General features: G+C 39.1%; 2 protein-coding genes across 2 annotated transcripts; one reads left to right on the top strand and one right to left on the bottom strand.

Moving 5' to 3' along the window:
* Nucleotides 1-45364: 45364 nt before the first annotated feature.
* Nucleotides 45365-53474, bottom strand: LOC140830123 (uncharacterized). Its single transcript, XM_073193405.1, has 7 exons — nucleotides 52262-53474; nucleotides 51630-52169; nucleotides 50821-51146; nucleotides 50531-50676; nucleotides 47629-47823; nucleotides 45826-45850; nucleotides 45365-45475 (listed from the first exon to the last, which is right to left on the bottom strand). Exons 1-7 carry the CDS (start codon nucleotides 53472-53474, stop codon nucleotides 45365-45367), a joined length of 2556 nt encoding a protein of 851 aa, XP_073049506.1.
* Nucleotides 53475-60428: 6954 nt separating this feature from the next.
* Nucleotides 60429-61383, top strand: LOC140830122 (uncharacterized). Its single transcript, XM_073193404.1, has 2 exons — nucleotides 60429-61062; nucleotides 61358-61383. Exons 1-2 carry the CDS (start codon nucleotides 60429-60431, stop codon nucleotides 61381-61383), a joined length of 660 nt encoding a protein of 219 aa, XP_073049505.1.
* Nucleotides 61384-72089: the final 10706 nt, after the last annotated feature.

Raw genomic sequence — 72089 nt, 5'->3', positions numbered from 1 at the left:
CTCTGATGTTCCGCCTTCACTAGCTGGCACGTCAGACACTCGGATACAAAACATCTGATATCTTCTTCATCCCGGGCCACCAATACATCCACTAAAGATCTTTGTACATCTTCGTACTCCCAGGTTGAATAGAGTACGGCGACATATGGTCCTCGGATAAAATATCTGCTCGAATAGAATCAATTCTAGGAACCCACATTCTGTCTCCATATCTCACAATATCGTCACTGAGTGTATACAAAATACTTCCCTTGGCCTGATCTCTCTGTCTCCACTTCCCCAACTGCTCATCTGCTGACTGCCCACTAAAAATACTGTGGGGACCCGGACGCTAATCATCTTCTTAATCATCTTTGGGGTTTAATTATAAATTAAGATAAACAGGGTCTAAAAATTTTCTTTTTAAAATGTCAATGCGGAAGGTAATGGAATCATGCTATTATACAAATCAGTATAATAATACAAATCTTGTACAACATTTATCTAGTTCAACTAAGGTTCAACTACTATAATCAAGTAATAACACCTACTCTACAATAAGTCCGGAATCACCACGCTAAACTCGTCTTCTTCTCGACCCCGATCATGCCCCACCTGTTGTCATGCACACATACAAAACAAGACAACAGCCGGATAACTCCGGTGAGATATAAATATCCCAGTATAAATAATGTAATCATGCAAGCATATAAAACATATATAAAAGCATGAATTATATCTTATCACATGTAGCATAATCAACAACATGTATCAGTACAAGTCTGTAAATAAAACATGAATCGTAATCTACGAAACATAATTACTACGGATCTATAAGTCAAACTCTAGTCTCACTATCTAAGACTTGACTCATCTCTCATTCTAATCTAGGGATCCCGATCTAGGTTTAGACTTTGGTATGCTGTATCGAGTGTTTGCTGCATTAGACGTCGATCTACATCTAAGCTCGTCGATACACCGTAAGTCTAGAGTCTTATCGGTTCTGAGAAAGACTCGGCTGTTCTGTCCTAGCGAGGCTGTTCTGCCCTAGACTCAATCTCTGGCTCTGCTATCAATCAATAGACTTAAAACATATCAATCTGATAATATGCAAATATCTATGCAATAAAGTAAAGTATGTGATTTAGGGAGACTCAAGTCAGATCTAACTCGAGTTGTGCAATCCCGAATCAACATTTATTTATACCTTTATCTTCCCGGTCTGACGAAGACGAAGTCTCGTATTCTGATCTGTCCATACCCAATCTGGCAATGACAATCATATAAATACAACATCAGTATATAACTCGAATCAAAACCTGTTCTGATCAATACTCAAATCAGTATATAATCTGATCTATATCTGAATAAGGTACAATCTAATTCATATCAACGATATCACGTTACAATCGAAATCATTACTGAATCTGATCAATCTAATCAACTGATGTTTCGACGGCATAACAATACAATCTGAATACCCCGTCATTCTGAACACCACAGATATAATACCACGACTCATAATCGATATTAATACAATTTATAATCTCAACGATAACACAAATCTGATATCGAATCTCAGTCAAATCGACTCTGAAAATCATAACAATTACATAACCAGTCTGTTCATCAGTCTGACTCCAAATATACGATGTCTACTGTATCAGAAACACCATATCTTACTCTTATTCAATTCTGACAATAGTCTAATTTCAAAACATGTCAAAACGTAGTAAAACTTACGTCCAGTTGTAGCCTACGTTGATACGAACACAATACTGAAGTCGGATTGAAATTCAGACGGTTGAATTATTCGTAACTTCCAATTCTTTATGTTGAAGAACACTTGAAACTTCTCTCCTCGATTTCCTCTTTTCTTCTGCCGATTATGTTGAAGGATTTACATGTATAAGTATATATATATATCCACTTGTTGCATGTAAATCAACGTGTCTCATTTTCATGTTTTGCAGCGGCGCTCAGGTGGTTAATCTTTACCGCTCGGGCGCGGAAGTTTCTGTCGAGATACTCGGCTGAACATCTCCTGGCGCTCGGGCGGTAATATTCTACCGCTCGGGCGCCGACCATTCTGTCCAAGAAATAAAATTGGCGCTCGGGCGGTTCTTTTCTACCGCTCGGGCGCGAGATGTTCGGCCTAACATCTTGAGATGTTCGGTTTAACATCTTGGCTTAAAATAAACCAACGCCCGGCTTCGTCATTTGAGTTCCTATAACCTCAATTCTGTCAATCAATTGACGTCTGATTACAGTAATTAAATCTCGGGCCTTACAAATACGGTCTAGAAGAGAAGACTGGATCGTCAAAGTAGATAGACGGAGAACTCTACCTTGAGAATAAGTCTCTAGGTCAAACCTCTGCATCTCAAACTGAAGAAGTTTTGGAATCGCCAAATTAGCCATCACTGTGAATTTCCTGCTCACTGCGTCCGCAACTACATTAGCTTTGCCCGGGTGGTAGTTATATCACAGTCATAGTCCTTCACTAGTTCTAACCAAGGCCTCTGACGCATATTCAGCTCTTTCTGCGTAAAGAAGTACTTGAGGCTCTTATGGTCGGTAAAGATCTGGCACTTCTCTCCGTACAAATAATGCCTCCAAATCTTCAAGGCAAAAACTACGGCGGCCAACTCTAGATCGTGGGTAGGGTAGTTCTTCTCGTGTATTTTCAGCTGACGAGAAGCATACGCTATCACTGTAACGTACCGTACTTTTTACTACTTAAAATTTGCGGAAAAATTAAAAATTTTCTTGAATACGAAAATAAAATCAATACGGTCGTCACTACATCATCCATTCACCAATAAAAATCTTGTTAAAAGAAAATCTTGCTCAAGCATTTCGCATCAAAAATAAAATCAGAGTATTTTAAACTTGCATAAAAATGTTAAAATAACGTGGGAGGTCCTCGGGTCTAGCCTCCCGCTCAGTCCAAGCCTGCTCCTTGGTCCCCACCTCCTGTCTCCTCATAGACATCCTCACCTGCATCGATCAAGTCTTGTGAGTCTAAAGACTCAACACGTATAAACTGAGAATAGCAAGTAATACATAATAAAATCGCATGCAACTTTAAAATAGAACATACATACTTGAAGCTTGGATTTGAAATGAGCTTGTACTTGCATACATAAATAGACGTGCCACAACTTAAAAGCTTTCGTAAACATGCTTGCATACTTGATCATACTTAAACATACATGACTTCATTTTGCATAGAGGCATGTTTCAAAGCAAGTGACCCATACATAATAAACCCCTAATCAGACAAACCACAGTACTGGGCTGACAGGGACGTATCCACTGCCACATACATGAGATCCCCGTTCATGATTTAACCGGCTGGTTGGTCCCCATTCATGATTTCAAGCTTTCCAACCACGATCTAACCCGTTCATAATTTAACGGGGTGGAGAGGTCCTCGGCCACGTTCACCGACTTCCAAACCCATTCATTATTTGGTCACAAGACATTTAGCATACTTCAAAAATAAAATATTTTCTTGCACGTCAACATAATTACTTGGCGTTGAGGGATTCGTTGGATATCATTTGGGGCCGCTGCTGCACACTAACATGAATTTCAACACTTAACTTGCATAACTTAGACGTAGGTACTCGAGCTCATCACCGAAGTGCATAAATAGCTTATGACATTCTAGATCACTCGTGACTTGACCTCGTTTAATCATACTAACCAGGGCATCAAACTCCGAAACAAACTCTAAGATGCCGTGTGAACATTTCTCAACCATAAAAGACATGAACTCGCTACTAGAACTTGTAAAGAAGAAAGAACCGATTATTTGGACAGAAGGGGTGGCGCTCGGGCGGTGGAACTATACCGCTCGGGCGCTAGGGTCCGCGCTCGGGCGGTAATAAACTTCCGCTCGGGCGCCGAGGTTACGGGGAAAAACACTCGGACATAAATAATGGCGCTCGGGCGGCAGAAAGTTACCGCTCGGGCGCCGAGTAAATTGGACTCCGCTACTTAAAAGCTTATACTCTTCGAATTCGATTACACAAATGCTGAACAACGACTCGAGACCCATCCTAGGACACTAGGGCACTGGATCGACTCCTCAAATGTCCCAAACATCTCCAAGGGACGACGCACCCCACGCAACACCATAAACTAGTAACTTAAATTTTGATACAACAAAATAGTTTTACGACTCCTTGATCTCTAATGTGCCTAACGACGCGAAACAAAACGTCAAAGACCATCCCAACATCATTATCAATATACCTATACGCAGAAATGATCACCCGACGATCCCCAACGAAGCCTGCAACAAAAAAATCTCGAGAACATATCAATACATAATTTTCTAAAAAAACTCAGTTTGAGCAGTCCCACGAAAATCGTCATAACTTACTCAATTTTTGTCCAAAAATTTTGAATTTTATATCAAATCGAAGGTATCAAAAATTTCTACATTTTTTACGTTGAAAGTTTTCTCAGATTCGCAATCGAAAATTCACAGTTTTAAGAAGAACAGTAAAAACGTGATTTAGATCTAAAAATTTCCTTCAAAATCAATCCAAACGATTAACCGCTCAAACTATGAACATCATACATAAATTTTTACGCATAAAACAACGCAACACATAATATGACATGATCGACGCAGCCAAAAGAGAGATTATACGTGCCTTTGTTGATAAACATTACCGAAATGACGATATCGAAGCGGAGGAGGAAGCGAGGTTGATCCGGGACGATCGTGCAACGATTTTCTTGCCACAAAATACACGAAACCTGCTGGAAATCTAGTGGAGGAGGGGTGGCTGCACTAGAGTAGGAAGAACTCTAGTTTTCTCACTCTTTTAAAAATATAAACTTGAATGAGTTGTGTGTGTGTTATGTCGTGAGGTGTGTGTGTAAAAGTGTGTTTTTGTGCAAAACATGTGTGTGATTTAATTAGGGGTATATAATTTGCTTAATGATAATTAAAAGTGTTACTTAAATGTAAATCCCCTAATTACCAAGATACAATACACCATGTTAATTTTAAAAGCTTTAAAAAAGAACATTCTAAAATCCCTAAATTCAATAATAAGGTTTTTAAATGCCAAACTAAATAAATTGTTTAAAATGACCCTTCCTAGCGTTAAAATAAAGTACCGCATTTAAAATTTGCCACCAATCGTCATCAGTCTCTTTTCCTCAATGCCGCCTCGAATAAATGACTGAAACGAGAAACTCGAAAAACATTTTAACGTGCATCACATAAACATAATTAATTTAAAATGACGCATTTAAATAAATCATGCACTACTAAGACTCATTTTAAAATTTAATAAATACTTCAATGATTAATCAAATGCATGGGTTATACGTGCACTGAATTTGGGCACTACAGTTCCTCTCCCACTTATAAAAATTTCGTCCTCGAAATTAAGTCTTACCAAACAACTCCGGGTAGCGAAGTCTCATATCTGCCTCTGACTCCCAAGTGGCTTCTTCCACTGCTTGGTTTAGCCACTGGACCTTGACCAGCTTAGTTGTTTTGTTCCGGAGTCTGCGCTCCTGTCTGTCTAGGATTTGAATCGGTCGCTCCTCATATGACAGGTCTGGAGCCAACTGCAACGGCTCGTCGCTCAGAACATGCGAAGGATTAGCTAGATATTTCCTCAGCATTGAGACATGGAACACATTGTGTACCCTGGCCAGATTCGGCGGAAGGGCTACACGGTAAGCTAATGTCCCAACTCTGTCCAAAACCTCGAACGGCCCAATAAACCTCGGACTCAGCTTGCCTCTCTTCCCAAATCTCATAACACCCTTCATGGGTGCAATCTTCACAAAAACGTGATCACCAATGGCAAACTCGAGATCTCTCCTCTTCTTATCAGCATAGCTCTTCTGACGGCTTTGGGCAGCCTTCATTCTGAAACGTATCTTGAACACTACATCGGCAGTTTGCTGAACTATCTCTGGACCAAGATCTGCTCTCTCACCAACTTCATCCCAATGAATTGGTGACCTGCACTTTCTTCCATACAAAGCCTCGTAGGGAGCCATACCTATAGATGATTGGAAGCTGTTGTTGTAGGTAAATTCCACTAGAGGTAAATTTGATTCCCATGTGCCCTGAAAATCAATCATACAGGCTCTTAGCAAATCCTCCAAAATCTGAATCACTCGCTCAGACTGGCCATCTTTCTGCGGGTGAAAAGCTGTACTGAACAGCAATTTTGTCCCCACGGCTGCATGTAAGCTCTTCCAGAAGGACGACATAAACTTCGAGTCCCTGTCGGACACAATGGAAACTGGGAACCCATGTAAGCGGACTATCTCGCTGATATAAAGCTCCGCATACTGCATCATGGAGAAAGTCGTCTTCACTGGCAAAAAGTGCGCTGAATTCGTGAGTTGATTCACAATAACCCAAATGGCATTAAAGCCTCTGACTGATCTAGGCAATCCAACGACGAAGTCCATCGTGATGTTCTCCCATTTCCACTCTGGGATGGGGAGTGGTTTAACCAATCCCGCTGGCCTCTGGTGTTCTGCCTTCACCTGCTGACAAGTGAGTCATTCATACACAAACCAGCGGATGTCTCTCTTCATCCCCGGCCACCAATACAGACTCTGTAGGTCCTTATACATCTTGGTACCTCCTGGGTGAATAGAATACGGAGATGTGTGCGCCTCTGACAGAATATCGTGTCTGATCAAATCAACACTAGGCACCCACATTCTGCCTACGTATCTCACAATTCCATCTGCCACTCTGTAGAGTACGCTGTCTTTGGCTTCGTCTTTCTGTCTCTATTTCAGTAATTTCTCGTCTGAAGACTGACCTATCCGGATACGGTCTAGCAAAGAAGACTGGACTGTCAGATTAGACAGCCTTGGTGCTCTGCCCTTACGGTAAACTTCCAAACCAAACCCCTGAATCTCAGACTGAAGAGGTCTCTGCACTGTTAAGTGAGCTATGACTGCAACCTTTCTGCTCAAGGCATCTGCCACAACATTAGCTTTTCCCGGATGGTAGCTAATCTCGCAATCATAGTCCTTTACCAGTTCCAACCACCATCTCTGCCTCATGTTTAATTCCTTCTGCGTGAAGAAATAGCACTTACTGAACTTCGCAAATAGCTTGCGACTCTGCAAAACCTGCAACACTGTCCTCAAATGCTGACTATGCTCCTCATGGCTCTTCGAGTATATGAGAATATCGTCAATGAAAACTATGAAGAATTGGTCTAAGTAAGGCTGGAATACTCGGTTCATGAGGTTCATGAAAATAGTTGGAGCATTCGTCAATCCAAATGGCATTACTAAGAACTCGTAATGTCCATACCTGGTTCTGAAGGCCGTCTTGTGAACATCTGCATCCTTCACCTTCAGCTGGTAATACCCTGATCGAAGATCTATCTTAGAGAACACCGCAGCTCCCTGCAACTGATCAAACAAGTCTTCAATCCTAGGAAGTGGGTACTTATTCTTTATCGTTACCTTGTTCAGCTCTCGGTAATCGATGCACAGCCTCATACTCCCATCCTTCTTCTTTACAAAGAGTGCTGGTGCGCCCCACGGTGAGAAACTAGGGCGGATAAATCCCTTGTCGAGAAGCTCCTGAATCTGTTGCTTGAGCTCTAACATCTCAGCTGGAGCTAATCGGTACGGCGCCTTAGAGATTGGCACTGTGCCTGGCATGACATCAATATCAAACTCCACCTCTCTCTCGGGTGGAAGACCTGAAACATCATCTGGGAAAATGTCTGGGAATTCTCTTACTACTGACACCTCTGATAAAAACGGGGTGGGTAGGTTAGGTGCAGAAATAATGCTGGCCAGGAAGGCCTGACACCCCTTAGAAATAAGTCTTCTAGCATGCATGCAAGAGATCATGCGTGGGAAACTTCTCCATCTGGCTGGCTCAAATATGAACTGCTCCATGCGCGGCGGTCTAACCAATACTGACCTCTTCTGAAAATCAATCAGAACTCTGTTCCTCGTCAGCCAGTCCATTCCTAAAATAATTTCGAACTCTGGCATCGGCAGTAGAATCAAATCTGCATATACTAGATGGCCTTGCAATTCCAGATCAATGTCTCTGATTACGCTAGTCGCTAACAGTTCTTCCCCGGATGGGACTGTCACCGAAAAATTTATATCTAGGCCAATGGACTTGATGTCCAGATGATTAGCGAAAGTCTCTGAGATAAAGGAGTTAGTGGCTCCTGAATCTATCAGTGTCTTTGTGGCTAATTTCTTAATGAAAATATTCCCAGTCAAAAGGGTAGTGTCTGGATTCGCCTCTTGGGCATGCATGGCGAATACCCTCCCTTGGGTTGGCTGCTTCCAGTGTGGGCTCTCTTTCAACATGTGGTTCGTAGCTCCACATTTAAAACATTTCCCGGATCCCCATAAGCACTGTCCAGGATGCTGGCGATTGCACTTCTAGGACAGTGGAAAGTTACCGGGCTTCTGAGGCGCCCCTTGCTGCTGGATAGGAACCTTGCCTTTCGACGGTCCCTGATAGGGTTTCTTCCCTGGTTGCCCCTGGTAAGGTTTCTTGAACTGAGGCCTCTGATGCTGTGGCTGCTGCGGTGGAGCCTGATGGGGCCTCTTGCCCTTTCGGTCTGCCTCAATGTCTCGCTGGTCTTGTTCTGCCGCCAAAGCCCTAGATACGGCGACTGCATAAGAATTGGGGCCAGCTACCCACATCACGGCGCAAGATCGGCCGCAAACCATCCATAAAATGCCTCAGCTTTGCCTGGGCATCATTCGAAATGAGGGGTACGAAGTAACACCCCTTCTCAAACTTCCTCACAAACTCTGCAACACTGCTGTCCCCCTGCCTCAGTGTCATAAACTCCCTAGTCAGGCGAGAGCGTACCTCCTCAGTGAAGTACTTGGCGAATAATACTTCCTTGAATTCAGTCCATGACAAAGTTTGCAAATTCACTGCCACCGATGCGCTCTCCCACCAAAGTCTAGCGTCCTCTGACAGAAGGAACGTGGCGCACCTAACTCTATCTGCATCCGTCATTTCCATAAAGTCGAATATTACTTCAATAGACTTGATCCATCCTTCTGCTATCATCGGGTCGGTGGTACCTGAGAACTCCTTTGGACTCATCCTCCTAAACCTCTCATACACTACTTCCGGTTGGGGCCTCGCCCCAACACCCGCTGCTGTATCCTGGTTCCCCGAATATTGCGCGAAGAACTGCGTCATACCTGCAAGCATCTGTGCCTGCATGTCTGGAGGTGGGGGTGGAGGAGCGTCTCTCCCCTCCTCACGAGCTTCTCTATCCTCGTCTCTTGCTTCCCTGTCAATTACACGTCTAGGAGGCATGTTGTTCCAACAATTTACCCAACACGTAAACCCCATATGCATGAACATGATATAAATGACATAAAATGCACGTACTACAACTTGAAAATATGCACATGCTAAAATTAGAACTCAATGCTTACTACATGACATAAATTTGAAACTTTAAAACTTACGGACTTGAGGTGTGACTTCGTGAGCTTCTTGCGACTGGCAGTAGGCATAACCCTTTACAAGAACACCGCTATGATACCAACTGTAATGTACCGTACTTTTTACTACTTAAAATTTGCGGAAAAATTAAAAATTTTCTTGAATACGAAAATAAAATCAATACGGTCGTCAGTACATCATCCATTCACCAATAAAAATCTTGTTAAAAGAAAAGCTTGCTCAAAAATTACGCATCAAACATAAAATCAGAGAATTTTAATGTGAAGTCCCGAAAATTTTAAGTCCATATGAACCAAGTGCGTGCAAGTTATTAAATTCCTTATATATTTTATTAAATGATTTTAATGCATGCTTTCATATAATTTATGAAATTTTAGTATTATAATTATTTATGTTTATTTAATGCACGTTAAAGCATTTTCTCGAGTTTTATGTTTCAGACGATTATTCGAGGCGAGATCGAGGAAAGGAGACCGGGATGATTTTTAGTAAATTTGAAAATGGTATTTTATTTTAAGTTATGTTTGAGACATGTTAAATGATTTATGAAGTTTTAATATTTTTGAAGCCTAATTTAAATATTAAGTTATTTTGAGATTTTTAAAACTTTAAAGCTTTTTAAATGAGGATTTTATTTTAATTAGGGGATTTTAGTAAATTTATTATGAGATTGGAATTTTATTAACTTGATATTTGGTTTAACATTTTTTTTAGTAGCATGATTTATTTAAATTAAACATACCCTTTATATTTACTAATTATGTGGGTTACTACACACCGCACATACATTAAAATATTTAAAAATAGTTTGCACATATTCACACACACCTAACACGTAAAGCACACACATACCAAAAGCATTTTTAATTCATTTCTTTGACTTAGGAGGATGAGAAGTTTTGTGCAAACTCTCAATCATCAACTCCATTATATTCTCTTCCCCTTTTTCCCTTCAACAAGCACGTACAATTCTCTGCATTTTTCCAGCAAGATTTAGTAAGTTTTATTCAAAGAAAATCGAGCAAAGTTCGTCCCGGATCGTCTCCCGTATCATCTCCGCTTCGGTATGGTCGTTACGGTATTTTTAAATATCAAAAGGCACGTATAATCTGTTCTTGCTGCATCGATCATGTCATATTATGTGTTGAGTTGTTTTTAAGCATAAAAATGTATATATGATGTAGAAGTTTGAGCAAGAAATGTATTGAATATGTTTTGAAAAAATTTTAGATCCGAAAATTCCTGTTTTGATGTTCTTTCAAAAACTGCAATTTTTCGGTACATATTTTGAGAAAACTTTTAACTACAAAAACGTAGATCTTTTTGATTCGTTCGATTTGATATAAAACTCGAGTTATTTGGATTAAAAACGAGTGAGTTATGGTGTTTTCAGTATGACTGCTCAAATTAAATCCGAAAACTCATGTTTTGATGTTCTTTCGGAAACTGCAATTTTTCGGTATATATTTTGAGAAAACTTTCAACTACAAAAACGTAGATCTTTTCGATACGTTCGATTTGATATAAAATTCGAGTTATTTAGATTAAAAACGAGTGAGTTATGATGTTTTTCGTATGACTGCTCAAATCGTGTTTCAAGAAAGTTATGAATTTTAATGTGTTCTTGAAGTTTTTATGTTGCAGGCTTTGTTGGGGATCGATGGGTGATCGTTGCTTCATATAAGAAAGTTAGTAATGATGTTTAGAGTATTTTTGAGGTTTCGATTCATGTCGTTAAGAGCTTGAATTATTAAGAAGTCGTAAGAAATAAACTTTAATATAAATGACAGTATTTTTGGGTCGTATAAATTGTAGGGTGATTATAAAAGTTTAGTTCATTGTTATGGTGTCCTAGAATGGTCTCATAGTGTTGAATCTTGATGCATTATGTGTTAATTGGGAGAATAGACATGTCATAAAATTTTCATCAAATAATTCGTTGGGCAGACGGACACGGACCCGGAGACGGAGGTTAGCACGGGGTTCGTGCCTTCTTATTTCTTCGACACATATTTAAACGCACAGACACGGACCCCTACACAGACCTAGGTACGGGGTCCGTGCCCCTTCTTTTACATGACACATATGAGGCAGTACCTACACGGACCCGGGGCCTGACCTGGGTACGGGGTCCGTGTAGCTTCAGTTTTTGGGATAAATATTTTATCACTTAAGGTTTGGTTTGAGGTTTTATGCTATGATTTAACATTGATGTTTTACAAGGTCAAGTGGTGAGAAATTATAGAATGTTCTAAGAATTTATTTAGCTTGAGATTAAGCATGACTTTTACGTTTAAGTTGTACACGTTAAGCTTATGAATTCATGTTAGTATGTTGCAACAACGACACGATTGACATCCAACGAATCCCTCAGCGCCAAGTAAGTATGTATGACGTGCAAAGAAAATATTTGAAGTTTTTGAGGTATGCTAAATGTCTTGTGACCAAAAGTGAATGGGTTTGGAAGTCGGTGAACGTGGCCGAGGACCTCTCCACCCCGTTAAATTATGAACGGGTTTGAAGTTAGGATTGGAAAGCGTTAAATTATGAACGGGGACCAATCCGCCCGTTAAATTATGAACGGGTTAGATCGTGGTTGTGAAGCGTTAAATTATGAACGTGGATCAACTGGCCTTTAAAATTATGAACAGGGATCTCATGTATGTGGCAGTGGATACGTCCCTGTCAGCCCAGTACTGTGGTTTGTCTGATCAGATATTTATTATGTTAAGGGTCACTTGCTTTGAAACATCCTCTACGAAAATGATGAAGTTACGTATGTTCAAGTATGTTCAAGTATGCCGTATGTTTATGAAAGTTTATGATGATGGCACGTCATAGTATGTATGTACGTATGTTCAAAGTTATTATGCTAAGTTCAAGCTATTATTCAAGTTCAAGTTTCAAAGTATGTATGTTCAAGTTCAAAGAAGTTTATGAGAGTTCAAAGTTATTATGAAAGTTTAAGTTTATTAAGAGTTCAAGGTTATTACGCAAAGTTTAAGTTTCAAGTATATATGTTATATTTTGAAGTTGTATGTGGTTTTATTATGTAATACTCGTTATTCCCAGTTTATACGTGTTGAGTCTTTAGACTCACTAGACTTGATCGATGCAGGTGCTTATGTTGATGTGGAGACAGGAGGTGGCGACCAAGTGGCAGGCTTGGACTGAGCGGAAGGCTAAACCCGAGGACTGCCATGTTTACGTTTTTTTTTAAAGTTTAAAAATACTCTGATTTATATGATGTGATGGGAGATGTTTTGAGCAAGTATTTTGTTAGCAGATTTTATTGGTGATGTTGAATTTCAAATATTTTATGAACGAATCTTTTGACAACCTTTTCTTATGGGGGATTTGGTTGTGGTATTTTATGGCAAATATTGAAGATTATTTTATATTAAGGAAAAATTTTAATTTTTCCGCAAATTTTGAATGGTAAAAAGTACGGTTCGTTACAGTTGGTATCAGAGCGGTGTTCTTGTAAAGGGTTATGCCTACTGCCAGTCGCAAGAAGCTCACGAAGTCACACCTCAAGTCTGTAAGTTTTAAAGTTTTAAATTCTTTTAAGTAGTAAGCATGAAGTTATGATTTCAGCATGTGCATGTTTTAAATACTATCACTTGTATGTTTACATGACATACTTTTTAGAGTGCAGATTTATCTGTTGTTGTGATTCGAGATTGAATCTTTAAAATCTTTATGCATGATACGACATGAAATGGAAAATTATTTAATTTTCTTGCATGCTGGTGTGGTGGACTTGGACATGAGTAATAACTTTGCTTTTGGGAGTCGAGAAAAGTTAGAAATGATTTGTCAATGTTAGAAATGATTTGTCAATATTAATTTTTGGATTATTAGTACTGATGTTATACTCGTGGGTCATAAGTTAAATTTGACAATTACGAATGCTTTTGGGACTTGTAGATTTTCTAAGAAATTACAAATGGTTCATGGTTGCTATCTTAATTAATTTTTAAAGATTTCATTTAAGGATTAATGATTCGAAGACTATGACGATCTTTAGAAATATAAAGACATAGAATTTATTAAGGTGTATGATTTATCTAGATAGATTTAATGATTAAATTACATGAATTGAGAATTTTAAAGACCTAAGTGTAAAGCAATATTCTAAGGGATTATTTTCGAATTTACCAAATTTTTGGATTTAATTTTTAGTCCAAAGAATTTTAAGGTTAATGAGGTTAAGTCGAAAAATTTATGGGTATGAAGATGCAAATTTCAAAGAGTTGTAGGGCCAAAAATATAAATTTTGGAACTTTAAGAGCCAATTTGCAAAGTCCGAAATTTTTGAGGATTAAATACGAACTTTTGAGGAACACTTGGGATTTTAAATTTTTGAAGATTAAATACGGTTCGTTACATTTAAACTTGCATAAAAATGTTAAAATAACGTGGGCGGTCCTCAGGTCTAGCCTCCCGCTCATTCCAAGCCTGCTCCTTGGTCCCCACCTCCTGTCTCCTCATAGACATCCTCACCTGCATCGATCAAGTCTAGTGAGTCTAAAGACTCAACACGTATAAACTGAGAATAGCAAGTAATACATAATAAAATCGCATGCAACTTTAAAATAGAACATACATACTTGAAGCTTGGATTTGAAATGAGCTTGAACTTGCATACATACATAGACGTGCAATAACTTAAAAGCTTTCGTAAACATGCTTGTACACTTGACATACTTAAACATACATGACTTCATTTTGCGTAGAGGCATGTTTCAAAGCAAGTGACCCATACATAATAAACGCCTGATCAGACAAACCACAGTACTGGGCTGACAGGGACGTATCCATTGCCACATACATGAGATCCCCGTTTATGATTTAACCGGCTGGTTGGTCCCCGTTCATGATTTCAAGCTTTCCAACTACGATCTAACCCGTTCGTAATTTAACGGGGTGGAGAGGTCCTCGGCCACGTTCACTGACTTGCAAACCCATTCATAATTTGGTCACAAGACATTTAGCATACCTCAAAAATAAAATATTTTCTTGCACGTCAACATACTTACTTGGCGTTGAGGGATTCATTGGATATCATTTGGGGCTGCTGCTGCACACTAACATGAATTTCAACACTTAACTTGCATAACTTAGACGTAGGTACTCGAGCTCACCACCGAATTGCATAAATAGCTTATGACATTCTAGATCACTCGTGACTTGACCTCGTTTAATCATACTAACCAGGGCATCAAACCCCGAAACAAACTCTAAGATGTCGTGTGAACATTTCTCAACCATAAAAGACATGAACTCGCTATTAGAACTTGAAAAGAAGAAAGAACCGATTATTTGGACAGAAGGAGTGGCGCTTGGGCGGTGGAACTATACCGCTCGGGCGCTAGGGTCCGCGCTCGGGCGGTAATAAACTTTCGCTCGTGTGCCGAGGTTACGGGGAAAAACGCTCGGACAGAAATTATGGCGCTCGGGGGGCAGAAAGTTACTGCTCGGGCACCGAGTAAACTGGACTCCGCGACTTTAAAGCTTATACTCTTCGAATTCGATTACACAAATGGTGAACAACGACTCGAGACCCATCCTAGGACACTATGGCACTGAATCGACTCCTCAAATGTCCCAAACATCTCCAAGGGACGACGCACCCCACGCAACACCATAAACTCATAACTTAAATTTTGATACAACAAAATAGTTTTACGACTCCTCGATCTCTAATGTGCCTAACGACGGGAAACCAAATGTCAAAGACCATCCCAACATCATTATCAATATACCTATACGCAGCAATGATCACCCGACGATCCCCAACAAAGCCTGCAACAACACTCGAGAAAATATCAAGACATAATTTTCTGAAAAAAACGCAGTTTGAGCAGTCCCACGAAAAGCATCATAACTCACTCAATGTTTGTCCAAAAATTTCGAATTTTATATCAAATTGAAGGTATCAAAATGTTCTACATTTTTGAAGTTGAAAGTTTTCTCAGATTCGCGATCGAAAATTCGCTGTTTTAAGAAGAACAATAAAAACATGATTTAGATCTAAAAATTTTCCTTCAAAATCGAATCAAACAATTTACCGCTTAAACTATGAACATAATACATAAATTTTTATGCATAAAACAACGCAACACATAATATGACATGATCGACGCAGCCAAAAGAGAGATTATACGTGCCTTTGTTGATAAACGTTACCGATACGGCGATACCGAAGCGGAGGAGGAAGCGAGGTTGATCTGGGACGATCGTGCAACGATTTTCTTGCCACAAAATACACGAAAATCATGTTGTTAAAATATTTCATGCTTTAAATGAAATGCGTAAACGTAAAACTTACAGATTGAAGACCTGACTTCGTGAGCTTCTCGAGATCAGTAGTAGTACAATCCTTTACAAGAACATAGGCTCTGATACCAACTGTAGATACTCGTATTTCGTATTTGAAAATTTGCGGAATAATTTAAAATTTTTTTCTTTTTAAAATTTCTCTTTAAATAAATAACATGCCTCATCCATAAATAAACTGATAAAAGATTTAATGTTTAAAAAAGCAGCGGAAGTAAATAATGTTTTCAAAACCACAACTTAAAATAATTCTTCAAAGTAAAAATCGAGTTTGAACAAAAATAGTAAATGATAAACCTGAGGTCCTCGGGTTCCTACTACTGCCGACCCAAGCTAACTCACTGGTCCCTGCCCTCGTTCCCGACCTCATCAGTACCTACAAAAATCAAGTCTAGTGAGTCTACTCAGCATGCATATATCGTGAATAACAAGTAAAATATATCATAAAATTTCATGCCATGTAAAGATATCATATCGTAAAGCGTGAGGTAAAAATCGTGTCATAGATAATTATAAATGCGTGCATATCTGAAAAATCATACGTAAAATTTTTACTCGATAGAGCCTTGTCATAAAATAGCATATCATAATTTTCTGTTGAGATAATGTTCAACGCCAGTGGCCCATAATATAACATAACATAACATAACATGCACGTCTGCTTAGACTAAACCACAGTATACTAGGTGGTAGAGATTATCACAGCCCTTGGACTGGATATCCGTACCCATACATGAACATGAACCGGGCTTAAGTCATCGGGTGAAGCAATAATCCCATAAGCATAATGCCATAAGCGTGAGGTGGCTACAAGACATAGCGCATATATCTCAAAAATAAACCTTTTCTATTTTCCCAAATGGGTTGGATCGTTTCCAGGCTTGCTACGACCTAATTCTAACATAAGAAACACGCAAATAACTTATCTTGACCAACACTTCAATATCGAAATAAAAAAACGAGACTATTACGCCCAACAAACTTAATATTCAACCATGGCTTCGTACCAACCCAAACCGACATTTAACCATCATTTGGCCATGATTAAAATGTTAGAGTAGGTGCCCGTCGAGCCAAGTGTTGGCCGAGTGTTCACAATGAAACTCTATGTATAAGCAATCTTTATTTTAATAATATTTGAAATTATTACTTTGGCAAATCTTTATCTGTATACCCATGCTAGCTGCATTGATAAAGCCCTTGAATATACAAATAGTAGAAAGAATATGAGATGCTCATATGATGAGTATCATGAAACTCATATTTGTAATACTGTATATTCTAAACGGTTCCTAGTCGATTCAGCCGCCACTAAGAAGGATATAGGCCGCTCGAGTTAGAGACTAGTATCTGCGATGTGAGTACCATGTTTCATTGGTAGGGGACATTGTGATGTCCGAACATGCAGATAGGTGCTCCTTGTAGAGTGCACTGAACAACCCTCCATAAAAGGACTTTCCAAGTGGTTCTCACTTATCGAGTGGAAAAGTCCTGGTTTATGGTTGTATAGAATTAGTCCTTATGACCCGGGACAACATTGAGACTCTATGTGCTAGAATTACACTTTGACTTGTTTACCGACTCTCATGGGGTCATCAGGTGGCAAGGTTGGGTGTTCTGTCGAAACACATAGGAGTCGATGCATTGTAGTCGGGGATTCACCGCTTACCTTCGGGTATGGATATCCTATGTGTTATCATGTGTATGTAGATCGAAATCTCTGGCCAGAGTATGGTTGTAATTATGAAAGGTGTTTCATAGATTACACCATCGATGCAACTACGACATGACACATAGTATCGATTCATAGACAACTCTCGATAAACCAATGGTTGTCGAATCGGTCGGGATATATGAGTTGAAGGGACCGTACTGTACGCTAACCATAATTGAATGGTTCTTGCAGGCACTATCATGTGATACCTAGGGAATCACGTAAGCGATGCTGCTAGGCGTTTAACGTGATTGGTTGGGTACTATCAGACTTGAGTTCTGACGTTCTTACTATCAAGGAGTTGATAAGTAAGAATGGAGCAATTGGGGTATGCTCGAATAAGGACATGTTTAGTCCGAATCACATGGAGATGTGAACCCACGGCTAGTTGTATCAATGAACCATTGAGGGCCACACAAGTACTAGCTTTGTAAATCCCGATGAGAAGTAAAAATAGTTCAATGTGTTGAACGGCTTATAAAGGAGTTTATAAGCGTAAGGAAAATTTGAAGTATGACTTCTATAAAGGAGAAAATAGTTCAAAGTGTTGAACGGCTTATAAATGTGTTTATAAGTGTAAAGAAAAATAGAAGTATGACTTCTATGAGAGAAATGTAAATTTTGATTTATGGAAGTGTTCCTAAATTAAAATTTGGCCAAGTGAATAATGTAATTGAAAATTGTGATTTTCATAAACATTATTATGGACTAAATAAATTAATTCAAGTGTTGAATTAATTAAACACTAGTGGACCTAGTAGAGTCCAAATAATTAAATTAATTCAAGTGTTGAATTAATTAAATTATATTGAGTCTTGTAGAGCTCAATTAAAATAATTATTTAACTAGTGGGACTTGAGTAAATTCAAGTAATGTTTAATTAGTCTCAAATGTGTTTGAGATTATTAAATTTAGTCCAAAGTTTTTAATTTGATTAAAAACTATATAATATACATGCTTGGGAGGTGAAGAGGTGGAGATTACTTTTGAATAAAAAATTGCATGGCATGCAACTTTTTCACTTTTGCTTTTTGCAACACCTAGACAAGAAAATTAACTCATTCTCCCTCTCCACACATGTGATATGGCCGAAACATCATCTACCTTTTCTCTCAAGTTTTTCTCCATTTTTGTGTTCTTGAATTATTTAAGAACACACACTTCTCTTTGAAAAATCCTCACATTTTTCTAGTGCAAATTGTGAGGGGATCTACCTAGTTGGTGGTGGGCCTAATTTGAAGGAAATTTTTCAAGGATATGGAGGAGGAGCTTGTAGATCTTCATGCCTTGAAGAGCTTTGTTGTTTGACAACAAAGTTGGAGCCAAAATCAACTTTTTAAAGTTGATAGGTAAAACTTCTAAACATCCTATGTATGTTTTTGATTTTGTAAATATTACACAACTTTAAATTGGGGTGGCCGAAATTTGTGCATTAAAAATTCGAAAATTTTTGCTTCCGTTGCGTTTCCGGTCACCGTAACCGGTCCGCTTTCAAGTGGTATCCGAGCTAAGGTTACGGATTTTGTGTAATATTTACGTAATATTATGTTGAGATCGATTTCTAACCGCTTGAGAAATTTTTTGGTGCAAGATTTGATAGGGCCGAAATTTTTGAAGAAAAACAAAAAAAAAAAAAATATTTTTCGGGCAGCCCGAGGGGCTGCCCGAGGGGGCTGCCCGAATATTTCGGGCAGCATAGGGCAGCCCGAGGGGCTGCCCGAAATGTTCAGTTTTTAAAATAAAAAAAAAAATTTTTTTGTTGTTGCCGGAATCCGGCGACGGAGCTCCGGCGACGGCGATGACGGCTAGGGTTTCCAAAAGTGTTTTGGACAATCTTAGTGTCATGGGCCTTGAGATGTTGGGCCATTGGATGGACAACATTATTTGTGAAATTTAAATGGGCCTAAGTATTTTTGGTGAAAAATGGGTTTTGGGCCCTTAAGTTTAAATTTACAATTGTTGCACATATTTTCTCATAAAATAAATAATTGAAGTAGGACCTCAATTATTTATAGTAAATGGTGATTTACAAGAAATTCGATTATAAATAAATTAATTTGAAAGTAGACAAAGGTGTTTGTATACTTTGTTAATTTAATTTATAATTGTGGCGGTTAGTGATTGGATCAAGATATATAATATTGGATCAATTAATTATAGTGATAATTAATTGATGGTGTATGATATGTGATATTATGCATGAAGGATGATCAAAAGCCCAAGCCCAATTTGCTAGGTGTATGCTAGGATATTTGTGTTGTATGATTGTAATAATTATCAATTTTTAAAGTGGGCTTGGTTTATGGCCCGTTCCCACCCCATGAGATGTATCCCTATGTGCCATGGATATTTATTTGTAAATATTAGAATAGGGGAAGATCAAGATTGGAAGATGGTGGCCTTGGTGATTATGAAGATCGAAGACATGTAATATTGGATGCTAATGTAATAATTTAGTTGCATTGCATCCCGTGCATTTACCCTAGGATTGGACCTAGGCCCGTGTTTGGCTCACACGGGCCATTAGTTTTGGGGCGATTGATCATCCTTGTATTGTTTTCTATTTATGATATATGCATGATATGTTATAAATAATGAGTATGTGCATTATTATTATTATAATAACAAAGTTGCATGAATCCGGCAAACATACGATCAAACATGGCGAGCTTTTAAAATAAAATTAATGATGAGACCTTTCAAAATTAAAAAAAAAAAAAAAAACCCTCATTTTGAATAAGATTCAAAATAAATATCAAGCCCGAAAAGGGGAATTATAAATTTGTTTATAATTTCCTTGTCTTCCATCGACAATGGGTGCATGATGAACGCTACCCGTACTCGGGGCTCGGCTCATATTATTGGGGAGCCTCGAGTGCCGGAAAGCTGTGACATCCATTGACATGGTGATGTGAACTACGTGGAACTCCCATGATTTCGGCTCATATTATTGAGGGAACTCATGGCGACCGTCCATTAAGGTTCAACATCGATGGGTAAGGCTTGACACGTGAAGATGAACGACGTCATATTATTGGGTCCTAATCAAACGTGAGACAAAAGTTTACGTTAAGGGTTGCATTGTGATGCAATTGGAAACTACCTTTTAGGAATTGTGATTGGCTGATATTATTCGGGATCACAATTCGCTAATTGGACCTTACGTACCTACTGAGGAAAGGAGTTTCCCGTTTTCACTAGAGGGTAGTGAAAGATGTCAAAACAGTGGGAGTAAATATTTATAAAGTTAAAGTCCATACTTTATATCTTACTAAATATTTAAAATAGTCATCAACATTTATCTGTTTTTACTTTTCAGTACAAATCGACAATGTCTTCGATGCGCAATTCGATATCTATAATACTCGACAAACACATATTAACTGGACCTAATTACCTCACTTGGCTAAGAAATTTGAAAATAGTCTTAAATTCGGAAAGGGTAACATATACACTAACTCAGTCGCCCCCTGTTGAGGCTCCGACTGACTGCAATCCTGAGGAATTGCAGGCTTACAAGGAATGGTGTGACCATGACTTGATAGCCAGGTGTTATATGCTGACTTCTATGAACGATGAGCTACAGAGGCGTTTTGAGGATGCAAAGAGTGCTGCTGACATTCATTTGCATCTCAAAGAGCTCTTTGGAGAGCAAACGCGTCCTCTTAGGCATGCTACCGTCAAGGAGCTGATCACTTTGCGCATGCGAGATGGGGCCTCGGTCCATGAGCATGGCCTAAAGGTGATCGAGCTCGTGGACAAGCTCGTTGGCATGGATCTGATCTTGCCTTCAGAGTTGACCACCGACGTGTTGCTGTTATCACTGCCTAGCTCATTTGATCCTTTTGTGGTGAACTTCAACATGAACAAGATGGAACCGACCCTTGAGGAGTTGGTGAACATGCTTGTTACGTTTGAATCCACCATCAAGCAAGAGAAGTTGGTTCTTTATGTGGGTTCTTCATCTGGTACGAAGATTGATCCACATGGGAATGGAAAGAAGAGTTCTTTCCAACGTCCCAAGAAGAACGTGCCCCTGTTGAGGCAATCTCCGAACCCTGTTGAGGCAGCCAGACCAGTTAAGGCTGACAAGACTGGTGATGTTTGTCATCACTGCAAGAAGCCTGGACATTGGAAGCGAAATTGCAAGGAATATCTTGCCCAGAAGTGTTCTGGAAACGGTATGTTCTAAATTTAAGTAAACATTTTAATTAACTCTACTTCTTGGGTATTAGATACCGGTTGTGACTCACATCTCTGTAATGGGTTACAGGTGATGGGAAGAAGTAGGAAGCTTAAGGAAGGTGTGACCTTCTTGAGAATGGGCAATGGAGCAAGAGTTGCTGCCAAGGCTATTAAGGATGTTTACTTATTGTTGAACAATGACTTTAAGTTAATTTTAAGAGATGTTTTGTTTGTACCTGTTTGATGTAAAACATTGTTTCCATTTCTATTGTGATAAAAATGGATATTCTTGTTTATTTAGCAAAGGTGTTTGCAACATTTACAAGAATGAATGTTTAATTGGTACTTGAGAACTTGAAAACGATCTCTATAACTTAAAAGTAAAAGATATTCTACTAAATGTCCATTCAAAGGCAGATACCATATGAGATATGGATGGGTAAGCCTCCCAAATATTCTTATCTTAGAATATGGGGAGCCCTGCTTATGTGAAGCAGGTAAGTGGGAGATAAATTGGATTGTTGATCCATTTTATGTTACTTTGTGGGATATCCAAGGAATTAAGTTGGATATCATTTCTATCATCCCCAAGAAACAAAAGTGTTTGTTTCTAGGAATGCAACCTTTTTGGGAAAAGGATTTTCTATTGGATAGAAAAAGGGAGATGATAGAACTCGAAGAGGTTCGAGAGAAACCCACAATTATGGAACCCACAACCGATGAGCCAAGAGAGGAGATACAAGCTCCTAAAAGATCCGAGAGACTCTCGAGACCACCTATGAGGTATGGTCAGCTTCTTGAAGAGGGCCATGATGAGCCTAACCATGGATGTGATCCAAGGACCTTCAAGGAAGCGTTATCGGATGCCGATTCATCCAAGTGGCTTGAAGAAATGGAATCTGAGTTGAATTCCATGCATTCGAACCAAGTGTAGGATCTTGTGGATCCACCTGTGGGAACTGTTCCTACAGGGACTTGGGGAGGATGGGAAGGTGTTGACCTTCAAGGCGCGATTGGTGGCAAAAGGATGTACTCAAAGACAAGGAGTTGACTTTGAGGAAACCTTTTCCCAATCGCAATGTTCAAGTCCATAAGGATTTTATTAGCCATAGCTGCATAGTATGACTATGAGATATGGCAGATGATGTCAAGACAAACTTTCTTAAATGGGGATTTTAAGAAAGTTATTTACATGTCTAAACCTGAAGGGTTTACATCTATCGGAAGTGAGCATATGGTATGCAAACTTCAGAGATCTATTTATGATCTAAAGCAGGCATCTAGGAGTTGGAACCTCAGATTCGACAGTACAATCAAATAGTTTGATTTACTATGAATCATGAGGGACCCTATGTGTATAAGAAGGTCAGTGGGAGTGTTGTGACATTCCTGGTGCTTTATGTTGATGACATTCTAATCATTGGGAATGATGTAGGAATGTTGCAATCAACAAAGATATGGTTAGCGAGTAAGTTCTCGATGCAGGACTTGGGTGAAGCATCTTTTGTATTGGGATACATATCTATAGAGATAGATCGAAAAGATGGCTTGGTCTCACCCAGTCCACATACATGATACCATCGTGAAGCGGTTCTCGATGGATGCGTCCTTGAGAGGACATCTACCAATGTGTCATGGCGTGTCCCTATCCAAGTCTGTCTCCTGAGACTGATGCAGAGATAGTGACGATGACACGCATTCCGTATGCTTCGGCAATTGGTAACATCATGTATGGGATGATATCTACACGTCCTGACGTGGCGTTTTCACTATGTGTAGTGAAAAGATATCAATCGAACCCCGGTCTTCCACAACTAGAAAGCTGTGAAAGACATCCTCAAGTTGTTGAGAAGGATCAATAAGTTGTTCTTGGTCTATGGGGGTAGAGAACTGAAATTGGAAGGCTATACCGACTCTAGCTTCCAAAGCGATATCGATAACTCGAAGTCAACCTCTAGTTTTGTATTCATGCTCAACGGTGCTGCTGTCTCTTGGAAGAGTTCCAAGCAAGACAATAATACGGATTCCAGCACAGAGGCCGAATACATTGCTGCATCAGATGCAGCAAGAGAGGCTGTTTGGATAAGGAATTTCGTCCAAGAGTTGGACGTCATTCCTAATAGAATTGCTCCTATCCCGGTGTTGTGTGACAACACGGGAGCTATAGCTCAAGCAAAGGAGCCAAGGTCTCATCAGAAATCCAAACTCGTATTGAGAAAGTACCACATCCTCGTAGAGATTGTGGAAAGAAGAGATGTGTCTATTGACAAAGTCGGCTCCACAGATTATGTTGTTGATCCACTAGCTAAGCCTTTACCTGGACCATTGTTCGACTAGCATCGCGAATCAATGGGTTTTATGCATATAGGTAGTTGGCTCTAGTGCAAGTGGGAGATTGTTAGAGTAGGTGCCCGTCGAGCCAAGTGTTGGCCGAGTGTTCACAATGAAACTCTATGTATAAGCAATCTTTATTTTAATAATATTTGAAATTATTACTTTGGCAAATCTTTATCTGTATACCCATGCTAGCTGCATAGATAAAGCCCTTGAATATACAAATAGTAGAAAGAATATGAGATGCTCATATGATGAGTATCATGAAACTCATATTTGTAATACTGTATATTCTAAACGGTTCCTAGTCGATTCAGCCGCCACTAAGAAGGATATAGGCCGCTCGAGTTAGAGACTAGTATCTGCGATGTGAGTACCATGTTTCATTGGTAGGGGACATTGTGATGTCCGAACATGCAGATAGGTGCTCCTTGTAGAGTGCACTGAACAACCCTCCATAAAAGGACTTTCCAAGTGGTTCTCACTTATCGAGTGGAAAAGTCCTGGTTTATGGTTGTACAGAATTAGTCCTTATGACCCGGGACAACATTGAGACTCTATGTGCTAGAATTACACTTTGACTTGTTTACCGACTCTCATGGGGTCATCAGGTGGCAAGGTTGGGTGTTCTGTCGAAACACATAGGAGTCGATGCATTGTAGTCGGGGATTCACCGCTTACCTTCGGGTATGGATATCCTATGTGTTATCATGTGTATGTAGATCGAAATCTCTGGCCAGAGTATGGTTGTAATTATGAAAGGTGTTTCATAGATTACACCATCGATGCAACTACGACATGACACATAGTATCGATTCATAGACAACTCTCGATAAACCAATGGTTGTCGAATCGGTCGGGATATATGAGTTGAAGGGACCGTACTGTACGCTAACCATAATTGAATGGTTCTTGCAGGCACTATCATGTGATACCTAGGGAATCACGTAAGCGATGCTGCTAGGCGTTTAACGTGATTGGTTGGGTACTATCAGACTTGAGTTCTGACGTTCTTACTATCAAGGAGTTGATAAGTAAGAATGGAGCAATTGGGGTATGCTCGAATAAGGACATGTTTAGTCCGAATCACATGGAGATGTGAACCCACGGCTAGTTGTATCAATGAACCATTGAGGGCCACACAAGTACTAGCTTTGTAAATCCCGATGAGAAGTAAAAATAGTTCAATGTGTTGAACGGCTTATAAAGGAGTTTATAAGCGTAAGGAAAATTTGAAGTATGACTTCTATAAAGGAGAAAATAGTTCAAAGTGTTGAACGGCTTATAAATGTGTTTATAAGTGTAAAGAAAAATAGAAGTATGACTTCTATGAGAGAAATGTAAATTTTGATTTATGGAAGTGTTCCTAAATTAAAATTTGGCCAAGTGAATAATGTAATTGAAAATTGTGATTTTCATAAACATTATTATGGACTAAATAAATTAATTCAAGTGTTGAATTAATTAAACACTAGTGGACCTAGTAGAGTCCAAATAATTAAATTAATTCAAGTGTTGAATTAATTAAATTATATTGAGTCTTGTAGAGCTCAATTAAAATAATTATTTAACTAGTGGGACTTGAGTAAATTCAAGTAATGTTTAATTAGTCTCAAATGTGTTTGAGATTATTAAATTTAGTCCAAAGTTTTTAATTTGATTAAAAACTATATAATATACATGCTTGGGAGGTGAAGAGGTGGAGATTACTTTTGAATAAAAAATTGCATGGCATGCAACTTTTTCACTTTTGCTTTTTGCAACACCTAGACAAGAAAATTAACTCATTCTCCCTCTCCACACATGTGATATGGCCGAAACATCATCTACCTTTTCTCTCAAGTTTTTCTCCATTTTTGTGTTCTTGAATTATTTAAGAACACACACTTCTCTTTGAAAAATCCTCACATTTTTCTAGTGCAAATTGTGAGGGGATCTACCTAGTTGGTGGTGGGCCTAATTTGAAGGAAATTTTTCAAGGATTTGGAGGAGGAGCTTGTAGATCTTCATGCCTTGAAGAGCTTTGTTGTTTGACAACAAAGTTGGAGCCAAAATCAACTTTTTAAAGTTGATAGGTAAAACTTCTAAACATCCTATGTATGTTTTTGATTTTGTAAATATTACACAACTTTAAATTGGGGTGGCCGAAATTTGTGCATTAAAAATTCGAAAATTTTTGCTTCCGTTGCGTTTCCGGTCACCGTAACCGGTCCGCTTTCAAGTGGTATCCGAGCTAAGGTTACGGATTTTGTGTAATATTTACGTAATATTATGTTGAGATCGATTTCTAACCGCTTGAGAAATTTTTTGGTGCAAGATTTGATAGGGCCGAAATTTTTGAAGAAAAACAAAAAAAAAAAAATATTTTTCGGGCAGCCCGAGGGGCTGCCCGAGGGGGCTGCCCGAATATTTCGGGCAGCATAGGGCAGCCCGAGGGGCTGCCCGAAATGTTCAGTTTTTAAAATAAATGATTACGACGAACACGGCGCGGCGGAGACGGAGTTCTCTTTTCTTACTCGTTTTCTCTCTTATTTTTTCTTTGAGGCTCACGATTTTCTGAAGGTTTTTCCTCTGAAATTTTCGAGAATGACGAGGAGGATGAAGGCTAGGAAATGAATGGGACAGTTATCAAGATAATTGGAGATTTCAATGGCAAGATACAAACATTTCTATCCTGGAGTTTGAGAGATAAGGAATGTGGTATGATATTGTTTGATTTGGAGAGTGAATGGCCGATTTTCTTCTCTCAAATATGGGTAGGAATATTGCTTAATTAATAATTTTTGTTGTTTAAAAGGTGAGGGATTATCATACCAAGAAAGGATAAGGAAGGGATCCGAAAATGGTGAGTGTCAATAAATATTTAAATCCTACAAGGGTGGCCGAAATTTTGATGGATAATTGGAGGAAAAATATTTCTTAATTATTGAATTTTAACTCTTTAAAGTTTTAAACACTTATCATGTATTTTAGTAAAATAATAAATTAATTTGGGATAGTGATTTTCTTGCATGCATGGCTAATTCTTTAAAATAAATTACTAACATGTTAATTGACAATTTCTTAAATAAAATAAGCCTAGATTAACTTATCTCAATTGGTCATAAATTTTAATTTAGGATTTTAATTAAATTATTCGACATAAAGGAACTTAGTTACTATTTATCTCTAATTAATTAAATAAGTCCTTAAACATTCTTTTACATTAAAATAACTTATTCTTTATCTTAAATTAACTTCAAGAATATTTTCTCATTATTAAATTTTATCTCAATACTCCAACTCCAGTCTGACCTCGCTTATTTAACTGAAAAGATAATAACTAACCTTCTGCGATTTAAAATAAGTGATCATGACTAAACAACTTTTAAAATGCTTTAAATATAAAAGAAATCATTTTAATTTAAATAATAGTAATTATGCATGACAATACGTAGTCTGATTTAACGGGTTCTACATGTCAATTCACCCATCATACTCATCTCAAATTTGTCCTTCATTAACTTGGCAGACTTCTCACATAATTTGGGGTTAGTTGACCTAAATAAAATATCATCAACATAAATTTTCACAAGTAAAATCTGATCATTCTTAGAGAATTTGAACAAAGTCTTATCAACTGATCCAACAGTAAAATCATGATCAGTTAGAAACTTTGAAAGTATTTCATACTAAGCTCTTGGAGCTTGTTTAAGACCATGTAAAGCTTTGTTCAGATGATAGACATAATCAGGAAAAGAATGAATGACAAAATATGGTTGTTTTTCAACATAAACTTCTTCTTGTAACTGACCATCCAGAAAGACACTCTTCACATCCATCTGGTACACTTTAATGTTCTTGAATGATGTGTAGGAAAGGAACATTCTGATTGCTTCCAGTCTTACAACTGGTGAATAAGTTTCATCATAGTCAATTCCTTCTTCTTGCATGTATCCTTGAGCTACAAGTCTTGCTTTGTTGCGTACAATTGAACCATCTTTGTTCAGTTTGTTTCTGAATACCCATTTTGTACCTATAACTATTTTAGAAAATGGTCTTGGAACTAAGTTCCATACATTGTTGTGGGTAAACTGATTTAGCTCTTCTTACATAGCATTTAACAAGTTAGAATCAGCAAGAGCTTCATAAGTTTTCTTTGGTTCTAGTTGTGAAACTAAATCTGAATGAATAAATAAATTAAGCATTTGATTTCTACTTCTTAAGGGGTCAGATGGATCACCTATCACTAATTCTGGAGGATGTGATTTCTTCCATCTGAGCTCAGTATTTGTTGCGTCCATATCACCAATAGCTTTAGTTGGCAACTGAATTTTTCTTCAGTTTCAGTTGGATCTGTATCAATTGGTAACTTAATATTATCAATATACTCCACCAACTGATTATCAGGAACAACTTCATGTTCAACTGATTGATCCAGTACTTCTGGTTCAGGTGTTTGAAGGATGTTTCGATTGATATGATTTTCATCTTCATTATCATCCTCCAAACTGATATTTATAAATTGATCAACTAGCTCAACTAGATCAGTTGGCTTATCAGTTCGCACAGATCCATCAAATACAACATGTATTGATTCTTCAACATTTAAAGAGATTTTATTAAAAACTCTATAAACTTTATTCACTGAAAAATATCCAAGAAATATTCCCTCTGTAGATTTAGCATCAAAATCTTTTAAATGCTTTTTGCCTCTATCAAAAATAAAACATCTGTAGCCGAATATTTTGAAGTAGGAAACCACACTTTTTTCGTCCATGCCAGATCTCATATGCTGTTTTCGAATGATTCTTGTTAATCATGGATCTGTTATGAGTATAACATGCGGTGTTTAGTGCTTCTGCCAAAAACCTTTGAGAAATACCAGAATCAACAAGTATTGTTCTAGTAGCTTCTTTAAGGGTCCGATTTCTTCTCTCTCAGCTACACCCATTTTGCTGATAAGTTCTAGCTGCTGAGAGCTCTTGCTTGATCCTTGTCTTTTCTAAAAATGTTGAAAGATTTTGATGTAAGAGTAGGTTTCTGTCGAGCCAAGTGTTGGACGATGGTTCATGTTGAAACTTTATGTATAAACATCTTTATTTTAATAATATTTGAAATTATTGTTTTGGCACTTTTTATCTGTATACACATGCTAGTTGCATAGATAAAGTCCTTTAATGTACAAATAGTAGAAACAATATGAGATGCTCATATGATGAGTATCGTGAAACTCATATTTGCAATACTATATATTCTAAATAATTCCTAGTCGATTCAGCCACCGCTAAGAAGGATATAGGCCGCTCGAGTTCGAGACTAGTATATGCAATGTGAGTACCATGTTTCATTGGTAGGGGACATTGTGATGTCCAAACATGCAGATAGATGCTCCTTGCAGAGTGCACTGAACAACCCTCCATAAAGGACTTCTCAAGTGGTTCTCACTTATCGAGTGGAAACGTCCTAGTTTATGGTTGTACACCATTAGTCCTTATGACCCGGGACAACATTGAGACTCTATATGCTAGCATTGCACTTTTACCAATAGTTGTCGAATCGGTCGGGATATATGAGTTGAAGGGACCGTATTATACTCTAACCATAATTGAATGGTTCTTGCAGGCACTATAATTTGATACCTAGGGAATGATGTAAGCGATGCTGCTAGAATTTTAACATGGTTCTATCAGACTTGAGTTCTGACGTTTTTATTATCAAAGAATTGATAAATAAGAATGGAGCAATTATGGTATGCTCATATAAGGACATGTTTAGTCCCGAATCACATGGAGCTGTGAACCCACGGCTAATTGTATCAATTGTAATGCCCAAGAATGTGATTATTGTAATATGAAATGAATTGTGGATAATTGATGCACTTATAGACAGAACGGATCAGACCGGGAAAGCCGGAAAGAAAATAAAATTATGAGCGAGGATAAGACCTCGCGCATATGCGCGACCCGCCGGGCGCATATGCGCGAGGCAGGCAGAGCACCTCGCGATTATGCGCGACATGAATCCACGCATGTGCACGAAGGTACCCGAGAGTTCTGAAGAATGGAAAAGGGCCTCGCGCATATGCGCCAAGTGAGGGCGCGCATATGTGCGAGTCACCGTGATGCTACGCACCGAGACATTATGTCTCGCGCATATGCGCCAAAGAAGGTCGCACATATGGCGTGTTTAGCAAAGGATGAGCCACTTGCCCCTTGCATGCATTGATATATAAAGAATTGAATTCTCATTTCCTTCATTCAGACTTCCAGGAGAAAGAACCAAGGGCCTTAGAATCTCTCAAGTTTCATCATATCTTCGATTTTGAATTGTGAAAGATCTAGCCATCTGATTATCGATCCGAGTTGAGATTCTTACTCCTCTCGACAAGAGCTTCAAAAAAGTATATATATTTATTACTTTCCAGCATGTTTTGATATTTATGTGTGGGAGAAATCAATATGTGCTTGATAATATATGTTGTTTGTATGATGGGGCACAATATTTGACACCGGATCGAAGAACGGATATGATATGTGATTTTGTTCATTTTCCAGCATGTCTTGAGTTTGGAATATGCAGATTTCAGCATTAGTTGAATAGGATTATGCAGAGTTGCAAGATTATCATGTGTTATAATGAGGATTATGAGCTATTGTTATTGATTATTGATGTTTGAGTTGATCGGTATCACGAGATTACGCCGTTATGCCGTCGAGATGTACCGAGATTGAATATTGATCCATATGTATATTTCCTTAAGTTAGAGCTTGAAATGGTACATTTTATACATGTTATTTCAGCTTTGTATTGACTGATTGGATATCGAGATTGCAAGACTTCGACTTGTTCAAACCGAGACTACGACAAGAAAGCTATAATTCAATGTTGATTCGGGAAGACACAACTCGAATTAGATCCAATTTGAGTTTCCCAAAATCACATACTAGATTGTTTATAATTTGATATGATTATGTCTTGTCTATGGAATTATAACAATGCACATGAGATAGGTGAGTCATTGGCAGATATGCATAGATACCGGATGTTCGATGGTGTCGATGTACGTAGGAGAAGATCGACTCCTATTGTAGATATTCGATACAGAGAGGGCCGAAGTCCGGGAATAAAACGTACCACCACCCCGATTGGAAGAGTAGGTGGGAGATTGTTACGTCTTATTCACACCGGGACCCCTAGACTTAGATATGAGTTGAGTCAAAGAATAAGAGTCGAAGAGTTTTATCTGTATTCACTAATGTGTCATAATTACTAATTTACGTGTTATGATTTTGTATTTAATTGCATGACATGCATGTATATATATGTTTTATACTGGGATTTGTTCTCACCGGAGTATCCGGCTGTTGTTGTGTCTGTATGTGTGCATGACAACAGGAGGGACAGGATCACGGTCAAGGAGAGCGTGACTGAGACAGGATAGCGTGGTGATTTTGGGCATAGAAGAGGAACCTATGGTTTTACATTTGATCTACATCTGTTTTTTAAACGCTAGTTTGTATGACTGTAATGAAATAATATATGTACTTACTTTCGAGGAAATAAAATAGAGATATCATTTGTGTATGATTTATATACAATAGTTATAATGTTTAAAAGAAAATTTTTCTGACCCATTTTCTAGCAAAGATCCAATTAATCCCAAAGATAGTTGAGTTAGAGCCCGGGTCCCCACAACAGGTGGTATCAAAGCAGTTGGTTCTGTAGACTGGAATAGAAGCGAATGAGCGGAGTACATCGAGTCGTCTTCCTTGCTTTGATGATGATAGCATGCTATTAATTGTATATTTATTTACATATGTTCTAGATGAAAGCATGTTTCTTGCGATAATACATGTTTATCTGCTTATCCATTTGATTGCGACATGTATTAAGAATAAAATGAATCATACCCGATTTTGGATCAGAGGAGGACTGAGACAGATTGTATAGATTGTGTACTAATCTGTTTGATAATCAGATATGCCTCCTCGAAGAGCAACAATGCATGTGCGTCCGGTACCAGAACAAGGCAGTACTTCTATTGATCCGATGGATTTTACTGCAACACCGATGGAGACACTACTGAAACGGTTTCAATCCTTCAAACCGCTGACACTGAAAGGTACTGAGAGCGCTATTTATTGCGAAAGTTGGTTAAATGACATTGAGATGTTATTTGAGTCCCTTGACTATACCGATGAGCGTCGAGTGAAGTTAATTGGCCATCAACTGCATGAAGTCGCAAAGAATTGGTGGTTTACCACAAAGAGAGCGTTGGAGCATCGTGGTACAGAGATCACTTGGAAGGTCTTTAAAGCAGAGTTCTATCAACGCTTCTTCCCTGTGTCCTACAGAAAGGATAAAGGTGCCGAGTTTGCCAATCTGAGACAAAGACAGCTGAACATCGAAGAATATGTGGCAGGTTTTCGACATTGTTCCGATTTGCTCCTCACGTTGCAGAGAATGACGAGGCCATTGCAGATCAGTTTATCAATGGCTTTAATCCTGATATCTTTACCTTGGTGAATACCGACAGACCGAACAACTTTGCAGATGCCTTGAACCGAGCCAAGGGAGTGGAAGCGGTCCTGATTAAGCAACGAGGACTTTCGTATGTTGTTCCGATTCCAATACCACCGCAGCCCTCTTTTCAACCACCTCCCAGATTCGAGAGTGGTGGTAGTAGCAGTGGCAAGAAAGATCAACTGAAAGCCCGAGGAAAACAGTTCAAGAAGTCGGGTAGTAGTTCATCGAGCTCTAGTGGGTCACGACAGAGGGGTCCTGGTCAGAGTTCAGATTATACGGTGGTGTATTGCAGTACTTGTGGAGGAAGAAATCCTACAGATCAGTGTCAGGGAGTGGTTGGGCGATGCAATATCTGCAGACAGCAGGGAAATTTAGCCAGAGTCTGTCCACAGAGAGGGTCACAGCGATATCAGGGTGTAGGATCATTTGCATCAGTACGTCAGCTTGGGAGGCAAGCATCATCTATCCATTCCTTCCAGGCTCCACCTGCACAATCCCAATTGAGGCCAGGAGGAAGCCAGACTGTGAGCCAACCTCCTAGACAGCAGGCTCGAGTATTTGCACTGACAGAAGAGCAGGCCCAAGATGCACTAGATGATGTGATCGCTGGTAACTGTTTTCTTTGCGGTTATCCTGTTTATGTATTGATAGATACTGGTGCATCTCATACATTCATTTCTGAGTGTTTTGCATTGATGCATGCTTTGCCTGTTGAATCATTATCTGTTGTAGTATCTATTTCTTCTCCTTTGGAGAGTGGTTTGATATCAGTGACATCGGTTATACGTTGCATGCTACAGTTTGAGGGTAATGAAATTGAGTTAGAATGTGTTGTGCTTGGGTTGTCTGATTTTGACTGTATTGTCGGTATCGATATATTAACCAAGTACAGAGCCACTGTAGATTGTTTTCAGAAAATTGTCATATTCAGACCAGAGATGGCTGATGAGTGGAAATTCTATGGTAAGGATTCCAGAGCTCGGATTCCCTTGATATCTATGTTGTCTATGAGTTAATTGTTGTAGAAAGGAGTAGAGGGGCTCCTTATATATTCATTAGGTTTACTAAAATCGAGCCCATCGTTGGCAGATCTTCCAGTAGTGTGTGAATTTGCAGATGTATTCCCCGATGAAATTCCAGAGATACCTCCAGCCCGAGAGGTAGATTTCAGTATTGAACTCATACCAGGTACAATTCCTATATCCAGAGCTCCATATAGAATGGCACCCATTGAGCTGAAAGAATTGAAAGAACAGTTCGAAGAATTACTGGCCAAGGTTTACATCAGACCGAGTGTATCTCCTTGGGGTGCTCCAGTAATGTTTCTCCGGAAGAAAGATGGTTCGATGAGACTTTGCATCGATTATCGACAACTGAATAAGGCAACGGTTAAGAACAAATACCCATTGCCACGTATCGACGATTTATTTGATCAGTTGCATGGTTCTTCTGTATATTCCAAGATCGATCTGAGATCTGGATATCACCAGCTGAGGGTCAGAGATTCTGATGTACCGAAAACAGCGTTTAGAACCAGGTATGGACATTACGAATTTATTGTCATGCCATTTTGTTTAACGAATGCTCCAGCTGTATTTATGGGCCTGATGAACCGTATCTTCCAGAAGTACCTTGACGATTTTGTGATTATATTCATTGATGACATTCTGATATATTCAAAGAATAGGACTGATCATGCTAATCATTTGAGAACTGTGTTGAAAACTTTGAGAGCAGAAAATTATACGCCAAATTGTCGAAGTGTGAGTTCTGGCTGAAGCAAGTTATGTTTCTGGGGCATATTGTATCGGGAGAGGGTATTGCTGTTGACCCTAGCAAAGTTGAGGCTGTGATCAGTTGGCCTAGACTGACATCAGTGCTAGAAATACGCAGTTTCATGGGTTTGGCAGGCTATTACCGGCGATTTATCAAAGATTTTTCCAGTATCGCAAAGCCAAATACGCAGCTAACTCAGAAGAATGCTCCGTTTATTTGGTCAGAGGCTTGTGAGTCCAGTTTCCTGGAGTTAAAAAAAAAGATTAACCAGTGCTCCAGTGTTGACTATCCCTTCAGGTACTGTTGATTTCGTTGTATACTGTGATGCATCTCACAGAGGGCTTCTGATGCAGCGAGGACATGTAATTGCATATGCTTCGAGACAGCTAAAGACACACGAGACTCGTTACCCAATTCATGATCTTGAATTGGCGGCCATTGTATTTGCTTTGAAGATATGGCGACACTATCTTTATGGAAAATTTGAAATCTATTCTGATCACAAGAGCTTGAAATAGCTGTTTTCGCAGTCAGAGTTGAATTTGAGACAGTGTAGATGACTTGATTTATTGAAGAATTTCGATTGTGATACTATCCAGGGAAGTTTAATGCAGCAGCAGATGCCTTGAGTCGAAAGGTATGTGCTCTATCCTTATCGACAATAGGTATTTCGAATTTGATTGAAGATTGTTGTTCGTCTGGATTAGCATTTGATACAGATAGTAGACCATTGCGACTTGCTACGATTCAAATAGAACCAGAATTGATTGTTCGCATTAAAGAAGCACAGAAAAATTATCCGAATGTTCAGAAGTCGATTGAGATGGTCAGATCAGGACATCATTCAGAGTATGAAGTGCATGATTGTGGGGACCCGGGCTCTAACTCAGTTCTTTTCGGGATTAATTGGATCTGTGAGAAAATGTGGGTCAAATTTTCGCTTTTTAACATTAATTATAATGTATATAAATAGGCATAAGGTCTTTACTTATTTTACAAACATACAAACATTTCTTGCTCTAATACATCAATCCAACTAGTGTTTAATACAAAATACAAAATACAAGTAGTCCAAGTCCAATAAGAGTCACTAGTCATCTTTTGCGCCCGTAGTCACCACGCTATCTCGAACTCATCTCTGTCTTGACCCAGATCTTCCCCAAACAAAACATGAATTATACCTTTCGTCGCACAATCTGTGTCGTAGTAGAAGTCTCGATAACAAAGTCGCCAATATAAATCTGAAATGGCATCATCAATGTACATTCTATCAAACTCTAACTCAATTCAACACATTGAACTCAACAATCGATTTCAGTACGATTCAACGGCATATCGGCGTGAATTCAAGATACCGATCACCTCATATAACAATAATCAATACCCTCAACTCATATTCATCACAATCTATACATCATAAGCTCATATCACTTCTGAAATCTCTCTCTTTTTATTTCAAGACATGCTAAGAAATCATAACCATCACGTAGGGTATCATTTTCTCGATTCATTTACGGTACTATGATGTCTATACTCTTAAGAACATAATAGAGAGTTCAATTCATCATTCTCCCAACACATATCACCAATCCAAAATTCTCAACTCACAACATCATCATAAGCATATGATAATACTTGAAATCTGCATATTCTCAATCAAGATATGCTAAAATTCATAACAAATGCATACGATACTATTTCTTTGATCCGGTTGCGAATATACTATGCTCTTCATATCAAGAACACATAATATGAATCATATTACAATTTCCCTCACGATATTTCCAACATGTAGTAGTCACAATCCCTTCACTTCCTTCAACATGTTATCATCACTTAATAAAAATCGTGTATATGCATATCGTTTTATTTTTGAAACCAAGCATGCAACAAATCTTTTAAATGTCAAAGATTAAACCATAAAAATCCATGAACATTTAAAATAAACGTTTTAACATCTTAAAATTGACGTATTATCATATAAAAATTCATAAACATCCATAATCATCGAAAATAATCATATTATAATATAAAATATCATTTAGGACACTGGCCAAGCCCAGCCCAAAAAGCAACCCCAGGCCCGACCAAAAGCTTGCTGGAAACTCACCAGATTTACATGCATGTGTACGTGTGTAGTGTTTTGGCACAATAGGACTCCTCCTCCTTCTAGGACACTACCAGCTATTAAACACTTGACCCAACATGACCCTAACCCTCCCTAGACCACGACTAGACCACGCCCAGACCGACCCAAACCCCTGGATGCAAGCAGCCCCCAACTGAAGAACACAACAGCATCCTCATATAACTTGCTGTCCATGCTTTCATCATGTTCTTTCTCGACCAGCAACAAGCCAGGCCGCACCAGCCCCTGCCCAGACCTTTGTACACCCTCTTAGGACCCTAAGGACCTATCCTAGCCCAGCCACAAGCCCCCTGGCCGAGCGTCTTTCTTCCCTAAACCAGCTAACACCTGCGCTATTCCCCTTTCTAACTCTCGGGTGGAGTCCTTCCCAACAAAGACTCTTCCCAGCCCACTTAGCTCGAACCCAAGCATGATTAAGACCTTACCCTTGACTCCCCCAACGGCCCTGGCTAGCCCTGGAACCAAGCCAGGACCAGGCCAAGACCACAAGACACAAAGCCGAACTCTTGAAGAATTTGGCAGCGATTGCGACAGATTGTTCTTGGGTTTGTGTATGGTGTTTTAGGAGTCTACATACCGTGTAAAATCATGCCTTAACATAACCTATATCATGGCAGCCCTTATATACATGAAAGCAACAAGAATTTGAATCAAAATCATGCTTGAAATTTCATGGGTTACATAAGAACGAAAATAATTCAAGTGTCACCTATTTTTTTTTCAAACTTTTCATGCATAAATCAAATAATATGATGTGCTGATGGTTTGAAGGAAGAGTAGGCGTGCCTTTGCGTATTTAACGCACGAAAAACTTGTTGACGATTGCGAAGAACGGACGAGAACCGCGGATTGAATCTTTCTCAGCTTCCACCGAATTTTTCCTTAAAATTTATGTGAGTGCCGTGAACTTTATGTGAGTGTGGAGGAGTTTTGAATGTGAGAAAGTGTGTGGCCGTGTATTAGAGGTGAAAAGTGTATGGTTTTTAACTTATAAATAATGCTTAGAATCCTAAATAAATTCTAATTACTAGTTTAGGCCCATTAACAACTTAATTAAGCCCACTTAGCCCATTAGTATTTAATTAAAATATTTATAATAATTTTTGCTTAAATAAGTTTGTGAATTTATCAGCCGGATTGCCAAAAAGTTTGCATTTTTTTTGAAAAACCAACATCGATAAAATTTACGTCCCACCGTATAAAATCACCTCAAAACCTCTCATTTTCAAAAATAAGAAAAAGCCATAATCATATTTTAAATAATCAAAAATAAATATTTAATAAAAACATTTTTCGTTATTCAGCCATCGGTCTCCGTTCTTCTATCGCAACTTGATTAATCATTAAAAAAATACAATTTTATGCATAATGAAAACAAAATCCTATTTAACATATAATCATGCATATCACATTATCAATTAAGCAATTAAAATAATTTAATTAACCATTTTTTCAGAATTCCTAGATTTGCATGTCGTTGGATTACGTCGTCTCAATTTTGGACCTTACAATAAAATTATGTTCAAGGATAAGACCTCGCGTATAAGTGCGACCCCGCCGGGCGCATATGCGCGACGCAGGCATAGCACCTCGCGCATATGCGTGACATGAATCCGCGCATGTGCGCGAGGGTACCCGAGAGTTGTGAAGAATGGAAAAGGGCCTCGCGCATATGCGCCAAGTGAGAGCGCATATGCGCGAGTCACCGTGATGCTACGCACCGAGACATTATGTCTCGCGCATATGCGCCAAAGAGGGTCGCACGTATGCGCGAGACATGTTTAGCAAAGGAAGAGCCACTTGCCCCTTGCATGCATTGATATATAAAGAATTTAATCCTCATTTCCTTCATTCAGACTTCCAGGAGAAAGAACCGAGGGCCTTAGAATCTCTCGAGTTTCATCTTAGCTTAGATTTTTGAATTGTGAAAGATCTAGCCGTCCGATTATCGATCCGAGTTGAGATTTTTACTTCTCTCGACAAGAGCTTCGAAAGGGTATATATATTTATTACTTTACAGCATGTTTTGATATTTATGTATGGGAGAAATCAATATATGCTTGATAATATATGTTGTTGAGATGATGGGGCACATATATTTGACACCGGATCGAAGAACATATATGATATGTGATTTTGTTCGTTTTCCAGCATGTCTTGAGTTTGGAATATGAAGATTTCAGCATTAGTTGAATAGGATTATGCAGAGTTGCAAGATTATCATGTGTTATAATGAGGGTTATGAGCTATTGTTATTGATTATTGATGTTTGAGTTGACCGGTATCACGAGATTACGCCATTATGCCGTCGAGATGTACCGAGATTGAATATTGATCCATATGTATATTTCCTTAAGTTAGAGCTTGATATGGTACATTTTATACATGTTATTTCAGCTTTGTATTGACTGATTGGATATCGAGATTGCAAGACTTCGACTTGTTCAAACCGAGACTACGACAAGAAAGATATAATTCAATGTTGATTCGGGAAGACACAACTCGAATTAGATCCAATTTGAGTTTCCCAAAATCACATACTAGATTGTTTATAATTTGATATGATTATGTCTTGTCTATGGAATTATAACAATGCACATGAGATAGGTGAGTCATTGGCAGATATGCATAGATACCGGATGTTCGATGGTGTCGATGTACGTAGGAGAAGATCGACTCCTATTGTAGATATTCGATACAGAGAGGGCCGAAGTCCGGGAATAAGACGTACCGCCACCCCGATTGGAAGAGTAGGTGGGAGATTGTTACGTCTTATTCACACCGGGATCCCTAGACTAAGATATGAGTTGAGTCAAAGAATAAGAGTTGAAGAGTTTTATCTGTATTCACTAATGTGTCATAAACACTGATTCACGTGTTATGATTTTGTATTTAATTGTATGACATGCATGTATACATGTTTTATACTGGGATTTGTTCTCACCGGAGTATCCGGCTGTTGTTGTTTCTGTATGTGTGCATGACAACAGGTGGGATGGGATCAGGGTCAAGGAGAGCGTGACTGAGAGTGGATAGCTTGGTGATTCCGAGCGTAGAAGAGGAACTAGTGGTTTTACATTTGATCTGCATCTGTTTTTTTTTTTTTAAAACGCTAGTTTGTATGACCGTGATGAAATAAGATATGTACTTACTTTCGAGGAAATAAAATAGAGATATCATTTTTGTATGATTTATATACAATAGTTATAATGTTTAAAAGAAAAATTTTCTGACACATTTTCTAGCAAAGATCCAATTAATCCCAAAGATAGTTGAGTTAGAGCCCGGGTCCCCACATCAATGATCCATTGAGGGCCACATAAGTGCTAACTTTCTAGATCTCGTTGAGAAGTAAAATAGTTCAATGTGTTGAACGGCTTATAAAGGAGTTTATAACCATAAATGAAAATTAGAAGTATTACTTTTATAAGAGGAATGTGACTTTTTAATTTGAGAAAGTGTTCTTAAATTAAAAGTTGGCCAAACAAATAATGTATTTGAAAATTGTAATTTTCATAAACATTATTATGGACTAAATTAAATTAATTCAAGTGTTGAATTAATTAAACACTAATGGACCTATTAGAGTCCAATAAATTAAATTAATTCAACTGTTGAATTAATTAAACAGCAATGGGCCTTGTAGAGCCCAATTAAAAATAATTATTAAACTAGTGGGCTTGAGTAAAATCAAGTAAAGATTAAATGGACTCAAATGTGTTTGAGACATTTAAATTAAAGTGCATGGGCCTTGTAATTTTTACAAGCCCAAATAGAATTGAATGCTTGGGAGGTGAAGGGTTGGAATCAATTTTTGAGTTAATGGCATGGCATGCGCATGCAACTTTTAAAATCACTTTTTCAAGCACAAAAAAAAAAGTCTTCTAACCCCTTTTCGCCGAAATTTTTGTCCCAAAAATTCCCTTTAATTTGCTTCATAAATTGTTGATTGAAAGCATACTCTTCTCAAAGAAAATGCCTTACATTTTCTAGTGCAAGTGTAAGGTGGATCTTCCTTGTTGGTGGTGGGCTTGATTTTGAGCAAGAAGTGCTCAAGGGGAAGCTTGTAGATCAATCTTGCCATTGAAGAGCTTAGTTGTTCGAGAACTAAGTTGAAGCCATAATCAATCTTTTAAGATTGATAGGTAATTTTCTAAAACACCCTATGTATGACATTTTGTGTTTTTCGTATTTGCTACATATTATAGGATTGAGGTGTTCGGTTTTTGCTAAGGAAAATATTTTGAAACTTCCATTGCGCATTTGAGCACCTGAATCGATCCCCTTTCAAGTGGTATCAAGAGCTGTGGATACTATTTGTATAGCATATACATGATATTATATTGAGGTCGATTTCTAACCGCATGAGATGATTTTTTGCAACAAAAAACAAGGCCATGAAAGGGGTATTTCGGGTAGCTCGGTCTACCCGTGGGGCTGGCCATTTTGGGCAGCAATGGCAGCTCGAGAGGCTGCCCGAACACCACATTGAAAATTTGAAAAAAAAAAATTTGTTGGCCGGAGCTTTGGCGACGGCGATGACGACTAGGGTTTCCAAAAGTGTTTTGAAATATCAAAGTGTCATGGGCCTTGAAGTTGTTGGGCCATTAGATGGCTAAGATAATTTTTGAATTTAAATGGACCAAAAATGTTTTTGGTGAAAAATGATTTTTTGAGCCTTAAGTTTGTATCCACAAAAGTTATACATATTATCTCATAAAATAAATAATTGAATTTGAAATTTAATTATTTATAGTAAATTGTGATTTGCAAGAAATTCGATTATAAATAAATTAATTAGAAAGTAGACAAAGGAGTTTGTATATTTTGTTAATTTTGTTTATAATCGTGGCGGTTAGTGATTGGATCAAGAGATATATTATTGGCTCAATTGATTATTGTGATAATTAATTGATGGTGTATTGTGGGGACCCGGACGCTAATCATTTTCTTAATCATCTTTGGATTTAATTATCAATTAAGATAAAACAGGGTCTAAAAATTTTTCTTTTTAAACTACAAGTGCGGAAGGTAATGGCATCAATCTAATATACATCTCAGTATAAAAGTACAATAATGTACAATACTCACTCAAACTAATATAAGGTTTAACTACTAAATTTCAAGTATTAAACCAAGTCTACAATAAGTCCGGAATCACCACTCTAAACTCGTCTTCTCTCGTCATCTTCTTGACCCCGATCTTGTCCCACCTGTTTTCATGCACACATACAAAGAAGACAACAGCCGGATAACTCCGGTGAGAATAAATCCCAGTATAAACAATGTATACATGTAATTAACTGAATTAACATAAAAGCATGCATTATATCTTTGCACATGTATCTAAAATCAAACAACTTGTATCAATATTAATCTGTAAATAAAACGTGAATCGTACTCTATGAAACATAAATCAATACAGATCTGTAAATCAAATCTAGTCTCAATATCTAAGACTCGACTCATCTCTCATTCTAATTTAGGGATCCCAGTGAATAGGAATGTAACAAATCTCCCACCTATCTCTTACATTCGCGGTGGTTGAAATTGATACGTTCCTATTTACGGGCTTGGCCCTCGCTGTATCGAATATCTATGATAAGAGCGACACTACTCATAATCACATCGATACGACCAAACGTCCGATGTCTTGGAGTATCTACCAAGACTATGCCTAGTCTGACAATGTGCAATGGGTCAGTGACGTCTCTGTCATAGTCTGGCCCCTCTGTCAGTGACTCTTATTCAATAGCTCTCTGCTTTCTACTTCCTATCTCAGTAGAATAAACATAATCATTAAAACATAAAGGTATAAAAACAATACCATACAAGTATGTGGTTTAGGGAAACTCGAGTAGAATCTCACTCAAGTCGATCTCCCAATAAACATCAATTTATACCTTTTTCTTCGCGATCTGATGAAGACGAAGTCTCGTATTCCAATCTGTCCATATCCAAATCTGATAATGACAATCATATAAATACCATATCAGTATATAACTCAATTCGCGACCTGTTCTGATCAATACTCCAATCGGTATAAAATCTGATCAATGTCAACGATATAACAATGAATCTCAATCAATCTAAATCAACTGATGTTTCGATGGCATAACAATACAATCTGAATAACCCCGTCAATCTGAACATCACAGATATAATACCAGAATTCATACTCAATAACATAACATCACCCTTCTAATTCCAGCATGTCAATATCTATGCAATTCAACTCAAGAGATGCTGAATTTCATAACAAAGGCATACGGTATAATTTCTTCGATCTGATTTCACATATATACTGACCAGTATGTCTAGAATACGTAATAATAATCAACTCTCTATTCTTGAATCAAGAACAATACAAATCTTGTATTAACTCTCAGTCAATATCTTTCAAAAATCATAACAATTGTATAAACAGTCTATTCTTTAATCTGACTTCAATTATACAATGTATACGTTAGCCGAAACACCATATCTGATTCATATTCAATTCTAGCAACATTATATTTTCAAATCATCTCAAAACGTAATAAAACTTACGTCCTTGTATATCTCGAGTCGAGAGAAACACGATACTGCATTCGGATTCAAATTCTGATGGACGAATTCTTCGAAATCACGAATTCTATGCTTGAAGAGTTTCCTTCCTCATTTTCGCCCCTTTCTGATTTTCGTTGCTGAGAGAGAGTCGTTTAACACATATATTTATATATATATCTTGCATGACATGCAAAACGTGTCTTCATTCTTCATGTTGCACGTCGCACCGCGGGTGCGCTCCTCTCCAGACCGCGGGTGCGGTCTGCTCTCGGCAGCCCTTTTTAATTTATTCAATAGCTCTCTGCTTTCTACTTCCTATCTCAGTAGAATAAACATAATCATTAAAACATAAAGGTATAAAAACAATACCATACAAGTATGTGGTTTAGGGAAACTCGAGTAGAATCTCACTCAAGTCGATCTCCCAATAAACATCAATTTATACCTTTTTCTTCGCGATCTGATGAAGACGAAGTCTCGTATTCCAATCTGTCCATATCCAAATCTGATAATGACAATCATATAAATACCATATCAGTATATAACTCAATTCGCGACCTGTTCTGATCAATACTCCAATCGGTATAAAATCTGATCAATGTCAACGATATAACAATGAATCTCAATCAATCTAAATCAACTGATGTTTCGATGGCATAACAATACAATCTGAATAACCCCGTCAATCTGAACATCACAGATATAATACCAGAATTCATACTCAATAACATAACATCACCCTTCTAATTCCAGCATGTCAATATCTATGCAATTCAACTCAAGAGATGCTGAATTTCATAACAAAGGCATACGGTATAATTTCTTCGATCTGATTTCACATATATACTGACCAGTATGTCTAGAATACGTAATAATAATCAACTCTCTATTCTTGAATCAAGAACAATACAAATCTTGTATTAACTCTCAGTCAATATCTTTCAAAAATCATAACAATTGTATAAACAGTCTATTCTTTAATCTGACTTCAATTATACAATGTATACGTTAGCCGAAACACCATATCTGATTCATATTCAATTCTAGCAACATTATATTTTCAAATCATCTCAAAACGTAATAAAACTTACGTCCTTGTATATCTCGAGTCGAGAGAAACACGATACTGCATTCGGATTCAAATTCTGATGGACGAATTCTTCGAAATCACGAATTCTATGCTTGAAGAGTTTCCTTCCTCATTTTCGCCCCTTTCTGATTTTCGTTGCTGAGAGAGAGTCGTTTAACACATATATTTATATATATATCTTGCATGACATGCAAAACGTGTCTTCATTCTTCATGTTGCACGTCGCACCGCGGGTGCGCTCCTCTCCAGACCGCGGGTGCGGTCTGCTCTCGGCAGCCCTTTTTAATTTTCAGAATCATCGACCGCGGGTGCGGTCACATTCTTACCGCAGGTGCGGTCTGTCTACTATAGCCACACCGCGGGTGCGGTCTGTCTGGCACCGCGGGTGAGGTGTCTCCTCGGCAAGTCTTCATAAATTCATCAATATCGACCGCGGGGGCGGTCTGTCTGGCACCGCGGGTGCGGTGTCTCCTTTTCAAAATAATCCATTTTGCAACATCGTTTCTCCTCGTCTGTTCTTGCGTTCCTTATTCATAATATAATTCAATTCAAAAGTATCAACCTCAAATCTCGGGCCTTACATGTATGATATGTGATATTATGCATGAAGGATGATCAAAAGCACAAGCCCAATTTGAAACATCTACCATTTTAAAAGTGCGAAAATATTTTTTATTTTTTAATACTAAAGCTCTCATTTTGAAAATAACCATTTAATTAAATCGCATGCATGCACTCCTACTTAAAAACATCATTTAAAAATCATCACGAGTAATTACCAATAAAATATACCGGAGTAAAGACGAGTAAAATCCTAACATCAACTATGAAATGAAACAGCGTATAAACTCATCGTATCCTCTCCAAAACCAAAAATCATAATGTGCGGAAAAATCATAGGTCCCCGGGTCGTGTCGCCCACCAGGTCCTCTAACGCAGAGTCCACCACCTCCAGTTTTAACAGAATTTAGCTCACCTGCATCAAACACGCTTAGTGAGTCTAAAGACTCAACACACCTGCACCGTTAGTAGCAAATACATATACATAGCACACAGTAGTGAAAAATACCATACTAAACATACCTTTAATGAACTTTAAAAATGTAACATAAATGTGTCGTATAAAATCATGTCATCTCATATCATCATATACGTGTCAAAACAGCTCATCGTATCATCATAAACTTAAACATTTTCTTTAATTGAATTCAGTTCATTAGATATGACTTTCGTATCAGCTTTATCGCATCAGCTCTATTCGGTGGATCCATCTATAAAACCGTGGTACCCGGCGGCGGAGATATCTGCGACAGCATTACCCTCCCACTGAGCCCGGGCCTCAGCATGTACATCGTCAGTCACAACCTGTAACACTCGTGACTAAAATACGTAATTAATGCGTAAGCTTTAAAACGTAATTTGGAGAAAATGTGTACTTTTAAAAAAATTTGGGAAGCATCTCCCCGTAAATAGGGCATGCCACCTGTCTCAAACAACACATAATACACAAGCAAAAAAATTTCATATACATCAAATACCAGTAAACAAAGTATCTACACATTTTGCCAAAACCAAAGAGCAAAACAAGATTTTCAATGTTTTCCAAACTAGTCAAAAGCTTGACAATAACAAAATAACATCCATTCAAAGTCTCCAAAGTTTGGCATATTCCCTTCTCTCGCTTCGACAACTCCGGGATGATCATTCTTTCTTACCTGTGCCTGCCTCACATGAACATAACTGGAATGAGTATAAAACTCAGCAAATGGAATCAATACTAACAAGATACATATATATCATTTTATTTGTAAAACATAAAATGTAGCCTCCATTTCATTTTGTTGAAAACGTCAACCTCATCAGATCATAAACGTCGAAACATCATTTAATATCATCCGTCAAGAATCATAATACAACAATACATAAGGATGATATTCATTTTCATTGATTAACTGAAGAATTGATAGTTCTTATAAGATAGTTCATTCATTGCTAACCCTCTTCGTAAAAACGAATCTTATAGGAGGGACATGTACCTCTGCATAAAATGCATCTTATAAGAGAGCACATGTTTTCATCGTTAATTGGCCAATTACATTGCGGATTTAGAATTGCCAGAGGCAACACCGCTACTATCACTATCAATCCAATCATTCAGTCATATAAAACTTCATTCAAGCATTTTATCAAACAAATTAGAGGCATCTTGAAAAGTTTAACTCCTTTCAATCAAAATGCATATAATTGCACTACCATATATACATATTTACATATATATATCATGAATGGAATATGAAAGGAGTTAACATCATAAAATCATCAAAACCCATACATATAAGATCATGTGATGCATTGAAGAAATGATTCCACTTACTACACTTGGAGCAATTGGTTTCTTAAACCTTGACGATGATCCTAAAACAATAAACCCAACAACTAATCATCAACATCCAAATAATAACCTTTAATGATCATTTAATCCAACATATCAATCTCAACTACCAATCCCCAACTTCACCATCTACAAAAACTCAAGAACAAGAAGCAAAACAACTTACCTTAGCTCCTTTCACTAAAAAGGTGAAGTTCCAACTCCGGATTGAAGATTAATTATTGATATAAAGAGAAAATAAGAAGAAGATGAAGAACCCTAACTTGGAATCGATGGAGAAAAGAAAGGAGAAGAAGAAAAGTGAAGAAAAATGAAGTCTCAATCGATTTTAAGCCTAAAAATACCCAAAACACGTTTTTACACTTTGCCTGGCGCCCGGGCGGTCATAAATTACCGCCCTAGCGCGGAACTCTCTGCCAAACACCAAAAAAACAGAACCAGTGGCGCTCGGGCGGTAGTTTCTTACCGCTCGGGCGCCGCTCTGCGCACAGCCTGCTCAAAGATCGCCTCCGAAACGCCTCTTCCCGTCATAATTTGGAAAAATGGTAAACTAAAAAGTTGTAGCTCTATGTCCTATCTTGAATCCCTCCAAATTTCAGATCCTTTGGAGGTCGGAGTAAAAAGTTATACTCAATCTCCCAACATGTGTCATTGGAGGAACGACGATACACACGACACACTTCGGGGCGCTTTTGGCTAGTCTTCCACAATGATTTGGACAAAACGCAAAATAAGAAAGTTATAGCCTTATGTGTTATCTTTCTAATGAAAGTGGCCTCACATCATTTAGATCAATATACAAAACATTATGCTAAAAACCACAACTACTGCAACAGTTTCATACAGGTTTAGCACTTCTATTACTTATTTGGCTAAATATCAACTTTCTATTCTACCCATACATTCTCGGTTTCATTCTATATCATTCAATACCATTCATATCATATCTTGAAGTCATAAACCATCACCATTACATAGCATATCCCAAACGTTCATCATAATAAACCATAAAAGGAATAATGACCATACTTAATCATAATCATTACCTTACATCATATGCATACGAATGTCTGGGCGTTACAATTCTCCCCTCCTTAAGAAATTTCGTCCCCGAAATTGCCATTACTGTGCGAATAACTCAGGATATCGCTGCTTCATTTCCTCCTCTGGTTCCCACGTTGCTTCTTCAACCAACTGATTACGCCAAAGAATCTTGATAATGCCTATCTCCTTATTCCTTAGTACTTTAACCTTGCGATCTAAAATCTGGATTGGTACTTCTTGATAAGTCAAGTTTGGCATCAGATCCAACGCTTCATGTCTGAGAACATGGGAAGGGTTAGAGATATACTTCCTGAGCATTGAGACATGAAATACATTGTGGACTCTATCCAAGTCCGGCGGTAAGTCTAGACGATATGCTTTTTCTCCAATCCTGTCTAGAATTTCAAATGGGTCGATAAATCTTGGGCTCAGCTTTCCTTTCCTGCCAAATCTCATAATGCCTTTGAGAGGAGCAATTTTGACAAATACGTGATCTCCAACTTCAAACTCCAAAGGCCTTCTTCGGATATCGGCATAACTTTTCTATCTTGATTGGGCTGTCTTCATTCTGTCCTGGATTAAAGCAACCACATCAGCTGTCTGCTGGACCAATTCTGGTCCTAACATCTTTCTTTCACCGACTTCATCCCAGTTCAACTGTAATGCTCGGAAATTTAATCCTAGTAATCTGTAATTATTGAAATATAATTTGTTATGATTATGAAAGGATTAATCGGGACATGAAATACAAGTACGTGTGAAAAGTGTGTGTATTTGTGCGAAGGACTCACGCACATGCGTGGACCAATGCGCGCACCTGCGCGGACCATGCAGTAGGCTTCGCGCATATGCGCGGAGTGACACCTCGCATATGCGCGAAGGAGACAGTAGCCATCCCCGAAATGCAATTCACCTCGCGCACCTGCGCCGAGAGATGCGTGCATATGCGCGAGGCGATGTGGGCAGCACGTGCCGAGACATTAGTCTCGCGCATATGCGCGGAAACCAGGCGCGCATATGCGCGAGAGGCTGGGCGTGAATTCTCAAGCTGACACGTATTGATGTTTGCATGTAATATATATACATATATTGCTTCATTCTGAAAGGGAGAGAATCAAAATTGAGAGCTTCCGAGGGACGTAGCTTTTGTGATTTCAAAATTCCACCGTGCAGTATTCATCTGTCCAAATCGTAATCCGACTTCGGTACGGTAATCCTATCGACGTAGGCTACAACTTGACATAAGTTTTGCTACGTTTTGACATGTTTTGAAATTATGCTATTGTCAGAATTGAATAGGATTCAGATATGATGTTCTTGACATGTTAGACATCGTAAAATCAAAGTCAGATTAAGAAATAGACTGATTATGGAATTGTTATGATTTTCTGATTATAATCGGTTGATACCGGACAGATTTGAATTGTGGATTGATTATAGATTATATTGGATATGGGTTATAGATTGTAACTATTATCTGGTGAATTGGTATTGACGGGAATATTGAGATTGTACAGTTATGCCGTCAATTTTGAATTAAATCCAGATTGATCAGATTATTATGGAATTGACTGGTATATTGATATGAGATTATTGATATTGTCAGTACCAGACAGGCTTTGAGTTCAGGACTTCGACTGAGCCAGAAACCGACGAAAGAAAGGTATAAGTCAATGTGGTATTGGGAGATGGACTTGAGTCGGTTTGGACTTGGGTTTCCCTAAATCACATACTTTACTTTATTGCATTGATATTTGCATTGAATTGATGATATACTTGTTCTCTTGATTTTAGATGACAGGTAGTAGACGATTTATCTTGTGACAGAAGTGCCGGATAGTGGTGGTATCGCCACGGCACATTGCACGATGTCTCAAGATAGGTTATTAAAGATAGAACTGCAGTCCATGACGGATAGGTCAGGACACCGGATGTTTGGTTTATCGAGTAATAGGAAATGGGAATTCGTCTATTACGGAATTCGATATAGGAATACCAGGATATTGGTTATATCGAGTAATAGGAATACAGTTCCTTCTATTACGGAATTCGATATAGGAATACTACATCTGGAAACCGGGATCCCTAGACTAGGATTGAGTCTAGTCTGAATTATGATTGATGTCGACAGTTTGATTTGATATTGTTTATGTTTCAGATTTTGATACATATTCATGTTACCTGATTACATGTTTTATATTGTTTATATGATTGCATGTTTCATTGATTTATACTGGGGATTATATTCTCACCGGTATATCCGGCTGTTGTCTTGTCTTTATGTGTACTTGACAACAGGTGGGACAGGTCCAGGGTCGAGGAGATGAAGAGCTAGATCGTGATTAGAGTGGTGGCACCGGACTTGGACTAGATATAGGGTTAAACACTTGACTTTAGTTTTAAACCCTAGTTTGAATAAATGTTGAAATACAGGATTTATATTTTATATACTGATATGTATATATGTTGTATGTCACTACGTTCCGCAGTTTAAAAAAAAAAAAAAAATTTAGACCCTGTTTTATTATTGATTAATTAGTCCCAATGATGATTAAGAACTTGATTAGCGTCCGGGCCCCCACATCAACGGTGACCTACATTTTCTGCCGTACAATGCCTCGTATGGTGCCATGCCAATCGTCGCCTGGTAACTATTGTTATATGTAAATTCCGCAAGTGGCAATTTAGAATCCCAACTACCAGGAAAATCAATCGTGCAGGCTCGTAGCATATCTTCAAAAACCTGAATCACCCTCTCTGACTTCCCGTCACTCTGAGGATGATAAGCTGTGCTAAAAGCCAACCTGGTGCCCAAGGCTTTGTGCAAGCTCTTCCAGAATTCGGAAGTAAACCTCCGGTCACGGTCAGATACAATTGACACAGGGATACCATGAAGTCTCACAATCTCAGCTAAATAGACTTCAGCATACTGGTTCATTGTAAACGTCGTCATGACAGGAAGAAAATGAGCCGACTTCGTTAACCTGTCAACAATCACCCAAATGGAGTTGTAACCCTTTGGTGTTCTTGGAAGTCCCGTTACAAAGTCCATGGTGATGAGCTCCCACTTCCACTGAGGTATTGGGAGGGATTGCAAAGTTCCAGCAGGTCTTTGATGCTCAATCTTTACCTGCTGACATGTTAGACATTCGGATATGAATTTTGCGATATCACTTTTCATACCTGGCCACCAGTAGAGACGTCGGAGATCCTGATACATCTTGGTGCTACCTGTATGTATCGAGTATGGCGTGGTATGAGCCTCTGTCAAAACATCCCGTCGAATGTCATCACCACTGGGAACACATATCCGACCTCTAAACGTTAACAAATCATCAGTGTTCATCGCAAACTCTGTATTTCCTTTCTCATTAGCTTTAGATCGCAATTTCATGAACTGATTGTCATTAGGTTGCTCCCGTCGTATCCTATCTGTCAACGTAGGTCGAATAACCAAAGATGAAAGTCTAGTGATGGTCCCTTGCTCTACCATAGCGATCTCGCTCTTCTGAAGATCCAATAGCAACGACTTCTGAATCAATGAGCTCAAAGAAGAAACTGACTTGCGGCTCAAAGCATCTGCAACGATGTTTGCTTTACCTGGGTGGTAGCTAATGAACACATCATAATCTTTAACAAGTTCTAACCACCTCCTCTGTCGCATATTAAGTTCCTTCTGTGAGAATAGATATTTCAAGCTCTTGTGGTCTGTGAAAACTTCACACTTCTTGCCATACATATAATGCCTCCATATTTTCAATGCGAAGACCACAGCAGCCAATTCAAGATCGTGGGTGGGATAATTCTTCTCATAGTCTTTCAACTGACGAGAAGCATAAGCGATTACTTTCCCACGCTGCATCAGTACAGCTCCAAGTCCCATCTTTGACGCATCAGTGTATACAATAAAATCTTCAGTGCCACACGGAAGTGCTAGGATAGGGGCTGATGTCAACTTGTCTTTCAACACTTGAAATCCGTGCTGGCAATCGTTTGTCCACTCAAACGTCACCGCTTTCCTCGTCAGATTGGTTAATGGCAGGGCTATTTTTGAAAAATTTGCAATAAAACGTCGATAATAACCTGCCAAACCAAGAAAACTACGCACCTCGGAGACTGTCGTAGGAATAGGCCATTGTTTAATCGCTTCAATCTTCATGGGATCCACAGCAATGCCTTCTCTCGAAACGATATGGCCCAGAAATGATACTTGCTCTAACCAGAATTCACACTTTTTCAACTTTGCATATAACTGTTTTTCCCTTAATAACTGCAATACAGTTCTGAGATGCTCGACATGAAGTTCCCGAGTCTTGGAATAAATTAGGATATCGTCAATGAAAACGATAACAAAGCTATCCAGATATGACTTGAAGACCTGGTTCATTAGGTCCATGAAGACAGACGGAGCGTTCGTCAACCCAAATGACATGACTAAGAACTCATAATGGCCGTACCTGGTTCTGAATGCAGTTTTAGGGACGTCGGCTTCCCTAACTTTCAGCTGATAATAACCAGAACGCAAGTCGATCTTTGAAAACATTGTCGCTCCCTGTAGCTGATCAAAGAGATCATCAATCCTCGGCAGTGGATATTTATTCTTGATCGTGGCTTTGTTGATCTCTTTGTAATCAATGCACAACCGCAACGATCCATCTTTCTTTTGACAAATAAAACTGGAGCTCCCCACAGAAAAGAACTCGGACGAATAAAACCTTTGTCTAATAGATCCTGCAGCTGATTCTTCAACTCCTTCATTTCAGTCGGGGCCATTCGGTAAGGAGCTTTCGAAATCGGAGCAGTACCTGGAATCAGGTCAATAACAAACTCAACTTCACGGTCAGGTGGCAATCCAGGCACATCATTTGCAAATACGTCAGGAAAATCCCGAACTACCTCAATCTCATTCAACTTCGTTGTCATCTCAGTATTCACATCTATCACAGCAGCTAAAAACCCCTGGCACCCTTTTGATAACATTTTCTGAGCTTTGAGACAAGAAATATAAGGATTGCCAAACGAAATACCTAAACTCTCGAAAATCCCGCCATCATCACCTTCTGCAGGGAATCGCACCGTCTTAGCCATGCAATCAATAACGGCACGATATGATGAAAGCCAGTCCATTCCCAAAATAACATCAAACGCCACCATGGGAATAATAATAAGATCAGCAAAATAGATTTTCTCATTCACTTGTATTGTACAACCTTTAAGAATACTAGAAGGCCATATCTCGTCTCCCGATGGTAACAAAATACTATAATCGAGGGGTTCATAAAATGGAACAACATTCAAAGAGCGCAAGAAAATTTCTGACATAAAGGAATGCGTAGCACCAGTGTCAATCAATGTAATAGCGGCCTTGCCTGAAATTAAGATAGTACCTGATTTAACAGAAGAATCAGGATTTGCGCCTTCTTTGGTCATAGTGAAGATTCTGCCTTGAACCCTCTCCTTCCCTTTCTCACCCTTCACTGGACAATTTTTAACAACATGACCAACACCTCCACAACGAAAGCATCGATTACTTCCAACCAAACACTCACCTGTATGCATTTTTCCACATTTTTGACATACAGGTCGATCATATACAGGCGGTGGCATAGCTGCTTTGGGTCGATGCTCCTCTTTCTCTTTTCCTCTGAACTTTCCCTTACCCTTCCATCCAGATCCTTGGCCCTTAGCAGAAAAATCTTGGCGCTTCAACTGTCTTTCTCTTTCAATTTCCTTCTCGTCCTGCTCGGCCATCCTTGCTTTTTCAACAATCTCTTTATATGAAGCAGCTTTAGACATACGAACGTCTCTTTTAATTTTAGCCCGGACACCTCTCAGAAAATGCTCGCCCTTTTCAATGTCATTACTGGCCAGATATGGGGCAAATTGACACCCCTCTTCGAATTTGAGAATATACTCTTGCATTGACATATTTCGTTGCTTCAGTTCTAGAAATTCCTTCACTTTCTGACTTCGAACATCTCGAGAAAAATATTTGTCGTAGAATAAATCTTTAAACTCCTGCCACTTGAGTGCCGAGACATTAACTGATACCTAGGTGGCATCCCACCAAATCCTCGCTGTCTTGGTCAGTAGAAAAATGGCACAACTGACTCGATATTTATCGTCAAACTGCAGATAATCATAAATAGCCTCCACAGCTTTGACCCATTCTAAAGCAACCATGGGATCAGTGCTACTATCAAATTGTGGTGGCTTTATCTTACGAAATCTTTCGTATGCACCTTCACTATTGGGCTCGGGCCTCAGTTGCTCTCTCTCTCTCCCTCGCCCTGTGTTCTGCATCCGTAAGAGCTATTGAATTTGGTCACCATGTACCTTAGCCTGTTCTTTCAGTAACTTGCTAAATTCATCAACCACTCTAGATGATGAACTATCCTCCCCTTCTGGTGCTTTACGTTTAGGCGGCATGATCCTATAACACATACTAGTTTAAAACCATTTTCAAACAAAACATATCATACTTATTGAGGCTACACATCCATATTATATCAAATAATGCAGGTACATTCATACCGAATTGTCGACAGCAGAGGAAGTCATATGCCAAATCATTGGTCCGAAAATCTCGGCTCTGATACCACTTACTGTAACACTCGTGACTAAAATACGTAATTAATGCGGAAGCTTTAAAATGTAATTTGGAGAAAATGTGTACTTTTAAAAAAATTTGGGCAGCATCTCCCCGTAAATAGGACATGCCACCTGTCTCAAACAACACATAATACACAAGCAAAAGATTTTCATATACATCAAATACCAGTAAACAAAGTATCTACACATCTTGCCAAAACCAAAGAGCAAAACAAGATTTTCAATGTTTTCCAAACTAGTCAAAAGCTTGACAATAACAAAATAACATCCATTCAAAGTCTCCGAAGTTTGGCATATTCCCTTCTCTCGCTTCGACAACTCCGGGATGATCATTCTTTCTTACCTGTGCCTGCATCACATGAATATAACTGGAATGAGTATAAAACTCAGCAAATGGAATCAATACTAACAAGATACATATATATCATTTTATTTGTAAAACATAAAATGTAGCCTCCATTTCATTTTGTTGAAAACGTCAACCTCATCAGATCATAAACGTCGAAACATCATTTAATATCATCCGTCAAGAATCATAATACAACAATACATAAGGATGATATTCATTTTCATTGATTAACTGAAGAATTGATAGTTCTTATAAGATAGTTCATTCATTGCTAACCCTCTTCGTAAAAACGAATCTTATAGGAGGGACATGTACCTCTGCATAAAATGCATCTTATAAGAGAGCACATGTTTTCATCGTTAATTCGCCAATTACATTGCGGATTTAGAATTGCCAGAGGCAACACCGCTACTATCACTATCAATCCAATCATTCAATCATATAAAACTTCATTCAAGAATTTTATCAAACACATTACAGGCATCTTGAAAAGTTTAACTCCTTTCAATCAAAATGCGTATAATTGCACTACCATATATACATATTTACATATATATATCATGAATGGAATATGAAAGGAGTTAACATCATAAAATCATCAAAACCCATACATATAGGATCATGTGATGCATTGAAGAAATGATTCCACTTACTACACTTGGAGCAATTGGTTTCTTAAACCTTGACGATGATCCTACAACAATAAACCCAACAACTAATCATCAACATTTAAATAATAACCTTTAATGATCATTTAATCCAACATATCAATCACAACTACCAATCCCCAACTTCACCATCTACAAAAACTCAAGAACAAGAAGCAAAACAACTTACCTTAGCTCCTTTCACTAAAAAGGTGAAGTTCCAACTCCGGATTGAAGATTAATTACTTGATATAAAGAGAAAATAAGAAGAAGATGAAGAACCCTAGCTTGGAATCGATGGAGAAGAGAAAGGAGAAGAAGAAAAGTGAAGAAAAATGAAGTCTCAATCGATTTTAAGCCTAAAAATACCCAAAACATGTTTTTACACTTTGCCTGGCGCCCGGGCGGTCATAAATTACCGCCCTAGCGCGGAACTCTTTGCCAAACACCAAAAAAACAGAACCAGTGGCGCTCGGGCGGTAGTTTCTTACCGCTCGGGCGCCGCTCTGCGCACAGCCTGCTCAAAGATCTCCTCCGAAACGCCTCTTCCCATCATAATTTGGAAAAATGGTAAACTACAAAGTTGTAGCTCTATGTCCTATCCTGAATCCCTCCAAATTTCAGATCATTTGGAGGTCGGAGTAAAACGTTATGCTCTATCTCCCAACATGTGTCACTGGAGGAACGACGATACACACGACACACTTCGGGGCGCTTTTGGCTAGTCTTCCACAATGATTTGGACAAAACTCAAAATCAGGAAGTTATAGCCTTATGTGTTATCTTTCTAATGAAAGTAGCCTCACATCATTTGGATCAATATACAAAACATTATGCTAAAAACCACAACTACTGCCACCGTTTCATACAGTTTTAGCAATTCTATTACTTATTTGGCTAAATATCAACTTTCTATTCTACCCATACATTCTCGGTTTCATTCTAAATCATTCAATACCATTCATATCATATCTTGAAGTAATAAACCATCACCATTACATAGCATATCCCAAACGTTCATCATAATAAACCATAAAAGGAATAATGACCATACTTAATCATAATCATTACCTTACATCATATGCATACGAATGTCTCGGCGTTACACAACCAAATCACATCCTTCAAAAATATCATCATTTTTCATCACTTAACAAAAACATGCATATGCGTAACTTTTCCTTTAAACCAAACATACAACGTATTTATCATAATTGCGTTAAATCGTAAAAATGATACATAAGCATTTAAAATATTGTATATTTGTGCTCAGGGCGCTGTTAGGACAAAAATCTTACCCCTGGATACAAAATGACCATTTTGCCCCTGAAACCCGAAAATTACCGTTTCATCCCTGGACCTCTGAAATTGACCCGAAGCTTACCAAACTCCTTAAAACATCCCAAAACATAATTACATAAATTTCTTAGACGTAAACTCGAGCAAAAAATCAAACTTAACTGATTCATTTTTAAACTTGGACCGGGGTCTCGGTTTTAACCCGAATCGACTCGAAACTTAACCAAATTTCTCCCAAATTTTTACCATATCTTAAAAACACTATAATGCTCCTAAACATATTCACCAGGCCCAAAATCTCACTATTATAATTCTCGGCCTTCCCTTGTTTGGCACCCTCGTGCACTCCCTTTCCCAAAAGCTCACGCCACTAGCCTAACCCGACGCACCATCCATATACAAGCCTTCCATGGACCTTGACCAAACCCTAAGGAGCCTACTGAACCATCGAAACCAGCCCCATGCATGCTTATAACAGCTACGAGCCAAGATTCATAAACACATCCTACCGCGGCTCAACCTTCTTCACTTGACTCAAGCGATCTTTCCATCAACACCGACTGTTAGAGTAGATGCCCTGCAAGCCAACTGTTGGCTAGGGATTCTATTGACTCAGTTGTAATAAACAATCTTTATTTTAATATAATTCATTATTTCATGGTTTGTTATTTCTTTATCTGTATACCCATGTGAACAACATAGATAAAGACCTTGATTATACTTTAATACAAATGAATCGTAATTCGATGTTGAAACACGTTTGTAAACACTATATGATCTAAATTTGTTCCTAGTCGATTCAGCCGCCTAAAACATGGATAGAGGTTGCTTGAGCTCGAGACTAGCATCTGTGATGTTGTGTACTGCGTTTCTTTGTAAGGGCATAGAGATGTCCAAACATGCAGATGGGTTGTCATATGATGATTATACCGAACAACCCTCCCTCGGACTTTCCAAGTGGTTATCATTCATCGAGAGGATAAGTTTGTGGTTATGATTGTACACCATTAGTCCTTACGACCCGGGACAACATTGAGGCTCTATATGCTAGGGCTGTGCTTTGACTCGTTTACAGGCTCCAGGAGAGTCATCAGGTGGCGAGGGTGGGTACAATTGCGACACATATAGGAGCCAGTGCATTGTAGTCAGGGATTCACCGCTCATCTACAGGTGTGGATATCCTATGTGATCTGATGAAATAATAGTGCATGGAATATCTGGCCAGAGCATGAGATGTACGTTGAAGAAGGAGTTCTCTAAATAATACACTCGATGCCACTATTATAGTTATCGAATTAATATGCAACCCTTGATCAACCAATGGTTGCAGATTCGATCGGGATATATGAGATGAAGGGACCGTACTGTATATTAATCATAATCGACTGGTTCTTGCAGGCACTATCAGTGATACCTAGGGGATCATGAGGCGATGCTACTAGAAGCTCTTACCATGATCTGATGGGCGCAATCAGAAATGAGTTCTGACATTCTTGATCAAGGTGTTGATAAAAAGAATGGGGCTAACTAGGGTAAACCCGAACAAAGGATTATGTCCTGAATCACAAAGAGTTGTGAACCCACGGCTAGCTATATCCCTGAACCATTGAGGGTCACACAAGTACTGGATTGTTTGTTCCCGTTGAGAGAATAAATTCAAGAAGTTGAATTTATATTATATAGTAAATTCAAGGAGTTGAATTTATGATAATTAAATTTTGAGAGAATAAATTCAAGGAGTTGAATTTATAAAATTTGAGAATTTATTTTATTAAACTCAAATGTTGGGTTTATTAAATATTAAATTTTGGAGGTGATAAAAATTCAAGTAGTTGAATTTATAATTTAAATAATAAATTCAAATGTTGAATTTATAAAAGTATTTAATTTATTAAGCTCAAAAGTTGAGTTTATTAATTAATAAATTAAATATGGTGGGTATTATGTTTTATGGGCTTGTAGGAGTACAAGTCCAACATAATAAATTATTAAAGTTTTAATAGGCTTTGATTAAATTAATTAAACTAGTTCGACTAGCCCAATTAATTAAATCAAGTCCATTAATGTTAATTATGTAATCGGGTTATAATTTAATGATAAATAATGTTGATAGGTCAACCCTAGCCTCCACCATATCAAAAGCTACGTGAAACCACCTCCAAAGAAAACAAGAAATCGGCCAACCCCTTTTGAAAAGAAATATTGTTGTGCCATCTCGCAGCGGCTCAGCGTGCGGAACGTCCGCACGCTATGCGCCGCCCTGTGCGGCACACAACGCGGCGCAATGTGCGTAGCGTCCGCACGCTGCGCGAGGAGATCTCGGGCAGTCGCCCTCGCTGCCCGTGCGCTGCCTGGACGTTTCGGGCAGTGGCAGCTACTTGTGCGAACAGGGCGTCCGCACGCTGCGCGCGGCGCCACGCGCACCTTTGCGCGCCCTGTGCGTACAAGTAGCTACCACTGCCCGAAACGTCCGGGCAGCGGGCGGGCAGCGATGGCGACTGCCCGAGATCGTCTCGGGAAGCGTCCTGATTGGTGGGCTTGAATTGTTTGGGCCTATGGTGCAATTTTATGATTTTTCAAAATTTTGGATAAAATTGATATTTTTTAAATAGATTCGATTTTTCTTTTTGAAAATTAATTTTTGGAAAATTAATAATTTTCTTGTAAAATAAATAATTAGAATATGATTATAAGTATTTATGGTAAAAATGAGTTTTTATAAGAAATCTATTATTATTGATTTAATTGGAAATTAAATAAAGGCGTTTATTTAATTTATTAAATACTTTAATAATTGTGGTGGTTAGTGATATAATTATTAGATATATGATTTATCAATTAATTAATTGTTTAATTAAATTGATGTTAATATTTGATATTAAATGTATGAAGGATGATCGAGAGCCTTGACCAATGTGTTAGGTTTATGTTAGGATATTTTACTGTTTTATTCGTTTTTTATTAATATTTGATATTATTAAAGTGGGCTTCCCACCCCATAAGATGTATCCCTTATGTGCCATGGCTATTTAAATGTAAATATTAAAAATAGTCGGAGTTCAAGACTGGAAGATGGTGGGCCCGATGAACGAGATGAAGACTTGTAAAATATTGGAATCTCTTGTAATAGTTGCATTTGCATCCCTGTATTCACCTAGGTTTGGACCTGGATCCATGTATGGCTCACATGGATTTAATAGTGTTGACGATCGATCATCCTTATTTATTGTTGAATGTCATATTATGATATATGTGATAAATAGTAGTATGCATGTATGAATATTATTATATAATATAGTTGCATGAATCCGGCAAACATAAAAACTCGTGGCACGCGATTTTTAAATTAAATGATGAGACAGATTTAAAATTAAAATCCCTCATTTTGAATAAGATTCAAAATTTATATCAAACCGAAAAAGTAAAAATTAAAAGAGTTTAATTTTTCCTTGCCTTCCATCAACCGTGGTTGCATGTTGATCGCTACCCGCGGACAATGTATGGCTCATATTATCGGGGAGCCCTGTACGCCAGAAAGCTGTGACTTCCACTGGACATATGATGTGAATTGAGTGGAACTCCCATGACTTCGGCTCATATTATTGGGGGAACTCATGGCGACCGTCCACTACAATTCAATATTGATGGGTTGGTTTGACACGTGAAAAGAAACGACGTCATATTATTGGGTCCTTATTAAACGTGAGACAAAACATGCGGAGGTTGCATAGGGACGCAATTGGATTATACCTTTTAGAAATTATAATTGGCTGATATTATTTGGGGTTATAATTGGCTAATTGGACTCCACGTGCCTACTAAGGAAATACGATTTCCCTTTTTCATTAGAGGGTGGTGGAAATGTCAAAATAGTAGGAGGGTAATTTATAAAATGAAATCCATATTTTATATCTTAGAATTATTTTAGAATTATCAGTAACCATTATCTGTTTTTTCATTTTCAGTATATTTACGATGTCTACTCGTAACCCGCTTTCAATCATTCTCGATCAAAACAAATTAAATGGCCCTAACTATCATGACTGGTTTCGAAACTTAAAGATTGTTCTCAACTCCGAAAGGATTGCATATGTGCTTGATAAGAAGCCACCTAAGGAGGCGGATCCTGATATCAGTAGGACTGAATTAGCTAAGCTTGAGAAACATTGGGATCATGATCTCCAAGCTAAGAGCTACATGTTGGCTTCTATGTCGAATGAACTTCAGAGGAGGTTCGAGGAGGCGGTGAATGCTGCTGAAATTCAACTTCATCTGAAAGAATTGTATGATGTACAAACTCGTTCAGAAAGACATACGACTGTTAAAGAACTCATTACTACACGCTTGCGAGAGGGGACTTCGGTCCATGAGCATGGTGTTAGGATGATTGGGCTCATTGATAAGTTGGTGGGACTCCATTTGGTTATACATAGTGAGCTCTCGACTGATATTCTCTTGTTGTCTTTGCATGCCTCGATCGATGGATTTTTGGTTAACTTTAATATGAACAAGCTTGAGGCCACCCTTGAAGAGTTGATCAATATGCTTACTAATTATGAGGCCACAATTAAAAAGGAAAAGTCTGTTCTTCTAGTGGGTTCTTCGTATGGTACGAAAAAGGAGCCCCAAATAAAGGCAAGAAGCGTTCTGCCCCTCCAAAAAAGAACAAGCCCAACAAAAAGTCATTAAAGAAAGAAAATCCGGGGCCCACAAAGCCTGACAAGTCAGAACATGTCTGTTTCCACTGCAAAAAGCCTGGACATTGGAGGCGTAATTGCGAGAAGTATCTTGCCCAGAAGCGTTCTGGCCATGGTATGTTTTATATTGAAGTTAATGTTTCTATTAATTCATCTTCTTGGTTATTGGATACCGGATGTGGTTCTCATCTATGCAATGATTTGCAGGTGATAGGAAGAAGCAGGAGGCTTAGAGATGGTGAGACCTTTCTAAGACTAGGAAATAGAGCAAGAGTTGCTGCCATTGCCATTGGAGACGTTACTTTAATTTTGAAGAATAATTTTAAGTTGTTTTTTAGAGACGTTTTATTTGTTCCTGGATTGGTTAAAAAAATTATTTCTATTTCTTTGCTTGATAGGGATGGTTATTCTTGTGTTTTTGCTAAAGGTGTTTGCAATTTATACAAGAATGAATGTTTGATTGGAACTGGAGAATTAACAAACGATCTCTATAACTTAAAATTAAAAGATATTCCGTTAAACAATATCCAAGCGCATACAAAAACAACAACAAACAAAAGAAAAATAGAAGATCCAAATCCCGCACAAATATGGCACGCTAGACTAGGTCATATTTCCCAAGGAAGAATGCACAAGCTAGTGGGAGAAGGCATGTTTGACTTGCCAGACATAAATTCTCTACCAACTTTTGAGTCATGTCTAAAAGGAAAAATGACTAAAACTCCATTCAATAGAAACGTGGAACGTGCACATGGTCTACTGGATTTGATCCACACGGACGTTTGTGGCCCCTAAGTGTTAGCACAAAATTTGGGCATTCCTACTTCATTACCTTAACTGATGACCATTCGAGGTATGGGTATGTTTATTTGATGAAACACAAATCTGAAGTATTTGAAAAGTTCAAAGAATTCAGATCTGAAGTAGAAAATCAGCTAGAAAGAAGTATTAAGGCACTTCGATCTGATCAAGGTGGATAATACTTAAGTGCTGAATTTTTGGGTTATATAAAAGAGAATGAGATTCTCTCACAGTGGACTCCACCAGCAACACCACAATTGAATGATGTTTTTGAACGTCGAAATCGAACCTTGATGGACATGGTTCGATCTATGATGGGATTCACTGAATTGCCTATATCGTTTTGGTGCGCTTGAAACTGCGGCAATGTTGTTGAATAATGCACATACAAAAGCAGTGGATAAAACACCATATAAGATATGGATGGGAAACACTCCCAAATATCTTACATGAGAATATGAGGATGTCATGCTTACGTGAAGCAGACAGTGGGAGACAAATTGGATAGTAGATCCACTTTGTGCTACTTTGTAGGATATCCAAAGAATTCTGTTGGATATTATTTCTATCATCGCAATGAAGCAAGAGTGTTTGTTTCAAGAAATGCCACCTTTTTGGAAAGAAATTTCTATTAGATAGAAAAGGCAAGATGATAGAACTTGAAGAAATTCAAGATACTCCCTCAACTATAGAAGTTGAACCCATTTTCCAAGAACCAGTAGTTGAAGTACAAGCTTCTAGAAGGTCTGATAGGGTTATTAGACCACCTGCTAGATATACGCTTCTTCATGAACAAGGCCATGATGAGTCTTGTGTTGGATGTGATCCAATGAATTGTAAAAGAAGCAATATCTGATACTGATTCAACCAAATGGCTTGAAGCCATGCAGTCAGAAATGGACTCTATGTATTCAAACCAAGTCTGGACATTAGTGGATCCACCTGAGGGAATCATTCCCATAGGATGCAAATGGATCTACAAAAGAAAGCTTGCGGCGGATGGGAAGGTAGTGACCTTCAAAGCAAGACTGGTTGCAAAAGGTTCTACTCAAAGGCAAGGAATTGACTATGAGGAAACTTTTTCAATAGTTCCTATGTTTAAGTCCTTTAGAATACTACTAGCCATAGCAGCATGGTATGACTATGAGATATGGCAAATGGATGTAAAGACTACTTTCCTCAATTGGATACATCAAAGAAGAAATTTATATGTCTCAACCCGAGGGATACACATCAGTAGGAAGTGAGCATAAGGTATGCAAACTTCAGAGATCAATATATGGTCTCAAGCAGAGATCAATATATGGTCTCAACCAGGCAACAAGGAGTTGGAACCTCAGATTTGATAGCACTATCAAAGAGTTTGGTTTTGCTAAGAATCCCGAAGAACCGTGTGTGTAGAAGAAAGTTAGTGGGAGTGTAGTGACATTCCTAGTACTTTATGTTTATGATATCCTGCTCATTGGGAATGATGTAGGATTACTGCAATCAACTAAAGTATGGTTAGCCAGTAAATTCTCCATGAAATACATGGGTGAAGCATCCTACATATTGGGAATACAAATCTATAGAGATAGATCAAAGAGGATGCTCGGACTCACCCAAGCAACCTATATCGATACCATTATAAAACGATTCTCTATGGAAGAGTCCAAAAGAGGATACTTACCAATGTGTCATGGTATTACTCTATCTAAAGCTATGTGTCCCAAAATTGGTGAAGAGATAGAGATGATGACACGTATTCCATATGCGTCAGCTATTGGTAGTATTATGTATGGTATCGACTCGTCCTGATGTTGCTTACGCTTTGAGTGTTACAAGCAGATATCAAGCAAACCCTGGTCCAATGCATTGGAAGGCCGTGAAAGACATTCTTAAGTACTTGAGAAGTACTAAGAACTTGTTCATGGTCTATGGGGGTGGAGAATTAAAATTGGAAGGCTACACTGATTCTAGCTTCCAATGTGATGTAGATTATTCGAAATCGACCTCTGGTTTTGCATTCATGCTTAATGGTGCGGCTGTCTCTTGGAAAAGTTCCAAGCAAGACACCGTTGCGGATTCCACCACTGAAGCTGAGTATATTGCTGCATCTGCAAAAGCCAAAGAGGCAGTTTGGATGAGAAATTGTAGTGACCCGTTCCAGAATCACCTACTAATCAAAAACTAAGCATGCAATTAACCTAATTAATTATAATCAGAGATAACAGCGGAAATATGGCCAACAACAATAGTTATACAACCCAATCGAAATCGAAGTCTAGACTAACTCAAAATGAAATATCCAGTACAACCATATCGAATCAAATGGAAAACACTGAAAACTAAACCAACCAGCTACTCAACGTCCTCCTCCTGCTCCTCCTGAGCCATCCAACCTGAGGCCTGCCCCGTGGGAATGGGGTGTCCAAGAATAAACAAAACCGAGGACGTGAGCGATAAGAACGCCCAGTACTAAAGTATGAGTATACAAACCTATATGAAATGCACATGCTATGATATGATACCAGGGTAGTCAAGAAACAGGAATCACAAAGGATCTCAAAATGCTCAGTCTAGAGGCGCCAAGTGGATAGTGCCGCGCGGTCCAACCTCTGGGTCACTGCATCCACTACAAGACAGACGTGGACCTAAAATGTCCCGGACCACCGAAGCCCTCCCGACCCGTCGGCCACTGTGTACTCTCGGTGTCCATGCGTCCACAAGACAGGGCTGAGCGGCCCCAAGATATAGCTTATCTCGAAAGAGATACAGCTCAACAGTAAAGGCTATCTCGAAGGAGATACGGCTCAACATGATATGCAATATGCATCATAACTCGTGACATAATAGCATGCATCATATGACATATAACAATGCAGCAAATACTCATGCAACACATATATGAATGTATACTCAACCAGGATATCTCGGATAGTACTTTCGTACCTCTATCACAGCAAGCCTAGCCTTACGCAACACCGCTAATCAGGTCTAGCACAAGCCTTCGTCCGTCGACAGCCCTTTGATGTCGATTGCCTTGAAACTCAGGCGCCGCTACGCTACTACTCCTGGCAGTTCTTAGCTATCGCTCGACCAACAACTAACCCTAGAAACCTTCCAAACTCTCCAAAATGAGAGAAAACTCAAGAAATTGGCAAGTCAAAATGAGGAAATCCGAGCACTATTTATAGGCCATGTTCGGATCCTCCGAACAACACTCCGGAACGTCCGAACGCTACGTGTCCATTGGCTCTTGACAGCTCATGATCGGATCCTCCGATCATACACTTCGGACCGTCCGAACATGCATGGAAAATGACGTGTCGATCAACACTTGACACCTATGATCGGATTCACCGAACTACACTTCGGATCGTCCGAACTCTTCGGTGCTTCCGAACCCTCTTCGGTCCGTCCGATCATGACCATAGCCAAAATTACACCTTAAACCTTCTTAATCACCATTACTCCGTTAATTACCCAATTTGGAATTCGGGCTACTACATTCTCCCCCCCTTAAAAGATTTCGTCCTCGAAATCAGGCTTAGAGAATGAACAAAACGAAATAACAACATCATTAATACATCTCAATTGTTGTTGAATACAACTGATACTATGATTACAACTGAAAACACAAACTTATACAAAGCACAACTCAAAAGAGCTCTGGATGCTCCGAACGCATACGACTCTCTAACTCCCAAGTGGCTTCTTCAGTGCCTCGACGCTGCCACTGCACTAAGACAAGAGGAATGATCTTATTCCGCAACACCTTATCTTTGCGATCTAGAATCTGAACTGGTCGCTCCACGTAAGACAAATCCGTATCAAGTTGAACTTCAGATGGATGTAAGATGTGCGACTCATCTGCTACATAACGTCTCAACAAGGATACGTGGAACACATCATGAATACTTGATAGGTACGGCGGCAACGCAAGTCTGTAAGCTAAATCTCCCACACATTCCAGTATCTCGAATGGACCAATAAATCTCGGAGACAGCTTACCCTTGAGACCAAATCTCAAAATCCTGCGAAAAGGCGAAACTCGGAGAAACACCTTCTCACCTGGCTGAAAATGAAGAGGTCGACGCTTTGTGTTCGCATAACTAGCCTGTCGATCCTGAGCAGTCTTAATCCGCTTCTTGATTACTGCAACCTTATCTATAGCCTGCTGGACTAACTCCGGTCCCTCTACCTGTCGTTCCCCGACTTCATCCCAGAATAATGGAGTACGACAACGTCGCCCGTACAACGCCTCAAATGGTGCCATACCAATACTACGATGATAGCTGTTGTTGTACGCGAACTCAATCAAAGGCAAATGATCCTGCCAAGCGGGTCCGAAATCCATAACACAGGCTCGCAACATATCCTCAAGCGTACGGATAGTCCTCTCTGATTGACCGTCAGTCTCCGGATGATAAGCAGTACTCAGACTCAGTGTAGTACCCAAAGCTGACTGGAAACTACCCCAAAACCGTGAGGTAAAACGAGGATCTCTGTCACTAACAATACTGACAGGCACTCCATGCAAACGTACAATCTCCTGAATGTACAATCGAGCCATACGATCGAAAGTGAAGTCACGATTATACCGCAGAAAATGAGCAGACTTGGTGAGTCGATCCACCACTACCCAGATAGCATCGCTGTTCCTCGAAGATAATGGCAAGTGAGTAATGAAATCCATCGTAATATGCTCCCACTTCCATTCTGGAATAGGTAAGTTCAACAACAATCCTCCCGGTCGACGGTGCTCTGCCTTAACCTGCTGGCAAACTAGACACTTGGAGACAAACTGATACACGCTGCGCTTCATCCCTTTCCACCAAAACCGCATCCTCAAGTCTCTATACATCTTGTTGCTTCCTGGATGAACACTTAACTTGCTTCGATGCGCCTGAGACAATATCTCGTCCCTCAAAGTGTCATCCTCTGGTACTACAACCCGATTAGATAAGCACAGAAGACCATTGGACTGATAATGGAAATTGCTATCACCACCAACTAACCGAGCTAATCTCTGAGTCTTGAGATCAGACATCTGAGCTTCTCGAATCCGAGTGAACAAATTGGGCTCAGATAAAATGGTAGCAACACGAATGCTCTCCTTACCTTTCCGATGCTTGAAGTTAAACCCCAACGAGCAACTATCCTGGATGGCACTAGTCATAGCACAAATCTGAAGTGCAGAGGCTCTCACCTTGCGACTAAGCGCATCAGCTGTGAGATTCGCAGAACCTGGATGGTACTTGATCTCGCAATCATAATCCTTCAGCAAATCCATCCAACGACGTTGCCTCATGTTCAACTCAGCCTGAGTGAACAGATATTTCAGACTCTTAAGATCAGTAAAGATTTCAAACTGAACACCGTACAAATAATGACGCCAAATCTTCAGCGCAAACACAATAGCTGCCAATTCCAGATCATGAGTGGGATACTTCTCCTCGTGAGATTTCAGCTGTCTGGAAGCATAAGCAATCACATGACCGTTTTGCGTCAACACACACCCTAAGCCTTGAGTGGAGGCATCGGTGTAAACACTGAAACCATCAGATCCTGACGGTAACGCCAAAACAGGTGCGGAAGTCAGAAGTCGACGAAGCTCTCTGAAACTATCTTCGCACTCGGATGACCACTCAAATGGAACATCCCTCCGAGTAAGTTGCGTCAATGGTCTGGCTATCTGAGAGAAATTCACGATGAAGCGACGATAATACCCTGCCAGACCTAGAAAACTACGGATCTCAGCCACCGTCGTCGGACGTGACCAATTCAGCACTGCTTCAATCTTGCTGGGATCCACAGAAACTCCTTCCTTGGAAATCACATGACCAAGGAATACCACACGATCAATCCAGAACTCGCACTTACTCAGCTTAGCATACAATTGCTTCTTCAGCTCTCTCATCTCTGACGGAGCAAGACGATAGGGGGCACGAGAAATCGGTGCAGTCCCTGGCATTAAATCTATGCCAAATTCCACCTCTCTAACCGGAGGAAAACCAGGAATCTCATCTGGGAAAACATCAGGAAATTCACAAACTACTGGAATATCCTCTAGACCAACACTACCTGTGGATGAATCAATCGCATAGATGAGGTAACCTTCCCCGCCCGACTCTAAAGCACGACAGGCTTTCAGAGCAGATACCACTGGCATCGGAGGTCGCGCTCCCTCACCATAGAAAAACCAACTAGAGCTTTCAGTCGTACGAAACTGAACAAGCTTCTGGTAACAATCCACGGTAGCTCGGTAGGTAGTCAATAAGTCTATACCCAAGATACAATCAAAATCTTCCATCTCTAGGATCATAAGATTCGCAGTCAACTCGTTACCCTCAAAATCTAAGGGACAACCCATCACTAGACGCTTCGCTAACACCGAATGACCCATCGGGGTAGAAACAGAAAGAATGACGTCTAGAGAAACATAGGGTAACCTATGACGCTTAACAAATCGTGCAGAAATGAAGGAATGAGAGGCTCCTGTATCAATAAGAACAAAAGCAGGAATACCGCATAAATGAAAAGTACCTGCTATGACTCTCTCCGTCTCATCTGCAGCCTGATCCTGGTTCAGCGCAAAAACTTGACCCTGGGCACGAGGTCGAAGATTCGAACTACCCACTGCCTGACCCTGCCTCCTCTGCTGAACAGTCGTCTGAGATCCAGAACTGGATCCTGCTCCACCTCGCAACTGAGGACAATTCTTCTTAATATGCCCCATCTCTCCGCACTGATAACAAGCTCCTGCGGCTACTCGGCATTGCTCCGATGGATGGTTCTTCCCACAATGCGCACAAGACTCCTTCTTCTTACCAAAGCGGAAAACACCACTAGATCGAGATCCAGATCCAGAAGAAGATGAACCAGATTTCTTGAATGACTGAGATCGAGGCCTCAAAGTACTCGGAGGTCTAGAAGAAGATAGAATAGCCCTACCACGCTGGAGACTGATCTCTGCCTGGCGACACCGGTTCACTAACCCATCATAAGAAGTAGGATTATCACAGACAGTGACTCGATCAAAGATCTCCTGATTAAGGCCCTGAAGGAAATGATCATACTTGGCCTCAGAACTGCCACTGATATGAGGAGCGAAGGGTAACAACTCAAAGAATTTCTGCTGATACTCATCAACAGACATACTCCCCTGCTTAAGGTTCAGGAGCTCAATAGTCTTGGCTTGGCGAAGGGCTGGAGGAAAGTACAGCTGCATGAAAGCTGCACGGAAATCGACCCAAGTCACCCTACCTTGGGACTGGACTATCGGCGCAGAAGTCGATCGCCACCACTTGCGCGCACGGCCCTCGAGAAGAAAGCTAAGGGTCTCTATCTTCTGCTCCTCGGTGCACTGAAATGCACGGAAACAACTCTCCATGCGCTCTAACCAGTCCTCAGCATCATCGGGAGTCTCACCACCAACTAAAGGCTTAGGCCCCATCTGAATAAAACGATGCAAATCAAAACGCCTAGGACCGTCCCGACGATGACGATGTTCACGGTAACGCCTACGATCGTCCTGATCACCCCATCGACCTACACTCCCCTGACTACTCCCGTCATCAAAATGGTCAGCCATCGCTACAAGATAGAATAGGGAAAATGGTAAAATGGTCAACGGAAATCCCAAAACAGAATCTATATCCCAAAATCATACGCATGCTCTGATACCATAAATGTAGTGACCCGTTCCAGAATCACCTACTAATCAAAAACTAAGCATGCAATTAACCTAATTAATTATAATCAGAGATAACAGCGGAAATATGGCCAACAACAATAGTTATACAACCCAATCGAAATCGAAGTCTAGACTAACTCAAAATGAAATATCCAGTACAACCATATCGAATCAAATGGAAAACACTGAAAACTAAACCAACCAGCTACTCAACGTCCTCCTCCTGCTCCTCCTGAGCCATCCAACCTGAGGCCTGCCCCGTGGGAATGGGGTGTCCAAGAATAAACAAAACCGAGGACGTGAGCGATAAGAACGCCCAGTACTAAAGTATGAGTATACAAACCTATATGAAATGCACATGCTATGATATGATACCAGGGTAGTCAAGAAACAGGAATCACAAAGGATCTCAAAATGCTCAGTCTAGAGGCGCCAAGTGGATAGTGCCGCGCGGTCCAACCTCTGGGTCACTGCATCCACTACAAGACAGACGTGGACCTAAAATGTCCCGGACCACCGAAGCCCTCCCGACCCGTCGGCCACTGTGTACTCTCGGTGTCCATGCGTCCACAAGACAGGGCTGAGCGGCCCCAAGATATAGCTTATCTCGAAAGAGATACAGCTCAACAGTAAAGGCTATCTCGAAGGAGATACGGCTCAACATGATATGCAATATGCATCATAACTCGTGACATAATAGCATGCATCATATGACATATAACAATGCAGCAAATACTCATGCAACACATATATGAATGTATACTCAACCAGGATATCTCGGATAGTACTTTCGTACCTCTATCACAGCAAGCCTAGCCTTACGCAACACCGCTAATCAGGTCTAGCACAAGCCTTCGTCCGTCGACAGCCCTTTGATGTCGATTGCCTTGAAACTCAGGCGCCGCTACGCTACTACTCCTGGCAGTTCTTAGCTATCGCTCGACCAACAACTAACCCTAGAAACCTTCCAAACTCTCCAAAATGAGAGAAAACTCAAGAAATTGGCAAGTCAAAATGAGGAAATCCGAGCACTATTTATAGGCCATGTTCGGATCCTCCGAACAACACTCCGGAACGTCCGAACGCTACGTGTCCATTGGCTCTTGACAGCTCATGATCGGATCCTCCGATCATACACTTCGGACCGTCCGAACATGCATGGAAAATGACGTGTCGATCAACACTTGACACCTATGATCGGATTCACCGAACTACACTTCGGATCGTCCGAACTCTTCGGTGCTTCCGAACCCTCTTCGGTCCGTCCAATCATGACCATAGCCAAAATTACACCTTAAACCTTCTTAATCACCATTACTCCGTTAATTACCCAATTTGGAATTCGGGCTACTACAGAAATTTTGTCCAAGAGTTGGGCGTTATTCCTAATGGAGTTGATCCAGTCCCGGTGTACTGCGACAACACTGGTGTCGTTGCGCACGCAAAGGAACCAAGGTCTCAGCAGTGATCTTAACATGTACTGAGGAAGTTCCACATCATACGGGAGATTGTGTGAAGGGAAGACATATCAGTCGAAAGGGTCCCCTCTGCATATAATGTTGCTGATGAAAGGGATCGTATTAGGTGATCGAAATGCACCACGGAAGCTCAAAAATTTCAATTTTTTTACATGGAAAATTCGGCCACCATTTGTACTAGGTTTAGCATATAAAAAAACACAAAAATCATTCACAGTGTGTTTTAGAGATTATACCTATGAAAGCGGACCGGTTACGGAGGCCGGAAGCGCAACGGAAGCAAAAATTATAAATTTTTGAGCAAATATTTCGGCCCCCATAAAAGATTTGTGTAATATTTACAAAAACTACAAAAACATGCATAGGATGTTTAAGAAAGATTTACCTATCAACCTCTTGAGGTTGATGTAATGGCACCAACTAAAGTATAAATACTTTAGCTCTTCTTGGTTGAAGATCTACAAGCCTCCAACTCCTTTCCTTCAAGAAATAAGGCCCACCACTTAACAAGGTAAATCCCCTCAAGTTTTGCACTAGAAAAACTCAAGGATTTTTCAATGAGAATGATTTTTGCTCTCCAAAAATTGAAGAACAAAACTTGAAAAATGAGAGAGAAAAACTCAAGGAATTTTCGGCCAAGTCAAGTTGAAAATTAGGAGGGAAGATGAGTCTTGGTAGTCCAAAAAGTAATCCACATGCCATGCATTATTTTATTAAAAAGTATTCAAGACTCTTGATCTCCCAAGCATGCAAACCCTAGCATGTCTCTCATATATATTATGGTTTTTAACACATTAAAAACCATAGACTAAATTTTAATTATCTCAAACATTTTTGAGATTAATTAAATACTACTTGAATTTATTCAAGTCCCACTAGTTAAATAATTATTTTAATTGAGCTCTACAAGACTCAATATTATATAATTAATTCAACACTTGAATTAATTTAATTATTTAGACTCTACTAGGTCCACTAGTGT

Source organism: Primulina eburnea, chromosome 4 (genome assembly GCF_022965805.1).
Source record: "Primulina eburnea isolate SZY01 chromosome 4, ASM2296580v1, whole genome shotgun sequence".
In the NCBI taxonomy this organism is placed as follows: Eukaryota; Viridiplantae; Streptophyta; class Magnoliopsida; order Lamiales; family Gesneriaceae; genus Primulina; species Primulina eburnea.
The sequence above is the reverse complement of the archived record's forward strand: the minus strand, read 5'-3'. Positions and strand labels throughout refer to the sequence as shown.

Bases quoted from the DNA above. Each gene is read 5' to 3' on its own strand.
- LOC140830123 (XM_073193405.1), bottom strand. From the start codon at position 53,474: ATGTCAATGCAAGAGTATATTCTCAAATTCGAAGAGGGGTGTCAATTT. The intron at 50,677-50,820 runs GTTTTGACAGAG...ACATGTCAGCAG, and splicing joins GTGATGACATTCGACGGGAT to GTAAAGATTGAGCATCAAAG. The intron at 45,851-47,628 runs GTAATGGCAATT...TACTCATTCCAG, and splicing joins TATCCTGAGTTATTCGCACA to TTATGTTCATGTGAGGCAGG.
- LOC140830122 (XM_073193404.1), top strand. From the start codon at position 60,429: ATGTCTACTCGTAACCCGCTTTCAATCATTCTCGATCAAAACAAATTA. The intron at 61,063-61,357 runs GTACGAAAAAGG...AATGATTTGCAG, and splicing joins TCTAGTGGGTTCTTCGTATG to GTGATAGGAAGAAGCAGGAG.